General features: G+C 57.8%; 1 protein-coding gene across 1 annotated transcript; it reads right to left on the bottom strand.

The window, feature by feature from the left end:
• Window positions 1-14,289: 14,289 nt before the first annotated feature.
• Window positions 14,290-50,023, bottom strand: LOC140399851 (putative transcription factor Ovo-like 1). Its single transcript, XM_072489315.1, has 5 exons — window positions 49,860-50,023; window positions 49,257-49,531; window positions 40,409-40,590; window positions 26,771-26,957; window positions 14,290-15,511 (listed from the first exon to the last, which is right to left on the bottom strand). Exons 2-5 carry the CDS (start codon window positions 49,354-49,356, stop codon window positions 15,219-15,221), a joined length of 762 nt encoding a protein of 253 aa, XP_072345416.1. The 5' UTR covers window positions 49,357-49,531; window positions 49,860-50,023; the 3' UTR covers window positions 14,290-15,218.
• Between the last annotated feature and the right edge of the window lie 2,960 nt (window positions 50,024-52,983).

Genomic DNA, 52,983 nt, shown 5'->3' with positions numbered 1-52,983 from the left:
TACCCCTCATTATAAACCCCCCCCCAGTCAATACCCACATTATAAACTCCCCCAGTCAATACCCCTCATTATAACCCCCCCCCCAGTCAATACCCCTCATTATAAACCCCCCCAGTCAATATCCCCATTATAAACCCCCTGTCAATACCCACATTATAAACCCCCCCAGTCAATACCCCTCATTATAACCCCCCCCCAGTCAATACCCCTCATTATAACCCCCCCAGTCAATACCCCCATTATAAACTCCCCCAGTCAATACTTCTCATTATAAACCTCCCCCCAGTCAATGCCCCTCATTATAAACCCCCCAGTCAATACCCACATTATAAACCCCCCCCCAATCAATATCTCCCATTATGACCCCCCCCCCCAGTCAATATCCCCATTATAACCCCCCCAGTCAATACCCACATTATAAACCCCCCCAGTCAATATCCCCATTATAAACCCCCCCAGTCAATATCCCCATTATAAACCCCCCCAGTCAATACCCACATTATAAACCCCCCCAGTCAATATCCCCATTATAAACCCCCCCAGTCAATATCCCCATTATAAACCCCCCCCAGTCAATGCCCCCTCATTATAAACCCCCCCAGTCAATACCCACATTATAAACCCCCCCAGTCAATATCCCATTATAAACCCCCCCCCAATCAATATCTCCATTATAACCCCCCCCAGTCAATATCCCCATTATAAACCCCCCAGTCAATACCCCCATTATAAACCCCCCCCAATCAATATGCCCATTATAACCCCCCAGTCAATATCCCCATTATAAACCCCCCCAGTCAATACCCCCATTATAAACTCCCCCAGTCACTACCCCCATTCTAACCCCCCCCCAGTCAATATCCCCATTGTAAACCCACCCCAGTCCATACCCTAAAACCCAGGCCATTAATCCATAGCACTGGTTGAGGTGTGCCGCACTGTCAGAGGGTCAGTACTGAGGGAGTGCCGCACTGTCAGAGGGTCAGTACTGAGGGAGTACCGCACTGTGAGAAGGTCAGTACTGAGGGAGCGCCGCACTGTCAGAGGGTCAGTACTGAGGGAGTGCCGCACTGTCAGAGGGTCAGTACTGAGGGAGTGCCGCACTGTCAGAGGGTCAGTACTGAGGGAGTGGCGCACTGTCAGAGGGTCAGTACTGAGGGAGTGCCGCACTGTCAGAGGGTCAGTACTGAGGGAGTGCTGCACTGTCAGAGGGTCAGTACTGAGGGAGCGCCGCACTGTCAGAGGGTCAGTACTGAGGGAAGTGGCGCACTGTCAGAGGGTCAGTACTGAGGGAGTGCTGCACTGTCAGAGTGTCAGTACTGAGGGAGTGCCGCACTGTCAGAGGGTCAGTACTGAGGGAGTGGCGCACTGTCAGAGGGTCAGTACTGAGGGAGTGCCGCACTGTCAGAGGGTCAGTACTGAGGGAGTGGCGCACTGTCAGAGGGTCAGTACTGAGGGAGTGCTGCACTGTCAGAGGGTCAGTACTGAGGGGAGTGCCGCACTGTCAGAGGGTCAGTACTGAGGGAATGCCGCACTGTCAGAGGGTCAGTACTGAGGGAGTGCTGCACTGTCAGAGGGTCAGTACTGAGGGAGTGCCGCACTGTCAGAGGGTCAGTACTGAGGGAGTGCTGCACTGTCAGAGTGTCAGTACTGAGGGAGTGCCGCACTGTCAGAGGGTCAGTACTGAGGGAGTGGCGCACTGTCAGAGGGTCAGTACTGAGGGAGTGCCGCACTGTCAGAGGGTCAGTACTGAGGGAGTGGCGCACTGTCAGAGGGTCAGTACTGAGGGAGTGCCGCACTGTCAGAGGGTCAGTACTGAGGGAGTGCCGCACTGTCAGAGGGTCAGTACTGAGGGAGTGGCGCACTGTCAGAGGGTCAGTACTGAGGGAGAGCCGCACTGTCAGAGGGTCAGTACTGAGGGAGTGCCGCACTGTCAGAGGGTCAGTACTGAGGGAGTGCTGCAACTGTCAGAGGGTCAGTACTGAGGGAGGCGCTGCACTGTCAGAGGGTCAGTACTGAGGGAGTGGCGCACTGTCAGAGGGTCAGTACTGAGGGAGTGGCGCACTGTCAGAGGGTCAGTACTGAGGGAGTGCCGCACTGTCAGAGGGTCAGTACTGAGGGAGTGCCGCACTGTCAGAGGGTGTCAGTACTGAGGGAGTGGCGCACTGTCAGAGGGTCAGTACTGAGGGAGAGCCGCACTGTCAGAGGGTCAGTACTGAGGGAGTTCTGCACTGTCAGAGGGTCAGTACTGAGGGAGTGCCGCACTGTCAGAGGGGTCAGTACTGAGGGAGTGCCGCATTGTCAGAGGGTCAGTACTGAGGGAGCGCCGCACTGTCAGAGGGTCAGTACTGAGGGGAGTGCCGCATTGTCAGAGGGTCAGTACTGAGGGAGCGCCGCACTGTCAGAGGGTCAGTTACTGAGGGGAGTGCCGCACTGTCAGAGGGTCAGTACTGAGGGAGTGCCGCACTGTCAGAGGGTCAGTACTGAGGAGTGCCGCACTGTCAGAGGTCAGTACTGAGGGAGTGCCGCACTGTCAGAGGTGCCCTCTCGGGTGGGTGTTAAAGATATCATAGCCACTATTGGAAGAAGAGCGCCGGGGCGGGGAAGGTTCTCCTCGATGTCCGGGGGCCAATATTTATCCCTCAACCAACATCACTAAAAACCAATGGTGTGGGTCATTATCACATTGCTGTGTGTGGGATCTTGCTGGGTGTAAGCTAGCTATACAGCAGTGACCTCATTGGCTGTGAACTGCTTTTGGGGGGTACGCAGCGGCGCTATACGAATGTAGGTCTTTTCTTAGCCGCAGTACTGAGCGGGAGCCACAAGATGTCCTCTGCGAGCGGTCTGAGTGATCAGGCAGCAGTCAAAGCTGATGGTTCTGCTATTCACCCCACTGCTGCCACCTTGTGTGTGACATTACCATCTCCTTTTCCCCTTGCACCATCGTTCCTGTTGACGTTTGATCGCTCCTGGCCGCCCTGCCTGTCAGGGACATTGTCCTGCCTCCTTCCTCAACTCGTTTCAAACCCTTGGGAGAATTTCCCAAATGCCGTAGTAAGGTCCTAGATTCCAAACATTAAACCGTCGGCTTATCGAATGTCCTAACAGCGGACGAGAGGGTCGCGCCCCCAAGCCCTCCACCCACCAACGACCCCCCAATCATGAATGATCGAGCAGACCAGGACTCTGCGTTCCTTGGCATTCCACATTCTCCCCCACTCCCCGTGGGAGTGAGACCCACATTCTCCCCCACTCCCCGAGGGAGCGAGTCCCACATTCTCCCCACTCCCCGTGGAGCGAGTCCCACATTCTCCCCACTCCCCGTGGGAGCGAGTCCCAAATTCTCCCCACTCCCCGTGGGAGCGAGTCCCACATTCTCCCCACTCCCCGTGGGAGCGAGTCCCACATTCTCCCCACTCCCCGTGGGAGCGAGTCCCACATTCTCCCCCACTCCCTGCGGGAGCAAGTCCCACATTCTCCCCACTCCCCCAGGGAGCGAGTCCCACATTCTCCCCCACCCCCCCGTGGGAGCGAGTCCCACATTCTCCCCACTCCCCGTTGGAGCGAGTCCCACATTCTCCCCATTCCCCGTGGGAGCGAGTCCTACATTCTCCCCACTCCCACTGAGAGCGAGTCCCACATTCTCCCCACTCCCCCAGGGAGCGAGTCCCACATCTCCCCGCTCCCCGAGGGAGCGAGTCCCACATTCTCCCCTCTCCCCGTGGGAGCGAGTCCCACATTCTCCCCCACTCCCCGTGGGAGCGAGGTCCCACATTCTCCCCACTCCCCGTGGGAGCGAGTCCCACATTCTCCCCACTCCCCGTGGGAGCGAGTCCTACATTCCTCCCCACTCCCACTGGGAGCGAGTCCCACATTCTCCCCACTCCCCCCAGGGAGCGAGTCCCACATTCTCCCCGCTCCCCGTGGGAGCGAGTCCCCCATTGTCCCCACTCCCCGTGGGAGCGAGTCCCCACATTCTCCCCACTCCCCTTGAGATCAAGTCCCACATTCTCCCCACTCCCCGTGGGAGCGAGTCCCACATTCTCCCCACTCCCCGTGGGAGCGAGACCCACATTCTCCCCCACTCCCCGTGGGAGCGAGTCCCACATTCTCCCCACTCCCCCGTGGGAGCGAGTCCCCACATTCTCCCCACTCCCCGTGGGAGCGAGACCCACATTCTCCCCCACTCCCCGCTGGGAGCGAGTCCCACATTCTCCCCACTCCCCGCGGGAGCAAGTCCCACATTCTCCCCACTCCCCGTGGGAGCGAGTCCCACATTCTCCCCACTCCCCGTGGGAGCGAGCCCCACATTCTCCCCACTCCCCGTGGGAGCGAGTCCCACATTCTCCCCACTCCCCGTGGGAGCGAGACCCACATTCTCCCCCACTCCCCGTGGGAGCGAGTCCACATTCTCCCCACTCCTCGTGGGAGCGAGTCCCACATTCTCCCCACTCCCCGTGGGAGCGAGACCCACATTCTCCCCCACTCCCCGCGGGAGCGAGACCCACATTCTCCCCACTCCCCGCGGGAGCAAGTCCCACATTCTCCCCACTCCCCGTGGGAGCGAGTCCCACATTCTCCCCACTCCCCGTGGGAGCGAGCCCCACATTCTCCCCACTCCCCGTGGGAGCGAGTCCCACATTCTCCCCACTCCCCGTGGGAGCGAGTCCCACATTCTCCCCACTCCCCGTGGGAGCGAGTGCCACATTCTCCCCCACTCCCCGTGGGAGCGAGTCCCACATTCTCCCCCACTCCCCGTGGGAGCGAGTCCCACATTCTCCCCACTCCCTGCGGGAGCGAGTCCCACATTCTCCCCACTCCCCGTGGGAGCGAGTCCCACATTCTCCCCTCTCCCCGTGGGAGCGAGTCCCACACTCTCCCCCACTCCCCGTGGGAGCGAGTCCCACATTCTCCCCACTCCCCGTTGGAGCGAGTCCCACATTCTCCCCACTCCCTGTGGGAGCGAGTCCCACATTCTCCCCACTCCCCGTGGGAGTGAGTCCCACATTCTCCCCACTCCCCGTGGGAACGAGTCCCACATTCTCCCCACTCCCTGTGGGAACGGGTCCCACATTCTCCCCCACTCCCTGTGGGGAACGGGTCCCACATTCTCCCCACTCCCCGTGGGAACGAGTCCCACATTCTCCCCACTCCCCGTGGGAGCGAGTCCCACATTCTCCCCACTCCCTGTGGGGAACGGGTCCCACATTCTCCCCACTCCCCGTGGGAGCGAGTCCCACATTCTCCCCACTCCCCGTGGGAACGAGTCCCACATTCTCCCCACTCCCCGTGGGAGCGAGTCCCACATTCTCCCCACTCCCTGTGGGGAGCGAGTCCCACATTCACCCCTCTCCCCGTGGGAGCGAGTCCCACATTCTCCCCACTCCCCGTGGGAGCAAGTCCCACATTCTCCCCACTCCCCGTGGGAGCGAGTCCCACATTCTCCCCACTCCCCGTGGGGAGCGAGTCCCACATTCTCCCCACTCCCTGTGGGGAACGGGTCCCACATTCTCCCCACTCCCCGGTGGGAGCGAGTCCCACATTCTCCCACTCCCCGTGGGAACGAGTCCCACATTCTCCCCACTCCCTGTGGGGAGCGAGTCCCACATTCTCCCCACTCCCTGTGGGGAGCGAGTCCCACATTCTCCCCACTCCCCGTGGGAGCGAGTCCCACATTCTCCCCACTCCCCGTGGGAGCGAGTCCCACATTCTCCCCACTCCCCGTGGGAGCGAGTCCCACATTCTCCCCACTCCCCCGTGGGAGCGAGTCCCACATTCTCCCCACTGGATAAAGAAGTCTCTCCTGAGTTCCCCAGTGGGTTTATTAGTCACTGTCTTGCATTGATGCCCCGAGTTCTGGCGGGGGGTCGGGAGAATTGCCGGGGGTTGGCGTGAATCCCTCCCCCGCCGTTTGCCGAATTCTCGGGCACCGGAGATTTTGCGGGGACGGGAATCGCGTCGCGCCGGTTGGCGGCCCCCCCCCCCCCCCGGCGATTCTCCGGCCCGCGATGGGCCGAAGTCCCGCTGCTGGAATGCCTGTCCCGCCGGCGTGGATTAAACCACCTCTCTTACCGGCGGGACAATGCGGCCCGGGCGGGCTCCGGGGTCCTGGGGGGTGCGCCGGGCGATCTGGCCCCGGGGGGTGCCCCCACGGTGGCCTGGCCCGCGATCGGGGGCCCACCGATCGCGGGCGGGCCTGTGCCGGGGGGGCACTCTTTTCCTTCCGCCTTCGCCACGGTCTCCACTCTGGCGGAGGCGGGAAGAGACCCCCTCCACTGCGCATGCGCGGGAATGCCGTGAGCGGCCGCTAACGCTCCCGCGCATGCGCCGCCCGGAGATGTCATTTCCGCGCCAGCTGGCGGGGCGGAAATCAGTCCGGCGCGGGCCTAGCCCCTCAACGTTAAGGCTCGGCCCCCCAAGATGCGGAGGGTTCCGGGGGCGGCGCGATGCTCGACTGATTTGCGCCGTTTTTGGCGCCGGTCGGCGGACATCGCGCCGATAACGGAGAATTTCGCCCCTGGTGTCTCCAGCGACCTCCGCCTCCTTTCGAAGGAAAATGGGCCCACAGCCCGTTCAATCATTCCCGAAAGGTTAGAAGCGGTCAGCTCTGAGACGATCCTTGTCGATTTGATTTGGAATCAGTGGGAGGTGGACCTGCAGTGTTTGACAGTGGGAGTGTACACCCCGCCCCACCTTGCACCCACAGCCTGACTCGAGTAGCAGAGCTGAGATATGATTCTGTGCCCGATAACCACCCCACCAAGCCCTGCGCCAGCTTGCTTTTTAAATTTGACGGGCCCGAAATCTGCTGCTTCCGCGACGGAGAAGTTTCTGTCGCGACGGCACCGGGTCCAGAGCACGTCCGGCAGGCCATTCGGCCCATTGTCTCCCTGCTGGGGCTGGGGGCTCCGCTCTGTACGAGTCCTCGCAGCAGGGGCAGGACCAGTCTGGTTACACCAGAACCTTAAAATCAGGGCCAGGCCATTCGGGGGTGGGGGGGGGGGGGGGGGGCGGTCAGCAAGCTCCCACACACACAGGGGAGTGGGAATCTGGAATTCCCTCCCCCCCCCCCAAAAAAAAAACAGAGCTGTCGAGGCTGCGGGGGGTGGGGGGTCAGTTGGGAATGTCCGGGCCGACACTGAGAGGTTTTTGTTGGGGAAGGAGGTGAAGGGTGAGGGAACCGAGGTGGGGAGATGGAGTTACGATTCAGATCAGCGGAGATCTCATTGAATGGGCCTCCTCCTGTTCCTGTGTAACAGGTTCGAGGGGCTGAATGGGCCTCCTCCTGTTCCTGTGTAACAGGTTCGAGGGGCTGAATGGGCCCTCCTCCTGTTCCTGTGTAACAGGTTCGAGGGGCTGAATGGGCCTCCTCCTGTTCCTGTGTAACAGGCTCGAGGGGCTGAATGGGCCTCCTCCTGTTCCTGTGTAACAGGCTCGAGGGGCTGAATGGGCCTCCTCCTGTTCCTCTGTAACAGGCTCGAGGAGGGGGCTGAATGGGCCTCCTCCTGTTCCTGTGTAACAGGCTCGAGGAGGGGGCTGAATGGGGCCTCCTCCTGTTCCTGTGTAACAGGCTCGAGGAGGGGGCTGAATGGGCCTCCTCCTGTTCCTGTGTAACAAGCTCGATGAGGGGGCTGAATGGGCCTCCTCCTGTTCCTGTGTAACAGACTTGAGGGGCTGAATGGGCCTCCTCTGTTCCTGTGTAACAGGCTCGAGGAGCGGGCTGAATGGGCCTCCTCCTGTTCCTGTGTAACAGGCTCGAGGGGCTGAATGGGCCTCCTCCTGTTCCTGTGTAACAGGCTCGAGGAGGGGCTGAATGGGCCTCCTCCTGTTCCTGTGTAACAGGCTCGAAGAGGGGGCTGAATGGGCCTCCTCCTGTTCCTGTGTAACAGGCTCGAGGAGGGGGCTGAATGGGCCTCCTCCTGTTCCTGTGTAACAGGCTCGAGGAGGGGGCTGAATGGGCCTCCTGTTCCTGTGTAACAGGCTCGAGGGGCTGAATGGCCCTCCTCCTGTTCCTGTGTAACAGGCTCGAGGGGCTGAATGGGCCTCCTCCTGTTCCTGTGTAACAGGCTAGAGGAGGGGGGCTGAATGGGCCTCCTCCTGTTCCTGTGTAACAGGCTCGAGGGGCTGAATGGGCCTCCTCCTGTTTCCTGTGTAACAGGCTAGAGGAGGGGGCTGAATGGGCCTCCTCCTGTTCCTGTGTAACAGACACGAGGAGGAGGGGGCTGAATTGGCCTCCTCCTGTTCCTATGTAACAGGCTCGAGGAGGGGGCTGAATGGGCTTCCTCCTGTTCCTGTGTAACAGGCTCGAGGAGGGGGCTGAATGGGCTTCCTCCTGTTCCTGTGTAACAGGCTCGAGGATGGGGCTGAAGGGGCTTCCTCCTGTTCCTGTGTAACAGGCTCGAGGAGGGGGCTGAATGGGCCTCCTCCTGTTCCTGTGTAACAGGGAGGGGGCTGAATGGACCTCCTCCTGTTCTTTTGGAACAGGCTCGAGGAGGGGGCTGATGGGCCTCCTCCTGTTCCTGTGTAACAGGCTCGAGGAGGGGGACTGAATGGGCCTCCTCCTGTTCCTGTGTAACAGGCTCGAGGAGGGGGCTGAATGGGCCTCCTCCTGTTCCTGTGTAACAGGCTCGAGGAGGGGGCTTAATGGGCCTCTTCCTTTTCCTGTAATGGAATGAGGGTTGTAGGGAGTGGAGGAGGTTACAGAGCTAGGGAGGGGTGTAGAGACTGGAGGAGGTTACAGAGATAGGGAAGGTTGTAGGGGCTGGAGGAGGTTACAGAGATAGGGAGGGTTGTAGGGGCTGGAGGAGGTTACAGAGATAGGGAGGGTTGTAGGGGCTGAGGGAGGTTACAGAGATAGGGAGGGTTGTAGGGGCTGGAGGAGGTTACAGAGATAGGGAGGGTTTGTAGGGGGTGGAGGAGGTTACAGAGATAGGGAGGGGGTGTAGGGGCTGGAGGAGGTTACAGAGATAGGGAGAGTTGTAGGGGCTGGAGGGGGTTACAGAGATAGGGAGGGGTGTAGGGGCTGGAGGAGGCTACAGAGATAGGAAGGGTTGTAGGGACTGGAGGAGGTTACAGAGATAGGGAGGGTTGTAGGAACTGGAGGAGGTTACAGAGATAGGGAGGGTTGTAGGGACTGGAGGAGGTTACAGAGATAGGGAGGGTTGTAGGGATTGGAGGAGGTTAGAGAGATAGGGAGGGTTGTAGGGGTTGGAGGAGGTTACAGAGATAGGGAGGGTTGTAGGGGCTGGGGGAGGTTACAGAGATAGGGAGGGGTGTAGGGGTTGGAGGGGGTTACAGAGATAGTGAGGGTTGTAGGGGCTGGAGGGGGTTACAGAGATAGGGAGGGTTGTAGGGGCTGGAGGAGGTTACAGAGATAGGGAGGGTTGTAGGGACTGGAGGAGGTTACAGAGATAGGGAGGGTTGTAGGGGCTGGAGGAGGTTACAGAGATAGGGAGGGTTGTAGGGGCTGGAGGAGGTTACAGAGATAGGGAGGGTTTTAGGGACTGGAGGAGGTTACAGAGATAGGGAGGGGTGTAGGGACTGGAGGAGGTTACAGAGATAGGGAGGGTTGTAGGGGCTGGAGGAGGTTACAGAGATTGGGAGGGTTGTAGGGACTGGAGGAGGTTACAGAGATAGGGAGGGTTGTCGGGGCTGGAGGAGGTTACAGAGATAGGGAGGGTTGTAGGGGCTGGAGGAGGTTACAGAGATAGGGAGGGTAGTAGGGGCTGGAGGAGGTTACAGAGATAGGGAGGGTTGTAGGGGCTCGAGGAGGTTACAGAGATAGGGAGGGGTGTAGGGGCTGGAGGAGGTTACAGAGATAGGGAGGGGTGTTGAGGCTGGAGGGGGTTACAGAGATAGGGAGGGGGTGTTGAGGCTGGAGGAGGTTACAGAGATAGGGAGGGGGTGTTGAGGCTGGAGGGGGTTACAGAGATAGGGAGGGTTGTAGGGGCTGGAGGGGGTTACAGAGATAGGGAGGGGTGTAGGGGCTGGAGGAGGTTACAGAGATAGGGAGGGTTGTAGGGGCTGGAGGAGGTTACAGAGATAGGGAGGGTTGTAGGAACTGGAGGAGGTTACAGAGATAGGGAGGGTTGTAGGGGCTGGAGGAGGTTACAGAGATAGGGAGGGGGTGTTGAGGCTGGAGGAGGTTACAGAGATAGAGAGGGTTGCCGGCGCTGGAGGAGGTTACAGAGATAGGGAGGGGTGTAGGGACTGGAGGGAGTTACAGAGATAGGGAGGGTTGTAGGGGCTGGAGGAGGTTACAGAGATAGGGAGGGTTGTGGGGGCTGGAGGAGGTTACAGAGATAGGGAGGGGTGTAGGGGCTGGAGGAGGTTACAGAGATAGGGAGGGTTGTCGGGGCTGGAGAAGGTTACAGAGATAGGGAGGGTTGTAGGGGCTGGAGGAGGTTACAGAGATAGGGAGGGTTGTGGGGGCTGGGTGCGGACTCAATCCGTGGCCACCACAATCGTGCGAGGGGGGGGGGGGGGGGCCGATTGGAGGGCCGGGGAGGCTTCATTCGGGACTGGGGGCTCTGTGTGCGGCCGCTCGGGCGAGCACTATTTTGCCGCTCCAGGTCCGCGGGCTGAGTCCGCCATGGGGCACGGCGCGGTCTCTGAGCCGGGCGTGTGGGGGGGGGGGGGCTGTATCGTCAGCTGGAGCCGCGAGCTCTCCTCTGCCTCCCTGCTGACCCCCAGCGAGACGGGCAATCTGTGGCCTTCAGACGCCTGTGTTCCCGGTGTAAAAGACCACGGTTTCCACAACAGCGCGGGGACTTGGTCCCTGAAACGGAGAATCCAGCCCCCGGCCGGTGTCTGACCTCCTGACTCTTGTAAAGAGGGCGTTATTCTGGCTACTTCTGCAGCCGGCGCCGAAGGGCCGGCGTGATCTCGCGCGTCGCCAAAGGGCCGGCGTGATCTCGCGCATGCGCAGACCGGACGGCGCGGAAGGAAGACGTGCCCCAACGGCACAGGCCCGCCCGCAGATCGGTGGGCCCCGATCGCGGGCCAGGCCACCGTGGGGGCCCCCCCCCCCCCCCCCGGGCCGGATGCCCCCCGCGCCCCGCCGCTGAGTACCGCCCCCCGCCGACTTACCTGCCGGGTCCCGCCGTGTGGGACCATGTCGAATCCACTCCGGCGGGACTGGCCAAAAACGGCCCATCGGGGCCCGGAGAATTGGCGGGAGGGCCGCTGCCAACGGCCCTCGACCGGCGTGGCGTGAATCCCGCCCCGCCCGACAAACGGCGCCGGGGCAGGATTCACGCCATCCCCCCCCCCCCCCCCCCCCCAGCGATTCACCGACCCGGTCGGCGAGGGGGGAAGAGAATCCCACCTCAAATCCTCTCAGGACAGACATTTCGTGTGTTCATTAGAAAGGCGGAGGTCGAGGGGTGACCTGATAGAGGTTTGCAAGATTATGAGGGGCGTGGATAGAGTGATGGGCAGGCACTCTTTCCCAGGGTGGACGGGTCAGTCGCCAGGGGGCAGAGGTTTAAGGTCGTGGGGCAAAGTTTCGAGGAGATGTGCGAGGCAGGTTTTTTACGCAGAGGGTGGTGGGTGCCTGGAACGCGTGGCCAGGGGAGGCTGTGGAAGCAGATACATTAACGGCGGTCAGAAGGCATCTCGACAAACACGTGGATAGGACGGGTGTAGAGGGATACGGCACAAGGAAGGGCTGAGGGTTTTGGCCAAGGTTGGTATCGTGACCGGTACAGGCTTGGAGGGCCGAAGGGCCTGTTCCTGTGCTGTATTGTTCTTTGTTCTTTACTCTGTATCTAACCCCGTGCTGTACCTGCCCTGGCAGTGTTTGATGGGGACAGTGTAGAGGGAGCTTTACTCTGTATCTAACCCCGTGCTGTACCTGTCCTGGGAGTGTTTGATGAGGACAGTGCAGAGGGAGCTTTACTCTGTATCTAACCCCGTGCTGTACCTGTCCTGGGGTTGTTTGATGGGGACAGTGTAGAGGGAGCTTTACTCTGTATCTAACCCCGTGCTGTACCTGTCCTGGGAGTGTTTGATGGGGACAGTGGAGAGGGAGCTTTACTCTGTATCGAACCCCGTGCTGTACCTGTCCTGGGAGTGTTTGATGGGGACAGTGTAGAGGGAGCTTTACTCTGTATCGAACCCCGTGCTGTACCTGTCCTGGGAGTGTTTGATGGGGACAGTGTAGAGGGAGCTTTACTCTGTATCTAACCCCGTGCTGTACCTGTCCTGGGAGTGTTTGATGGGGACAGTGTAGAGGGAGCTTTACTCTGTATCTCACCCCGTGCTGTACCTGTCCTGGGAGTGTTTGATGGGGACAGTGTAGAGGGAGCTTTACTCTGTATCTAACCCCGTGCTGTACCTGTCCTGGGAGTGTTTGATGGGGACAGTGTAGAGGGAGCTTTACTCTGTATCTAACCCCGTGCTGTACCTGTCCTGGGAGTGTTTGATGGGGACAGTGTAGAGGGAGCTTTACTCTGTATCTAACCCCGTGCTGTACCTGTCCTGGGAGTGTTTGATGGGGACAGTGTAGAGGGAGCTTTACTCTGTATCTAACCCCGTGCTGTACCTGTCCTGGGAGTGTTTGATGGGGACAGTGTAGAGGGAGCTTTACTCTGTATCTAACCCCGTGCTGTACATGTCCTGGGAGTGTTTGATGGGGACAGTGTAGAGGGAGCTTTACTCTGTATCGAACCCCGTGCTGTACCTGTCCTGGGGGTGTTTGATGGGGACAGTGTAGAGAGAGCTTTACTCTGTATCTAACCCCGTGCTGGACCTGTCCTGGGAGTGTTTGATGGGGACAGTGTAGAGGGAGCTTTACTCTGTATCGAACCCCGTGCTGTACCTGTCCTGGGAGTGTTTGATGGGGACAGTGGAGAGGGAGCTTTACTCTGTATCGAACCCCGTGCTGTACCTGTCCTGGGAGTGTTTGATGGGGACAGTGGAGAGGGAGCTTTACTCTGTATCGAACCCCGTGCTGTACCTGTCCTGGGAGTGTTTGATGGGGACAGTGGAGAGGGAGCTTTACTCTGTATCTAACCCCGTGCTGTACCTGTCCTGGGAGTGTTTGATGGGGACAGTGGAGAGGGAGCTTTACTCTGTATCTAACCCCGTGCTGTACCTGTCCTGGGAGTGTTTGATGGGGACAGTGTAGAGGGAGCTTTACTCTGTATCGAACCCCGTGCTGTACCTGTCCTGGGAGTGTTTGATGGGGACAGTGTAGAGGGAGCTTTACTCTGTATCTAACCCCGTGCTGTACCTGTCCTGGGAGTGTTTGATGGGGACAGTGTAGAGGGAGCTTTACTCTGTATCTCACCCCGTGCTGTACCTGTCCTGGGAGTGTTTGATGGGGACAGTGTAGAGGGAGCTTTACTCTGTATCTAACCCCGTGCTGTACCTGTCCTGGGAGTGTTTGATGGGGACAGTGTAGAGGGAGCTTTACTCTGTATCTAACCCCGTGCTGTACCTGTCCTGGGAGTGTTTGATGGGGACAGTGTAGAGGGAGCTTTACTCTGTATCTAACCCCGTGCTGTACCTGTCCTGGGAGTGTTTGATGGGGACAGTGTAGAGGGAGCTTTACTCTGTATCTAACCCCGTGCTGTACCTTTCCTGGGAGTGTTTGATGGGGACAGTGTAGAGGGAGCTTTACTCTGTATCTCACCCCGTGCTGTACCTGTCCTGGGAGTGTTTGATGGGCACAGTGCAGAGCGAGCTTTACTCTGTATCTAACCCCGTGCTGTACCTGTCCTGGGAGTGTTTGATGGGGACAGTGTAGAGGGAGCTTTACTCTGTATCTAACCCCGTGCTGTACCTGTCCTGGGAGTGTTTGATGGGGACAGTGCAGAGCGAGCTTTACTCTGTATCTAACCCCGTGCTGTACCTGTCCTGGGAGTGTTTGATGGGGACAGTGTAGAGGGAGCTTTACTCTGTATATAACCCCGTGCTGTACCTGTCCTGGGAGTGTTTGATGGGGACAGTGCAGAGCGAGCTTTACTCTGTATCTAACCCCGTGCTGTACCTGTCCTGGGTGTGTTTGATGGGGACAGTGTAGAGGGAGCTTTACTCTGTATCTAATCCCGTGCTGTACCTGTCCTGGGAGTGTTTGATGGGGACAGTGTAGTGGGAGCTTTACTCTGTATCTAACCCCGTGCTGTACCTGCCCTGGGGGTGTTTGATGGGGACAGTGCAGAGGGAGCTTTACTCTGTATCTAACCCAGTGCTGTACCTGTCCTGGGAGTGTTTGATGGGGACAGTGTAGTGGGAGCTTTACTCAGTACAAGTATCTCAGTAAAGTACCTGTATCCTATAATATCCAAACCTCCTGTACACAGTTTATTAACAATCCTGTTGCAGGTTATCCCAGCTTTAAATATACAACGGTACACTGAGCATGAAAATCTGATACAAATTGTTCCCAAATTCCAAGAATCATATTACAAGCAATAAGTTGAAAAGTTACACAAACTTCCCCCCAAAATTTTTTTCTTGCACATTTTTCAAACCAGCAAAAAAAGTCGAAGAGGAGATATTATTTTCCACATTTCCCCAGCGAGGGAAAAGTGCACTTTGCAGTGCCTGATGTGACAGGATCCACTCCACCCAGGTCTGCGAAGGGTTAACGCCGATCTCAGTCACGTCTCAGTAGCTCAGCGATGGGTGGGTCAGTCGGCCAGCGACTCTCGCTGCCGGAGGTGGGGGGGCGGGTGGAGGAAGCGGGCGAGGGTTGGATCGCACAGTGATGCCGGTGCAGTCGAATATCCCGCCTGGGCTGGCGCCGGTTTCTGGAGCTCGCTCGCTTTCCTGACTCCGAAGTTTGCGATGGGGGGGGGGGGATAAAGACTTCAAGGTGGATGGTCTCTGGGGTTAAAAAGGTCTCCGACGCGAGGTGGGAGATGGGTGAAACGTCAGCCTCAGTGGTAGGCCAGCAATGGGACAGGTTGGAGGGGCTGAATGGCCTCCCCGCCTTGGTGCAGCCCTCTCACGAGCGAGCGACTGTGGAGCCCCGCGCCCCTGTCGACGTGGCAGCCCGAGGGAGATCGGGCAGAGGTAGATTTTTTTGGGGGGGGGGGAGGGGGGAGTGGGTTGCTGGTGTTGGAGGTGTCCCACTCCGCTACGTTGCCAGCTGATCCCTGCCAGTCAGTGTCCGACACGGTAACAAACACCAGCGGCTCGCAGACCCCCCCGTCTCTCCGCTCCCCTGCAAGCCCCTCCTCAGGGAGGCGAGTGGGAGAGACGAGCGATTACGTGCACTTGCTGTCCTGCAGCGAGCCGAGGGTGCCCTCCATCGCTGCCGCCACCTTCTTCGAGGATTTCCGCGTCAGGGCGCTGTTGGGGTGCATTTCATTGACGTGGATGATGTGACCTTCCTGGCTCTCGGCTGTGAAGCCGCAGTCCTCGCACACGTAGAGCTTGGCGCGTCGCTCCTTGTAGGCGTAAGCCTGCTGCACGCTGTGGATCTTCTTGAGGTGAGACTCCAGTGAGCAGCGCTGCGTGAATGCCTTATCACACAGGTGGCATTTGTACGGACGGATACCTGCTCGGACAAAGCCCGCTGTTACTGACTACACAAAGCACCTTTAACCACATTACAATTCAGATACAATCAAACACAGAGCCGCACTGTCAGAGGGTCAGTACTGAGGGAGGGCTGCACTGTCAGAGGGTCAGTACTGAGGGAGCGCCGCACTGTCAGAGGGTCAGTACTGAGGGAGAGCCGCACTGTCAGACGGTCAGTACTGAGGGAGTGTCGCACTGTCAGAGGGTCAGTACTGAGGGAGCGCCGCACTGTCGGAGGGTCAGTACTGAGGGAGTGCTGCACTGTCAGAGGGTCAGTACTGAGAGAGCGCTGCACTGTCAGAGGGTCAGTACTGAGGGAGCGCAGCACTGTCAGAGGGTCAGTACTGAGGGAGTGTCGCACTGTCAGAGGGCCAGTACTGAGGGAGCGCCGCACTGTCGGAGGGTCAGTACTGAGGGAGTGCTGCACTGTCAGAGGGTCAGTACTGAGGGAGTGCTGCACTGTCAGAGGGTCAATACTGAGGGAGTGCCGCACTGTCAGAGGGTCAGTACTGAGGGAGCGCTGCACTGTCAGAGGGTCAGTACTGAGGGAGTGCCGCACTGTCAGAGGGTCAGTACTGAGGGAGTGTCGCACTGTCAGAGGGTCAGTACTGAGGGAGCGCCGCACTGTCAGAGGGTCAGTACTGAGGGAGTGCCGCACTGTCAGAGGGTCAGTACTGAGGGAGCGCAGCACTGTCAGAGGGTCAGTACTGAGGGAGTGCCGCACTGTCAGAGGGTCAGTACTGAGGGAGCGCAGCACTGTCAGAGGGTCAGTACTGAGGGAGCGTCGCACTGTCAGAGGGTCAGTACTGAGGGAGCGCCGCACTATCAGAGGGTCAGTACTGAGGGAGAGCCGCACTGTCAGAGGGTCAGTACTGAGGGAGCGCCGCACTGTCGGAGGGTCAGTACTGAGGGAGTGCTGCACTGTCAGAGGGTCAGTACTGAGGGAGCGCTGCACTGTCAGAGGGTCAGTACTGAGGGAGCGCAGCACTGTCAGAGGGTCAGTACTGAGGGAGTGTCGCACTGTCAGAGGGTCAGTACTGAGGGAGCGCCGCACTGTCAGAGGGTCAGTACTGAGGGAGAGCCGCACTGTCAGAGGGCCAGTACTGAGGGAGCGCCGCACTGTCGGAGGGTCAGTACTGAGGGAGTGCTGCACTGTCAGAGGGTCAGTACTGAGGGAGTGCTGCACTGTCAGAGGGTCAATACTGAGGGAGTGCCGCACTGTCAGAGGGTCAGTACTGAGGGAGCGCTGCACTGTCAGAGGGTCAGTACTGAGGGAGAGCCGCACTGTCAGAGGGTCAGTACTGAGGGAGCGCCGCACTGTCGGAGGGTCAGTACTGAGGGAGTGCTGCACTGTCAGAGGGTCAGTACTGAGGGAGTGCTGCACTGTCAGAGGGTCAGTACTGAGGGAGTGCTGCACTGTCAGAGGGTCAGTACTGAGGGAGGGCTGCACTGTCAGAGGGTCAGTACTGAGGGAGCGCCGCACTGTCAGAGGGTCAGTACTGAGGGAGAGCCGCACTGTCAGACGGTCAGTACTGAGGGAGTGTCGCACTGTCAGAGGGTCAGTACTGAGGGAGCGCCGCACTGTCGGAGGGTCAGTACTGAGGGAGTGCTGCACTGTCAGAGGGTCAGTACTGAGAGAGCGCTGCACTGTCAGAGGGTCAGTACTGAGGGAGCGCAGCACTGTCAGAGGGTCAGTACTGAGGGAGTGTCGCACTGTCAGAGGGCCAGTACTGAGGGAGCGCCGCACTGTCGGAGGGTCAGTACTGAGGGAGTGCTGCACTGTCAGAGGGTCAGTACTGAGGGAGTGCTGCACTGTCAGAGGGTCAATACTGAGGGAGTGCCGCACTGTCAGAGGGTCAGTACTGAGGGAGCGCTGCACTGTCAGAGGGTCAGTACTGAGGGAGTGCCGCACTGTCAGAGGGTCAGTACTGAGGGAGTGTCGCACTGTCAGAGGGTCAGTACTGAGGGAGCGCCGCACTGTCAGAGGGTCAGTACTGAGGGAGTGCCGCACTGTCAGAGGGTCAGTACTGAGGGAGCGCAGCACTGTCAGAGGGTCAGTACTGAGGGAGTGCCGCACTGTCAGAGGGTCAGTACTGAGGGAGCGCAGCACTGTCAGAGGGTCAGTACTGAGGGAGCGTCGCACTGTCAGAGGGTCAGTACTGAGGGAGCGCCGCACTATCAGAGGGTCAGTACTGAGGGAGAGCCGCACTGTCAGAGGGTCAGTACTGAGGGAGCGCCGCACTGTCGGAGGGTCAGTACTGAGGGAGTGCTGCACTGTCAGAGGGTCAGTACTGAGGGAGCGCTGCACTGTCAGAGGGTCAGTACTGAGGGAGCGCAGCACTGTCAGAGGGTCAGTACTGAGGGAGTGTCGCACTGTCAGAGGGTCAGTACTGAGGGAGCGCCGCACTGTCAGAGGGTCAGTACTGAGGGAGAGCCGCACTGTCAGAGGGCCAGTACTGAGGGAGCGCCGCACTGTCGGAGGGTCAGTACTGAGGGAGTGCTGCACTGTCAGAGGGTCAGTACTGAGGGAGTGCTGCACTGTCAGAGGGTCAATACTGAGGGAGTGCCGCACTGTCAGAGGGTCAGTACTGAGGGAGCGCTGCACTGTCAGAGGGTCAGTACTGAGGGAGAGCCGCACTGTCAGAGGGTCAGTACTGAGGGAGCGCCGCACTGTCGGAGGGTCAGTACTGAGGGAGTGCTGCACTGTCAGAGGGTCAGTACTGAGGGAGTGCTGCACTGTCAGAGGGTCAGTACTGAGGGAGTGCTGCACTGTCAGAGGGTCAGTACTGAGGGAGTGCCGCACTGTCAGAGGGTCAGTACTGAGGGAGTGCCGCACTGTCAGAGGGTCAGTACTGAGGGACTGCCGCACTGTCAGACGGTCAGTACTGAGGGAGGCCTGCACTGTCAGAGGGTCAGTACTGAGGGAGTGCCGCACTGTCAGAGGGTCAGTACTGAGGGAGTGCCGCACTGTCGGAGGGTCAGTACTGAGGGAGTGCTGCACTGTCAGAGGGTCAGTACGGAGGGAGTGCCGCACTGTCAGAGGGTCAGTACTGAGGGAGCGCTGCACTGTCAGAGGGTCAGTACTGAGGGAATGCCGCACTGTCAGAGGGTCAGTACTGAGGGAGCGCCGCACTGTCGGAGGGTCAGTACTGAGGGAGTGCAGCACTGTCAGAGGGTCAGTACTGAGGGAGTGCTGCACTGTCAGAGGGTCAGTACTGAGGGAGTGCCGCACTGTCAGAGGGTCGATACTGAGGGAGCGCTGCACTGTCAGAGGGTCAGTACTGAGGGAGAGCCGCACTGTCAGAGGGTCAGTACTGAGGGAGCGCCGCACTGTTGGAGGGTCAGTACTGAGGGAGTGCTGCACTGTCAGAGGGTCAGTACTGAGGGAGCACTGCACTGTCAGAGGGTCAGTACTGAGGGAGAGCTGCACTGTCAGAGGGTCAGTACTGAGGGAGCGCCGCACTGTCAGAGGGTCAGTACTGAGGGAGTGCGCACTGTCAGAGGGTCAGTTCAGAGGGAGTGCCGCACTGTCAGACGGTCAGTACTGAGGGAGGGCTGCACTGTCAGAGGGTCAGTACTGAGGGAGTGCTGCACTGTCAGAGGGTCAGTCCAGATGGAGGGCTGCACTGTCAGAGGGTCAGTTCAGAGGGAGTGCCGCACTGTCAGAGGGTCAGTACTGAGGGAGTGCTGCACTGTCAGAGGGTCAGTACTGAGGGAGTGCTGCACTGTCAGAGAGTCAGTACTGAGGGAGTGCTGCACTGTCAGAGGGTCAGTACTGAGGGAGTGCTGCACTGTCAGAGGGTCAGTACTGAGGGAGCGAGCACTGTCGGAGGGTCAGTACTGAGGGAGTGCTGCACTGTCAGAGGGTCAGTACTGAGGGAGTGCTGCACTGTCAGAGGGTCAGTACTGAGGGAGCGCCGCACTGTCAGAGGGTCAGTACTGAGGGAGTGCTGCACTGTCAGAGGGTCAGTACTGAGGGAGTGCCGCACTGTCGGAGGGTCAGTACTGAGGGAGCGCCGCACTGTCAGAGGGTCAGTACTGAGGGAGTGCCGCACTGTCGGAGGGTCAGTACTGAGGGAGTGCTGCACTGTCAGAGGGTCAGTACTGAGGGAGTGCTGCACTGTCAGAGGGTCAGTACTGAGGGAGTGCCGCACTGTCGGAGGGTCAGTACTGAGGGAGTGCTGCACTGTCAAAAGGTCAGTCCTGAGGGAGTGCTGCACTGTCAGAGGGTCAGTACTGAGGGAGTGCTGGACTGTCAGAGGGTCAGTACTGAGGGAGTGCCGCACTGTCAGAGGGTCAGTACTGAGGGAGTGCCGCACTGTCAGAGGGTCAGTACTGAGGGAGCGCTGCACTGTCAGAGGGTCAGTACTGAGGGAGAGCCGCACTGTCAGAGGGTCAGTTCAGAGGGAGTGCCGCACTGTCAGAGGGTCAGTACTGAGGGAGTGCCGCACTGTCAGAGGGTCAGTACTGAGGGAGCGCTGCACTGTCAGAGGGTAAGTACTGAGGGAGAGCCGCACTGTCAGAGGGTCAGTACTGAGAGAGCGCCGCACTGTTGGAGGGTCAGTACTGAGGGAGTGCTGCACTGTCAGAGGGTCAGTACTGAGGGAGTGCCGCACTGTCAGAGGGTCAGTACTGAGGGAGTGCTGCACTGTGAGAGGGTCAGTACTGAGGGAGTGCTGCACTGTCAGAGGGTCAGTACTGAGGGAGTGCTGCACTGTCAGAGGGTCAGTACTGAGGGAGTGCTGCACTGTCAGAGGGTCAGTACTGAGGGAGTGCCGCACTGTCAGAGGGTCAGTACTGAGGGAGCGCTGCACTGTCAGAGGGTCAGTACTGAAGGAGTGCCGCACTGTCAGAGGGTCAGTACTGAGGGAGCCCCGCACTGTCAGAGGGTCAGTACTGAGTGAGTGCCGCACTGTCAGAGGGTCAGTACTGAGGGAGCGCCGCACTGTCAGAGGGTCAGTACTGAGGGAGTGCTGCACTGTCAGAGGGTCAGTACTGAGGGAGTGCCGCACTGTCGGAGGGTCAGTACTGAGGGAGCGCCGCACTGTCAGAGGGTCAGTACTGAGGGAGTGCTGCACTGTCAGAGGGTCAGTACTGAGGGAGTGCCGCACTGTCGGAGGGTCAGTACTGAGGGAGTGCTGCACTGTCAGAGGGTCAGTACTGAGGGAGTGCCGCACTGTCAGAGGGTCAGTACTGAGGGAGTGCCGCACTGTCAGAGGGTCAGTACTGAGGGAGCGCTGCACTGTCAGAGGGTCAGTACTGAGGGAGAGCCGCACTGTCAGAGGGTCAGTTCAGAGGGAGTGCCGCACTGTCAGAGGGTCAGTACTGAGGGAGTGCCGCACTGTCAGAGGGTCAGTACTGAGGGAGCGCTGCACTGTCAGAGGGTAAGTACTGAGGGAGAGCCGCACTGTCAGAGGGTCAGTACTGAGAGAGCGCCGCACTGTTGGAGGGTCAGTACTGAGGGAGTGCTGCACTGTCAGAGGGTCAGTACTGAGGGAGTGCCGCACTGTCAGAGGGTCAGTACTGAGGGAGTGCTGCACTGTGAGAGGGTCAGTACTGAGGGAGTGCTGCACTGTCAGAGGGTCAGTACTGAGGGAGTGCTGCACTGTCAGAGGGTCAGTACTGAGGGAGTGCTGCACTGTCAGAGGGTCAGTACTGAGGGAGTGCCGCACTGTCAGAGGGTCAGTACTGAGGGAGCGCTGCACTGTCAGAGGGTCAGTACTGAAGGAGTGCCGCACTGTCAGAGGGTCAGTACTGAGGGAGCCCCGCACTGACAGAGGGTCAGTACTGAGTGAGTGCCGCACTGTCAGAGGGTCAGTACTGAGGGAGCGCCGCACTGTCAGAGGGTCAGTACTGAGGGAGTGCTGCACTGTCAGAGGGTCAGTACTGAGGGAGTGCCGCACTGTCGGAGGGTCAGTACTGAGGGAGCGCCGCACTGTCAGAGGGTCAGTACTGAGGGAGTGCTGCACTGTCAGAGGGTCAGTACTGAGGGAGTGCCGCACTGTCGGAGGGTCAGTACTGAGGGAGTGCTGCACTGTCAGAGGGTCAGTACTGAGGGAGTGCTGCACTGTCAGAGGGTCAGTACTGAGGGAGTGCCGCACTGTCGGAGGGTCAGTACTGAGGGAGTGCTGCACTGTCAAAAGGTCAGTCCTGAGGGAGTGCTGCACTGTCAGAGGGTCAGTACTGAGGGAGTGCTGGACTGTCAGAGGGTCAGTACTGAGGGAGTGCCGCACTGTCAGAGGGTCAGTACTGAGGGAGTGCCGCACTGTCAGAGGGTCAGTACTGAGGGAGCGCTGCACTGTCAGAGGGTCAGTACTGAGGGAGAGCCGCACTGTCAGAGGGTCAGTTCAGAGGGAGTGCCGCACTGTCAGACGGTCAGTACTGAGGGAGGGCTGCACTGTTAGAGGGTCAGTATTGAGGGAGTGCTGCACTGTCAGAGGGTCAGTACTGAGGGAGTGCCGCACTGTCAGAGGGTCAGTACTGAGGGAGCGCCGCACTGTCGGAGGGTCAGTACTGAGGGAGTGCTGCACTGTCAGAGGGTCAGTACTGAGGGAGTGCCGCACTGTCAGAGGGTCAGTACTGAGTGAGCGCTGCACTGTCAGAGGGTAAGTACTGAGGGAGAGCCGCACTGTCAGAGGGTCAGTACTGAGAGAGCGCCGCACTGTTGGAGGGTCAGTACTGAGGGAGTGCTGCACTGTCAGAGGGTCAGTACTGAGGGAGTGCCGCACTGTCAGAGGGTCAGTACTGAGGGAGTGCTGCACTGTGAGAGGGTCAGTACTGAGGGAGTGCTGCACTGTCAGAGGGTCAGTACTGAGGGAGTGCCGCACTGTCAGAGGGTCAGTACTGAGGGAGTGCCGCACTGTCAGAGGGTCAGTACTGAGGGAGAGCTGCACTGTCAGAGGGTCAGTACTGAGGGAGCGCCGCACTGTCAGAGGGTCAGTACTGAGGGAGTGCGCACTGTCGGAGGGTCAGTACTGAGGGTGTGCTGCACTGTCAGAGGGTCAGTACTGAGGGAGTGCGCACTGTCAGAGGGTCAGTTCAGAGGGATTTCCGCACTGTCAGAGGGTCAGTACTGAGGGAGTGCCGCACTGTCAGAGGGTCAGTACTGAGGGAGTGCCGCACTGTCAGAGGGTCAGTACTGAGGGAGTGCCGCACTGTCAGAGGGTCAGTACTGAGGGAGTGCCGCACTGTCAGAGGGTCAGTACTGAGGGAGGGCTGCACTGCCAGAGGGTCAGTACTGACGGAGGGCTGCACTGTCAGAGGGTCAGTACTGAGGGAGGGCTGCACTGCCAGAGGGTCAGTACTGACGGAGGGCTGCACTGTCAGAGGGTCAGTACTGAGGGAGTGCCGCACTGTCAGAGGGTCAGTACTGAGGGAGTGCTGCACTGTCAGAGGGTCAGTACTGAGGGAGCGAGCACTGTCGGAGGGTCAGTACTGAGGGTGTGCTGCACTGTCGGAGGGTCAGTACTGAGGGTGTGCCGCACTGTCAGAGGGTCAGTACTGAGGGAGTACCGCACTGTCAGAGGGTCAGTACTGAGGGAGTGCTGCACTGTCAGAGGGTCAGTACTGAGGGAGCGCCGCACTGTCAGAGGGTCAGTACTGAGGGAGTGCTGCACTGTCAGAGGGTCAGTACTGAGGGAGTGCTGCACTGTCAGAGGGTCAGTTCAGAGGGATTTCCGCACTGTCAGAGGGTCAGTACTGAGGGAGTGCCGCACTGTCAGAGGGTCAGTACTGAGGGAGTGCCGCACTGTCAGAGGGTCAGTACTGAGGGAGGGCTGCACTGCCAGAGGGTCAGTACTGACGGAGTGATGCACTGTCAGAGGGTCAGTACTGAGGGAGTGCCGCACTGTCAGAGGGTCAGTACTGAGGGAGTGCCGCACTGTCAGAGGGTCAGTACTGATGGAGTGCCGCACTGTCAGAGGGTCAGTGCTGAGGGAGGGCTGCACTGTCAGAGGGTCAGTGCTGAGGGAGTGCTGCACTGTCAGAGGGTCAGTACTGAGGGAGTGCCGCACTGTCAGAGGGTCAGTGATGAGGGAATGCCGCACTGTCAGAGGGTCGGTATTGGGGGAGTGCTGCACTGTCAGAGGGTCAGTGCTGAGGGAGTGCTGCACTGTCAGAGAGTCAGTGCTGAGGGAGTGCTGCACTGTCAGAGGGTCAGTACTGAGGGAGCGCCGCACTGTCAGAGGGTCAGTACTGGGGGAGTGCTGCACTGTCAGAGGGTCAGTACTGAGGATGCGTCGCACTGTCAGAGGGTCAGTACTGAGGGTGCGTCGCACTGTCAGAGGGTCAGTACTGAGGGAGTGCTGCGCTGACAGAGGGTCAGTACTGAGGGAGTGCAGCACTGTCAGAGGGTCAGTACTGAGGGAATACTGCACTTTCAGAGGGTCAGTACTGAGGGAGTGCCGCACTGTCAGAGGGTCAGTACTGAGCGAGTGCTGCACTGTCAGAGGATGAGTACTGAGGGAGTGCTGCACTGTCAGAGGGTCAGTGCTGAGGGAGCGCCGCACTGTCAGAGGGTCAGTACTGAGGGAGTGCCGCAATGTCAGAGGATCAGTACTGAGGGAACGCCGCACTGTCAGAGGGTCAGTACTGGGGAGTGCCGCACTGTCAGAGGGTCAGTGCTGAGGGAGCGCCACACTGTCAGAGGGTCAGTACTGAGGGAGTGCTGCACTGTCAGAGGGTCAGTACTGAGGGAGTGCCGCACTGTCAGAGGGTCAGTACTGACGGAGTGCTGCACTGTCAGAGGGTCAGTACTGAGGGAGTGCCGCACTGTCAGAGGGTCAGTACTGAGGGAGTGCCGCACTGTCAGAGGGTCAGTACTGAGGGAGTGCCGCACTGTCAGAGGGTCAGTACTGAGGGAGTGCTGCACTGTCAGAGCGTCAGTACTGAGGGAGTGCCGCACTGTCAGAGGGGCAGTACTGAGGGAGTGCCCCACTGTCAGAGGGTCAGTACTGAGGGAGTGCCGCACTGTCAGAAAGTTAGTATTGAGGGAGTGCTGCACTGTTAGTGAATCAGTTGTTGGGAACACAGGAACAGGAGGCAACCCATTCAGCCCCTCCTCGAGCCTGTTACACAGGAACTGGAGGAGGCCCATTCAGCCCCCTCCTCGAGCCTGTTACACAGGAACTGGAGGAGGCCCATTCCGCCCCTCGAGCCAGTTACACAGGAACAGGGGGAGGCCCATTCAGCCCCCTCCTCGAGCCTGCTACACAGGAACAGGAGGAGGCCCATTCAGCCCCCTCCTCGAGCCTGTTACACAGGAACTGGAGGAGGCCCATTCCGCCCCTCGAGCCAGTTACACAGGAACAGGGGGAGGCCCATTCAGCCCCCTCCTCGAGCCTGTTACACAGGAACAGGAGGAGGCCCATTCAGCCCCCTCCTCGAGCCTGTTACACAGGAACAGGAGGAGGCCCATTCAGCCCCCTCCTCGAGCCTGTTACACAGGAACAGGAGGAGGCCCATTCAGCCCCCTCCTCCTCGAGCCTGTTACACAGGAACAAGAGGAGGCCCATTCAGCCCCCTCCTCGAGCCTGTTACACAGGAACAGGAGGTGGCCCATTCAGCTCCCTCCTCGAGCCTGTTACACAGGAACAGGAGGGGGCCCATTCAGCCCCCTCCTCGAGCCTGTTGCACAGGAACAGGAGGAGGCCCATTCAGCCCCCTCCTCGAGCCTGTTACACAGGAACAGGAGGGGGCCCATTCAGCCCCCTCCTCGATCCTGTTACATAGGAACAGGAGGAGGCCCATTCAGCCCCCTCCTCGATCCTGTTGCACAGGAACAGGAGGAGGCCCATTCCGCCCCCTCCTCGAGCCTGTTACACAGGAACAGGAGGAGGCCCATTCAGCCCCCTCCTCGAGCCTGTTACACAGGAACAGGAGGAATCCCATTCAGCTCCCTCCTCGAGCATGTTACACAGGAACAGGAGGAGGCCCATTCAGTCCCCTCCTCGAGCCTGTTACACAGGAACAGGAGGAGGCCCATTCTACCCCCTCCTCGAGCCTGTTACACAGGAACACGGGGAGGCCCATTCAGCCCCCTCCTCGAGCCAGTTACACAGGAACAGGAGGAGGCCCATTCAGCCCCCTCCTCGAGCCTGTTACACAGGAACAGGGGGAGGCCCATTCAGCCCCCTCCTCGAGCCTGTTACACAGGAACAGGGGGAGGCCCATTCAGCCCCCTCCTCGAGCCTGTTACACAGGAACAGGAGGGGGCCCATTCAGCCCCCTCCTCGAGCCTGTTACACAGGAACAGGAGGAGGCCCATTCAGCTCCCTCCTCGAGCCTGTTGCACAGGAACAGGAGGGGGCCCATTCAGCCCCCTCCTCGAGCCTGTTGCACAGGAACAGGAGGAGGCCCATTCAGCCCCCTCCTCGAGCCTGTTACACAGGAACAGGAGGAGGCCCATTCAGCCCCCTCCTCGAGCCTGTTACACAGGAACAGGAGGCGGCCCATTCAGCCCCCTCCTCGAGCCTGTTACACAGGAACAGGAGGAGGCCTATTCTGCCCCTCGAACCTGTTACACAGGAACAGGAGGCCCATTCAGCCCCCTCCTCGAGCCTGTTACACAGGAACACGGGGAGGCCCATTCAGCCCCCTCCTCGAGCCTGTTACACAGGAACAGGAGGAGGCCCATTCAGCCCCTCGAGTCTGTTACACAGGAACAGGAGGAGGCCCATTCAGCCCCCTGCTCGAGCCTGTTACACAGGAACAGGAGGAGGCCCATTCAGCCCCTCGAGCCTGTTACACAGGAACATGAGGCCCATTCAGCCCCCTCCTCGAGCCTGTTACACAGGAACACGGGGAGGCCCATTCAGTGAGATCTCAGCTGCTCTGAATCTTAACTCCATCTCCCCACCTCGGTTCCCTAACCCTTCACCTCCTTCCCCAACAAATCTTTCAATCTCGGCCCGGACATTCCCAATTTGACGCCCCCCCCCCCCCACCCCACCAGAGGGAATAGTCTCTCGACCCGATCGGATCCTTTCATCAATTTAAACCCCCCTCGATTCGACCACTCTCTCACACTCGAGGGGGAATCTCGAGCCTCGTCCGTGCGACCTGCCCTCGGAACTTAACCCTTTCAGCCCCGCGATCGTTCTGGCGAATGTGCAGCGGCCCCGCCTGCAGGGAGAATACCCCTTTCCCGAGGGGGGTGGGGGGACAGAACTGTGGGTCCTTGCGGTGCGCACCCCGCGGCATCGGACAAGCTGGAAGAGGGTTGCCCCGCTCGTCTTACCCGTGTGCGTCCGAACATGCCGCTTGAGGTCGAAGGTGTCATTGAATCCTTTGCCGCAGAAGCTACACAGGTGCCGTTTCACCTCATTGTGGCATTTGAGGTGCCTGTTGAGCATTCGTTGATACTGGAAGGTCTTCTGGCAGAAAGGGCAGCGGTATCTCGCGTCCGTGCACTCCCCGCTCGTCACCTGAAAAACACCCGTGTGTTCACATCGGTTCCGACGCACGTTTCGATTGTCACCCATCCCCCTCTCAGGCCCACCAAGCCCAGGACCAGCGGCCTCCCATCACGGTGACGGAGTCAGGCAGTCATACATTTCATTGATGTGTTTGACTTTGAAACACCCAATTCCCCTTTTGCCAGTTAAGGGGCAATTTTAGCGCGGCCAATCCACCTGCCCGGCACATCTTTTTGGGTCGTGGGGGCGAGACCCACGCAGACACGGGGGGAGAATGTGCAAACTCCACACGGACAGTGACCCAGAGCTGGGAGCGAACCCGGGTCCTCGGCGCCGTGAGGCAGCAGTGCTAACCACTGCGCCAACTGACCTGCCGGTCATAGGTTTTAATCCCTCTCCAGACACGTGAACTTCATAATCCAGTCAGTGACTCGCACTGACGGCACTGAGAGAGTGCCGCACTGTCAGAGGGTCAGTACTGAGGGAGCGCTGCACTGTCAGAGGGTCAGTACTGAGGGAGTGCCGCACTGTCAGAGGGTCAGTACTGAGGGAGTGCCGCACTGTCGGAGGGTCAGTACTGAGGGAGTGCTGCACTGTCAGAGGGTCAGTACTGAGGGAGTGCCGCACTGTCAGAGGGTCAGTACTGAGGGAGTGCCGCACTGTCAGAGGGTCAGTACTGAGGGAGTGCCGCACTGTCAGAGGGTCAGTACTGAGGGAGCGCCGCACTGTTCGAGGGTCAGTACTGAGGGAGTACCGCACTGTCAGAGGGTCAGTACTGAGGGAGTGTCGCACTGTCAGAGGGTCGGTACTGAGGGAGCACCGCACTGTCAGAGGGTCAGTACTGAGGGAGCACCGCACTGTCAGAGGGTCAGTACTGAGGGAGTGCCGCACTGTCAGAGGGTCAGTACTGAGGGAGCACCGCACTGTCAGAGGGTCAGTACTGAGGGAGTGTCGCACTGTCAGAGGGTCGGTACTGAGGGAGCACCGCACTGTCAGAGGGTCAGTACTGAGGGAGCACCGCACTGTCAGAGGGTCAGTACTGAGGGAGTGCCGCACTGTCAGAGGGTCAGTACTGAGGGAGCACCGCACTGTCAGAGGGTCAGTACTGAGGGAGTGCCGCACTGTCAGAGGGTCAGTACTGAGGGAGTGCTGCACTGTCAGAGGGTCAGTACTGAGGGAGTGCCGCACTGTCAGAGGGTCAGTACTGAGGGAGTGCCGCACTGTCAGAGGGTCAGTACTGAGGGAGTGCCGCACTGTCAGAGGGTCAGTACTGAGGGAGTGCCGCACTGTCTGAGGGTCAGTACTGAGGGAGTGCCACACTGTCGGAGGGTCAGTACTGAGGAAGTGCCGCACTGTTAGAGGGTCAGTACTGAGGGAGTGCCGCACTGTCAGAGGGTCAGTACTGAGGGAGCACCGCACTGTCAGAGGGTCAGTACTGAGGGAGTGCCGCACTGTCAGAGGGTCAGTACTGAGGGAGTGCCGCACTGTCAGAGGGTCAGTACTGAGGGAGTGCCGCACTGTCAGAGGGTCAGTACTGAGGGAGTGCCGCACTGTCAGAGGGTCAGTACTGAGGGAGTGCTGCACTGTCAGAGGGTCAGTACTGAGGGAGTGCCGCACTGTCAGAGGGTCAGTATTGAGGGAGTGCCGCACTGTCAGAGGGTCAGTACTGAGGGAGTGCCGCACTGTCAGAGGGTCAGTACTGAGGGAGCACCGCACTGTCAGAGGGTCAGTACTGAGGGAGTGCTGCACTGTCAGAGGGTCAGTACTGAGGGAGTGCCGCACTGTGAGACGGTCAGTACTGAGGGAGTGCTGCACTGTCAGAGGGTCAGTACTGAGGGAGCACCGCACTGTCAGAGGGTCAGTACTGAGGGAGTGCCGCACTGTCAGAGGGTCAGTACTGAGGGAGTGCCGCACTGTCAGAGAGTCAGTACTGAGGGAGTGCCACACTGCCAGAGGGTCAGTACTGAGGCACTGCCGCACTGTCAGAGGGTCAGTACTGAGGGAGTGCTGCACTGTCAGAGGGTCAGTACTGAGGGAGTGCCGCACTGTCAGAGGGTCAGTACTGAGGGAGTGCCGCACTGTCGGAGGGTCAGTACTGAGGGAGTGCCACACTGTCAGAGGGTCAGTACTGAGGGAGCACTGCACTGTCAGAGGGTCAGTACTGAGGGAGTGCCGCACTGTCAGAGGGTCAGTACTGAGGGAGTGCCGCACTGTCAGAGAGTCAGTACTGAGGGAGTGCCGCACTGCCAGAGGGTCAGCACTGAGGGACTGCCGCACTGTCAGAGGGTCAGTACTGAGGGAGTGCTGCACTGTCAGAGGGTCAGTACTGAGGGAATGCCGCACTGTCAGAGGGTCAGTACTGAGGGAGTGCCGCACTGTCAGAGGGTCAGTACTGAGGGAGCCCCGCACTGTCAGAGGGTCAGTACTGAGGGAGTTCTGCACTGTCAGAGGGTCAGTACTGAGGGAGTGCCGCACTGTCAGAGGGTCAGTACTGAGGGAGTGCCGCACTGTCAGAGGGTCAGTACTGAGGGAGTGTCGCACTGTCAGAGGGTCAGTACTGAGGGAGTGCCGCACTGTCAGAGGGTCAGTACTGAGGGAGTGCCGCACTGTCAGAGGGTCAGTACTGAGGGAGTGCCGCACTGTCAGAGGGTCAGTACTGAGGCAGCGCCGCACTGTCAGAGTGTCAGTACTGAGGGAGTGCCGCACTGTCAGAGGGTCAGTACTGAGGGAGTACCGCACTGTCAGAGGGTCAGTACTGAGGGAGTGCCGCACTGTCAGAGGGTCAGTACTGAGGGAGTGCCGCACTGTCAGAGTGTCAGTACTGAGGGAGTACCGCACTGTCAGAGGGTCAGTACTGAGGGAGTGCCGCACTGTCAGAGTGTCAGTCCTGAGGGAGTACCGCACTGTCAGAGGGTCAGTGCTGAGGGTGTGCCGCACTGTCAGAGGGTCAGTACTGAGGGAGTGCCGCACTGTCAGAGGGTCAGTACTGAGGGAGTGCCGCACTGTCAGAGGGTCAGTACTGAGGGAGTGCCGCACTGTCAGAGGGTCAGTACTGAGGGAGTGCCGCACTGTCAGAGGGTCAGTACTGAGGGAGTGCCGCACTGTCAGAGGGTCAGTACTGAGGGAGTGCCGCACTGTCAGAGGGTCAGTACTGAGGGAGTGCCGCACTGTCAGAGGGTCAGTACTGAGGCAGCGCCGCGCTGTCAGAGTGTCAGTACTGAGGGAGTACCGCACTGTCAGAGGGTCAGTACTGAGGGAGTACCGCACTGTCAGAGGGTCACTACTGAGGGAGTGCTGCACTGTTAGAGGGTCAGTACTGAGGGAGTGCCGCACTGTCAGAGGGTCAGTACTGAGGGAGTGCTGCACTGTCAGAGGGACAGTACTGAGGGAGTGCTGCACTGTCAGTGGGTTAGTACTGAGGGAGTGCCGCACTGTCAGAGGGTCAGTACTGAGGGAGTGCCGCACTGTCAGAGGGTCAGTACTGAGGGAGTGCCGCACTGTCAGAGGGTCAGTACTGAGGGAGTGCCGCACTGTCAGAGGGTCAGTACTGAGGCAGCGCCGCACTGTCAGAGTGTCAGTACTGAGGGAGTACCGCACTGTCAGAGGGTCAGTACTGAGGGAGCACCGCACTGTCAGAGGGTCAGTACTGAGGGAGTGTCGCACTGTCAGAGGGTCGGTACTGAGGGAGCACCGCACTGTCAGAGGGTCAGTACTGAGGGAGCACCGCACTGTCAGAGGGTCAGTACTGAGGGAGTGCCGCACTGTCAGAGGGTCAGTACTGAGGGAGCACCGCACTGTCAGAGGGTCAGTACTGAGGGAGTGCCGCACTGTCAGAGGGTCAGTACTGAGGGAGTGCTGCACTGTCAGAGGGTCAGTACTGAGGGAGTGCCGCACTGTCAGAGGGTCAGTACTGAGGGAGTGCCGCACTGTCAGAGGGTCAGTACTGAGGGAGTGCCGCACTGTCAGAGGGTCAGTACTGAGGGAGTGCCGCACTGTCTGAGGGTCAGTACTGAGGGAGTGCCACACTGTCGGAGGGTCAGTACTGAGGAAGTGCCGCACTGTTAGAGGGTCAGTACTGAGGGAGTGCCGCACTGTCAGAGGGTCAGTACTGAGGGAGTGCTGCACTGTCAGAGGGACAGTACTGAGGGAGTGCTGCACTGTCAGAGGGTCAGTCCTGAGGGAGTGCTGCACTGTCAGAGGGTCAGTACTGAGGGAGTGCTGCACTGTCAGAGGGACAGTACTGAGGGAGTGCTGCACTGTCAGAGGGTCAGTACTGAGGGAGTGCCGCACTGTCAGAGGGTCAGTACTGAGGGAGTGCTGCACTGTCAGAGGGACAGTACTGAGGGAGTGCTGCACTGTCAGAGGGTCAGTCCTGAGGGAGTGCTGCACTGTCAGTGGGTTAGTACTGAGGGAGCGCCGCACTGTCAGAGGGTCAGTACTGAGGGAGTGCCGCACTGTCAGAGGGTCAGTACTGAGGGAGTGCCGCACTGTCAGAGGGTCAGTACTGAGGGAGTGCCGCACTGTCAGAGGGTCAGTACTGAGGGAGTGCCGCACTGTCAGAGGGTCAGTACTGAGGGAGTGCCGCACTGTCAGAGGGTCAGTACTGAGGCAGCGCCGCACTGTCAGAGTGTCAGTACTGAGGGAGTACCGCACTGTCAGAGGGTCAGTACTGAGGGAGTACCGCACTGTCAGAGGGTCAGTACTGAGGGAGTGCTGCACTGTCAGAGGGTCAGTACTGAGGGAGTGCCGCACTGTCAGAGGGTCAGTACTGAGGGAGTGCTGCACTGTCAGAGGGACAGTACTGAGGGAGTGCTGCACTGTCAGTGGGTTAGTACTGAGGGAGTGCCGCACTGTCAGAGGGTCAGTACTGAGGGAGTGCCGCACTGTCAGAGGGTCAGTACTGAGGGAGTGCCGCACTGTCAGAGGGTCAGTACTGAGGGAGTGCCGCACTGTCAGAGGGTCAGTACTGAGGCAGCGCCGCACTGTCAGAGTGTCAGTACTGAGGGAGTACCGCACTGTCAGAGGGTCAGTACTGAGGGAGCACCGCACTGTCAGAGGGTCAGTACTGAGGGAGTGTCGCACTGTCAGAGGGTCGGTACTGAGGGAGCACCGCACTGTCAGAGGGTCAGTACTGAGGGAGCACCGCACTGTCAGAGGGTCAGTACTGAGGGAGTGCCGCACTGTCAGAGGGTCAGTACTGAGGGAGCACCGCACTGTCAGAGGGTCAGTACTGAGGGAGTGCCGCACTGTCAGAGGGTCAGTACTGAGGGAGTGCTGCACTGTCAGAGGGTCAGTACTGAGGGAGTGCCGCACTGTCAGAGGGTCAGTACTGAGGGAGTGCCGCACTGTCAGAGGGTCAGTACTGAGGGAGTGCCGCACTGTCAGAGGGTCAGTACTGAGGGAGTGCCGCACTGTCTGAGGGTCAGTACTGAGGGAGTGCCACACTGTCGGAGGGTCAGTACTGAGGAAGTGCCGCACTGTTAGAGGGTCAGTACTGAGGGAGTGCCGCACTGTCAGAGGGTCAGTACTGAGGGAGCACCGCACTGTCAGAGGGTCAGTACTGAGGGAGTGCCGCACTGTCAGAGGGTCAGTACTGAGGGAGTGCCGCACTGTCAGAGGGTCAGTACTGAGGGAGTGCCGCACTGTCAGAGGGTCAGTACTGAGGGAGTGCCGCACTGTCAGAGGGTCAGTACTGAGGGAGTGCTGCACTGTCAGAGGGTCAGTACTGAGGGAGTGCCGCACTGTCAGAGGGTCAGTATTGAGGGAGTGCCGCACTGTCAGAGGGTCAGTACTGAGGGAGTGCCGCACTGTCAGAGGGTCAGTACTGAGGGAGCACCGCACTGTCAGAGGGTCAGTACTGAGGGAGTGCCGCACTGTCAGAGGGTCAGTACTGAGGGAGTGCCGCACTGTGAGACGGTCAGTACTGAGGGAGTGCTGCACTGTCAGAGGGTCAGTACTGAGGGAGCACCGCACTGTCAGAGGGTCAGTACTGAGGGAGTGCCGCACTGTCAGAGGGTCAGTACTGAGGGAGTGCCGCACTGTCAGAGAGTCAGTACTGAGGGAGTGCCACACTGCCAGAGGGTCAGTACTGAGGCACTGCCGCACTGTCAGAGGGTCAGTACTGAGGGAGTGCTGCACTGTCAGAGGGTCAGTACTGAGGGAGTGCCGCACTGTCAGAGGGTCAGTACTGAGGGAGTGCCGCACTGTCGGAGGGTCAGTACTGAGGGAGTGCCACACTGTCAGAGGGTCAGTACTGAGGGAGCACTGCACTGTCAGAGGGTCAGTACTGAGGGAGTGCCGCACTGTCAGAGGGTCAGTACTGAGGGAGTGCCGCACTGTCAGAGAGTCAGTACTGAGGGAGTGCCGCACTGCCAGAGGGTCAGTACTGAGGGACTGCCGCACTGTCAGAGGGTCAGTACTGAGGGAGTGCTGCACTGTCAGAGGGTCAGTACTGAGGGAATGCCGCACTGTCAGAGGGTCAGTACTGAGGGAGTGCCGCACTGTCAGAGGGTCAGTACTGAGGGAGCCCCGCACTGTCAGAGGGTCAGTACTGAGGGAGTTCTGCACTGTCAGAGGGTCAGTACTGAGGGAGTGCCGCACTGTCAGAGGGTCAGTACTGAGGGAGTGCCGCACTGTCAGAGGGTCAGTACTGAGGGAGTGTCGCACTGTCAGAGGGTCAGTACTGAGGGAGTGCCGCACTGTCAGAGGGTCAGTACTGAGGGAGTGCCGCACTGTCAGAGGGTCAGTACTGAGGGAGTGCCGCACTGTCAGAGGGTCAGTACTGAGGCAGCGCCGCACTGTCAGAGTGTCAGTACTGAGGGAGTGCCGCACTGTCAGAGGGTCAGTACTGAGGGAGTACCGCACTGTCAGAGGGTCAGTACTGAGGGAGTGCCGCACTGTCAGAGGGTCAGTACTGAGGGAGTGCCGCACTGTCAGAGTGTCAGTACTGAGGGAGTACCGCACTGTCAGAGGGTCAGTACTGAGGGAGTGCCGCACTGTCAGAGTGTCAGTCCTGAGGGAGTACCGCACTGTCAGAGGGTCAGTGCTGAGGGTGTGCCGCACTGTCAGAGGGTCAGTACTGAGGGAGTGCCGCACTGTCAGAGGGTCAGTACTGAGGGAGTGCCGCACTGTCAGAGGGTCAGTACTGAGGGAGCGCCGCACTGTCAGAGGGTCAGTAGTGAGGGAGTGCTGCACTGTCAGAGGGTCAGTAGTGAGGGAGTGCCGCACTGTCAGAGGGTCAGTACTGAGGGAGTGCTGCACTGTCAGAGGGACAGTACTGAGGGAGTGCCGCACTGTCAGAGGGTCAGTACTGAGGGAGAGCCGCACTGTCAGAGGGTCAGTACTGAGGGAGTGCCGCACTGTCAGAGGGTCAGTACTGAGGGAGTGCCGCACTGTCTGAGGGTCAGTACTGAGGGAGTGCCGCACTGTCGGAGGGTCAGTACTGAGGAAGTGCCGCACTGTCAGAGGGTCAGTACTGAGCGAGTGCTGCACTGTCAGAGGGTCAGTACTGAGGGAGTGCCGCACTGTCAGAGGGTCAGTACTGAGGGAGTGCCGCACTGTCAGAGGGTCAGTACTGAGGGAGTGCTGCACTGTCAGAGGGTCAGTACTGAGGGAGTGCCGCACTGTCTGAGGGTCAGTACTGAGGGAGTGCCGCACTGTCGGAGGGTCAGTACTGAGGAAGTGCCGCACTGTCAGAGGGTCAGTACTGAGGGAGTGCCGCACTGTCAGAGGGTCAGTACTGAGGGAGCACCGCACTGTCAGAGGGTCAGTACTGAGGGAGTGCCGCACTGTCAGAGGGTCAGTACTGAGGGAGTGCCGCACTGTCAGAGGGTCAGTACTGAGGGAGTGCCGCACTGTCAGAGGGTCAGTACTGAGGGAGTGCCGCACTGTCAGAGGGTCAGTACTGAGGGAGTGCCGCACTGTCTGAGGGTCAGTTCTGAGGGAGTGCCGCACTGTCAGAGGGTCAGTACTGAGGGAGTGCCGCACTGTCAGAGGGTCAGTACTGAGGGAGTGCTGCACTGTCAGAGGGTCAGTACTGAGGGAGTGCCGCACTGTCAGAGGGTCAGTACTGAGGGAGTGCCGCACTGTCAGAGGGTCAGTACTGAGGGAGTGCCACACTGTCAGAGTCAGTACTGAGGGAGTGCCGCACTGTCAGAGGGTCAGTACTGAGGGAATGCCGCACTGTCAGAGGGTCAGTACTGAGGGAGTGCCGCACTGTCAGAGGGTCAGTACTGAGGGAGCCCCGCACTGTCAGAGGGTCAGTACTGAGGGAGTTCTGCACTGTCAGAGGGTCAGTACTGAGGGAGTGCCGCACTGTCAGAGGGTCAGTACTGAGGGAGTGCCGCACTGTCAGAGGGTCAGTACTGAGGGAGCACCGCACTGTCAGAGGGTCAGTACTGAGGGAGTGCCGCACTGTCAGAGGGTCAGTACTGAGGGAGTGCTGCACTGTCAGAGGGTCAGTACTGAGGGAGTGCCGCACTGTCAGAGGGTCAGTACTGAGGGAGTGCCGCACTGTCAGAGGGTCAGTACTGAGGGAGTGCCGCACTGTCAGAGGGTCAGTACTGAGGGAGTGCCGCACTGTCTGAGGGTCAGTACTGAGGGAGTGCCACACTGTCGGAGGGTCAGTACTGAGGAAGTGCCGCACTGTTAGAGGGTCAGTACTGAGGGAGTGCCGCACTGTCAGAGGGTCAGTACTGAGGGAGCACCGCACTGTCAGAGGGTCAGTACTGAGGGAGTGCCGCACTGTCAGAGGGTCAGTACTGAGGGAGTGCCGCACTGTCAGAGGGTCAGTACTGAGGGAGTGCCGCACTGTCAGAGGGTCAGTACTGAGGGAGTGCCGCACTGTCAGAGGGTCAGTACTGAGGGAGTGCTGCACTGTCAGAGGGTCAGTACTGAGGGAGTGCCGCACTGTCAGAGGGTCAGTATTGAGGGAGTGCCGCACTGTCAGAGGGTCAGTACTGAGGGAGTGCCGCACTGTCAGAGGGTCAGTACTGAGGGAGCACCGCACTGTCAGAGGGTCAGTACTGAGGGAGTGCTGCACTGTCAGAGGGTCAGTACTGAGGGAGTGCCGCACTGTGAGACGGTCAGTACTGAGGGAGTGCTGCACTGTCAGAGGGTCAGTACTGAGGGAGCACCGCACTGTCAGAGGGTCAGTACTGAGGGAGTGCCGCACTGTCAGAGGGTCAGTACTGACGGAGTGCCGCACTGTCAGAGAGTCAGTACTGAGGGAGTGCCACACTGCCAGAGGGTCAGTACTGAGGCACTGCCGCACTGTCAGAGGGTCAGTACTGAGGGAGTGCTGCACTGTCAGAGGGTCAGTACTGAGGGAGTGCCGCACTGTCAGAGGGTCAGTACTGAGGGAGTGCCGCACTGTCGGAGGGTCAGTACTGAGGGAGTGCCACACTGTCAGAGGGTCAGTACTGAGGGAGCACTGCACTGTCAGAGGGTCAGTACTGAGGGAGTGCCGCACTGTCAGAGGGTCAGTACTGAGGGAGTGCCGCACTGTCAGAGAGTCAGTACTGAGGGAGTGCCGCACTGCCAGAGGGTCAGTACTGAGGGACTGCCGCACTGTCAGAGGGTCAGTACTGAGGGAGTGCTGCACTGTCAGAGGGTCAGTACTGAGGGAATGCCGCACTGTCAGAGGGTCAGTACTGAGGGAGTGCCGCACTGTCAGAGGGTCAGTACTGAGGGAGCCCCGCACTGTCAGAGGGTCAGTACTGAGGGAGTTCTGCACTGTCAGAGGGTCAGTACTGAGGGAGTGCCGCACTGTCAGAGGGTCAGTACTGAGGGAGTGCCGCACTGTCAGAGGGTCAGTACTGAGGGAGTGTCGCACTGTCAGAGGGTCAGTACTGAGGGAGTGCCGCACTGTCAGAGGGTCAGTACTGAGGGAGTGCCGCACTGTCAGAGGGTCAGTACTGAGGGAGTGCCGCACTGTCAGAGGGTCAGTACTGAGGCAGCGCCGCACTGTCAGAGTGTCAGTACTGAGGGAGTGCCGCACTGTCAGAGGGTCAGTACTGAGGGAGTACCGCACTGTCAGAGGGTCAGTACTGAGGGAGTGCCGCACTGTCAGAGGGTCAGTACTGAGGGAGTGCCGCACTGTCAGAGTGTCAGTACTGAGGGAGTACCGCACTGTCAGAGGGTCAGTACTGAGGGAGTGCCGCACTGTCAGAGTGTCAGTCCTGAGGGAGTACCGCACTGTCAGAGGGTCAGTGCTGAGGGTGTGCCGCACTGTCAGAGGGTCAGTACTGAGGGAGTGCCGCACTGTCAGAGGGTCAGTACTGAGGGAGTGCCGCACTGTCAGAGGGTCAGTACTGAGGGAGCGCCGCACTGTCAGAGGGTCAGTAGTGAGGGAGTGCTGCACTGTCAGAGGGTCAGTAGTGAGGGAGTGCCGCACTGTCAGAGGGTCAGTACTGAGGGAGTGCTGCACTGTCAGAGGGACAGTACTGAGGGAGTGCCGCACTGTCAGAGGGTCAGTACTGAGGGAGAGCCGCACTGTCAGAGGGTCAGTACTGAGGGAGTGCCGCACTGTCAGAGGGTCAGTACTGAGGGAGTGCCGCACTGTCTGAGGGTCAGTACTGAGGGAGTGCCGCACTGTCGGAGGGTCAGTACTGAGGAAGTGCCGCACTGTCAGAGGGTCAGTACTGAGCGAGTGCTGCACTGTCAGAGGGTCAGTACTGAGGGAGTGCCGCACTGTCAGAGGGTCAGTACTGAGGGAGTGCCGCACTGTCAGAGGGTCAGTACTGAGGGAGTGCTGCACTGTCAGAGGGTCAGTACTGAGGGAGTGCCGCACTGTCTGAGGGTCAGTACTGAGGGAGTGCCGCACTGTCGGAGGGTCAGTACTGAGGAAGTGCCGCACTGTCAGAGGGTCAGTACTGAGGGAGTGCCGCACTGTCAGAGGGTCAGTACTGAGGGAGCACCGCACTGTCAGAGGGTCAGTACTGAGGGAGTGCCGCACTGTCAGAGGGTCAGTACTGAGGGAGTGCCGCACTGTCAGAGGGTCAGTACTGAGGGAGTGCCGCACTGTCAGAGGGTCAGTACTGAGGGAGTGCCGCACTGTCAGAGGGTCAGTACTGAGGGAGTGCCGCACTGTCTGAGGGTCAGTTCTGAGGGAGTGCCGCACTGTCAGAGGGTCAGTACTGAGGGAGTGCCGCACTGTCAGAGGGTCAGTACTGAGGGAGTGCTGCACTGTCAGAGGGTCAGTACTGAGGGAGTGCCGCACTGTCAGAGGGTCAGTACTGAGGGAGTGCCGCACTGTCAGAGGGTCAGTACTGAGGGAGTGCCACACTGTCAGAGTCAGTACTGAGGGAGTGCCGCACTGTCAGAGGGTCAGTACTGAGGGAATGCCGCACTGTCAGAGGGTCAGTACTGAGGGAGTGCCGCTCTGTCAGAGGGTCAGTACTGAGGGAGCCCCGCACTGTCAGAGGGTCAGTACTGAGGGAGTTCTGCACTGTCAGAGGGTCAGTACTGAGGGAGTGCCGCACTGTCAGAGGGTCAGTACTGAGGGAGTGCCGCACTGTCAGAGGGTCAGTACTGAGGGAGTGTCGCACTGTCAGACGGTCAGTACTGAGGGAGTGCCGCACTGTCAGAGGGTCAGTACTGAGGGAGTGCCGCACTGTCAGAGGGTCAGTACTGAGGGAGTGCTGCACTGTCAGAGGGTCAGTACTGAGGGAGTGCTGCACTGTCAGAGGGTCAGTACTGAGGGAGAGCCGCACTGTCAGAGGGTCAGTACTGAGGGAGTGCCGCACTATCAGAGGGTCAGTACTGAGGGAGTGCCGCACTGTCAGAGGGTCAGTACTGAGGGAGTGCCGCACTGTCAGAGGGTCAGTACTGAGGGAGTGCTGCACTGTCAGAGGGACAGTGCTGAGGGAGTGCTGCACTGTCAGAGGGTCAGTCCTGAGGGAGTGCTGCACTGTCAGAGGGTCAGTACTGAGGGAGTGCCGCACTGTCAGAGGGTCAGTACTGAGGGAGTGCTGCACTGTCAGAGGGACAGTACTGAGGGAGTGCTGCACTGTCAGAGGGTCAGTCCTGAGGGAGTGCTGCACTGTCAGTGGGTTAGTACTGAGGGAGCGCCGCACTGTCAGAGGGTCAGTACTGAGGGAGTGCCGCACTGTCAGAGGGTCAGTACTGAGGGAGTGCCGCACTGTCAGAGGGTCAGTACTGAGGGAGTGCCGCACTGTCAGAGGGTCAGTACTGAGGGAGTGCCGCACTGTCAGAGGGTCAGTACTGAGGGAGTGCCGCACTGTCAGAGGGTCAGTACTGAGGCAGCGCCGCACTGTCAGAGTGTCAGTACTGAGGGAGTACCGCACTGTCAGAGGGTCAGTACTGAGGGAGTACCGCACTGTCAGAGGGTCAGTACTGAGGGAGTGCCGCACTGTCAGAGGGTCAGTACTGAGGGAGTGCCGCACTGTCAGAGTGTCAGTACTGAGGGAGTACCGCACTGTCAGAGGGTCAGTACTGAGGGAGTGCCGCACTGTCAGAGGGTCAGTACTGAGGGAGTGCTGCACTGTCAGAGGGTCAGTACTGAGGGAGTGCCGCACTGTCAGAGGGTCAGTACTGAGGGAGTGCCGCACTGTCAGAGTGTCAGTACTGAGGGAGTACCGCACTGTCAGAGGGTCAGTGCTGAGGGTGTGCCGCACTGTCAGAGGGTCAGTACTGAGGGAGTGCCGCACTGTCAGAGGGTCAGTACTGAGGGAGTGCCGCACTGTCAGAGGGTCAGTACTGAGGGAGCGCCGCACTGTCAGAGGGTCAGTAGTGAGGGAGTGCTGCACTGTCAGAGGGTCAGTAGTGAGGGAGTGCCGCACTGTCAGAGGGTCAGTACTGAGGGAGTGCTGCACTGTCAGAGGGTCAGTACTGAGGGAGTGCCGCACTGTCAGAGGGTCAGTACTGAGGGAGTGCCGCACTGTCAGAGGGTCAGTACTGAGGGAGTGCCGCACTGTCAGAGTCAGTACTGAGGGAGTGCCGCACTATTAGAGGGTCAGTACTGAGGGAGTGCCGCACTGTCAGAGGGTCAGTGCTGAGGGAGTGCTGCACTGTCAGAGGGTCAGTACTGAGGGAATGCTGCACTGTCAGAGGGTCAGTGCTGAGGGAGTGCCGCACTGTCAGAGGGTCAGTACTGAGGGAGTGCTGCACTGTCAGAGGGTCAGTACTGAGGGAGTGCCGCACTGTCAGAGGGTCAGTACTGAGGGAGTGCCGCACTGTCAGAGGGTCAGTACTGAGCGTGTTCTCCCCGGTGTCCTGGGGCCAATATTTATTCCCCGACCAACATCACTAAACACAGATGATCTGGGTCGGTCTCACATTGCTGTGTGTGGGATCTTGCTGTGCGTAAATTGGCTGCTGCGTTTCCCACATCACAACAGTGACCTCACTTCAAAAAAAAAACCTTCACTGTGAGTGAGGCACTTTGGGGCGTCCCGAGGGGGGGGGTTTACAGGTGTTTACAGTGGAGACGTGGTTTATACCTTCATCTTGGCACGAATGTAACCCTGGTGGACATTGTGGTGGAATCCAGTTTCCGTGTCCTGGACAGACGTACTGGAGTCCGTGTCATCCGCAGATTCCTTCTCGATGTTCTCCTGCACTGACAGGGATAACGGTGCCTCATCGATTTCACACTCTTTGTAATGAAAAATATCCAGGGGATCTAAAGAAAGAATTCTTTGCAAACATCATCGAGGAAAGCCAGCATGTTACAGAGATAGGGAGGGGCTGGAGGGGGTTACAGAGATAGGGAGGGTTGTAGGGGCTGGGAGGAGGTTACAGAGATAGGGAGGGTTGTAGGGGCTGGGAGGAGGTTACAGAGATAGGGAGGGTTGTCGGGGCTGGAGGAGGTTACAGATATAGGGAGGGTTGTAGGGGCTGGGAGGAGGTTACAGAGATAGGGAGGGTTGTAGGGGCTGGAGGAGGTTACAGAGATAGGGAGGGTTGTCGGGGCTGGGAGGAGGTTACAGAGATAGGGAGGGGTGTAGGGGCTGGAGGGGGTTACAGAGATAGGGGGGTTGGAGGGGGTTACAGAGATAGGGAGGGGCTGGAGGAGGTCACAGAGATAGGGAGGGGTGTAGGGGCTTGGAGGAGGTTACAGAGATAGGGGGGGCTGGAGGGGGTTACAGAGATAGGGAGGGGCTGGAGGAGGTCACAGAGATAGGGAGGGGTGTAGGGGCTGGAGGAGGTTACAGAGATAGGGAGGGTTGTCGGGGCTGGAGGAGGTTACAGATATAGGGAGGGTTGTAGGGGCTGGGAGGAGGTTACAGAGATAGGGAGGGTTGTAGGGGCTGGAGGAGGTTACAGAGATAGGGAGGGTTGTCGGGGCTGGGAGGAGGTTACAGAGATAGGGAGGGGTGTAGGGGCTGGAGGGGGTTACAGAGATAGGGGGGTTGGAGGGGGTTACAGAGATAGGGAGGGGCTGGAGGAGGTCACAGAGATAGGGAGGGGTGTAGGGGCTTGGAGGAGGTTACAGAGATAGGGGGGGCTGGAGGGGGTTACAGAGATAGGGAGGGGCTGGAGGAGGTCACAGAGATAGGGAGGGGTGTAGGGGCTTGGAGGAGGTTACAGAGATAGGGAGGGTGTAGGGGCTGGGAGGAGGTTACAGAGATAGGGAGGGGTGTAGGGGCTGGGAGGAGGTTACAGAGATAGGGAGGGTTGTAGGGGCTGGGAGGAGGTTACAGAGATAGGGAGGGTTGTAGGGGCTGGGAGGAGGTTACAGAGATAGGGAGGGTTGTAGGGGCTGGGAGGAGGTTACAGAGATAGGGAGGGTTGTAGGGGCTGGGAGGAGGTTACAGATATAGGGAGGGGTGTCGGGGCTGGAGGAGGTTACAGAGATAGGGAGGGTTGTAGGGGTCGGAGGAGGTTACAGAGATAGGGCGGGTTGTCGGGGCTGGAGGAGGTTACAGAAATAGGGAGGATTGTAGGGGCTGGAGGAGATTACAGAGATAGGGAGGGTTGTAGGGGCTGGAAGAGGTTACAGAGAGTGGGAGGGTTGTAGGGGCTGGAGGAGGTTACAGAAATAGGGAGGATTGTAGGGGCTGGAGGAGGTTACAGAGATAGGGAGGGGTGTAGGGGCTGGAGGAGGTTACAGAGATAGGGAGGGTTCTAGGTCTATTATTTTATTTTTTTAAAATATTTTTTATTAAGGTTTTTTAACAACACAATTTTTCCCCTTACAAACAGTAACCCCCCCCGTAACAAAATAACACAAATTCTCCCTGAGCAAGATATATACAAGGCAAGATGGTATCTTTACATAGCTTTATACACTGGCTCTTGGCCGCACGTACCGTTTCCCCCCACCCTCCATGCTATCTCCCGCTCGTCCATCCCCTCAGACAGTCTCTCATTCCCCCCCCCCCCCCGGGTTGCTGCTGCTGCTGACCGACCTTCTTCTAACGCTCCGCGAGATAGTCTAGGAACGGTTGCCACCGCCTGTAAAACCCCTGCGCAGACCCTCTCAAAGCAAACTTAACTCTCTCCAATTTTCTGAACCCCGCCATGTCGTTAATCCAGGCCTCCAGGCTGGGGGGCTTCGCCTCCTTCCACAATAGCAAGATCCTTCGCCGGGCTACTAGGGACGCAAAGGCCAGAATTCCGGCCTCTTTCGCCTCCTGCACTCCCGGTTTGTCCACTACTCCAAATATTGCTAGCCCCCAGCTTGGCTTGGCCCGGACTTTCACCACCTGAGATATTGCTCCCGCCACTCCTCTCCAGAACCCCTCCAATGCCGGGCATGACCAAAACATATGGACATGGTTCGCCGGGCTCCCTGAGCACCTTCCACATCTGTCCTCCACCCCAAAGAACCTACTCAACCTCGCCCCCGTCAAATGTGCTCTGTGGACCACCTTAAATTGTATCAGACTGAGCCTGGCACACGAGGAGGAGGTATTAACCCTACCCAGGGCGTCGGCCCATAGCCCTTCCTCAATCTCCTCCCCCAGCTCCTCCTCCCATTTACCCTTCAACTCTTCTACCAGCGCTTCCCCCTCTTCTTTCATCTCTTGGTATATTTCCGACACCTTGCCCTCCCCGACCCATACACCCGAGATCACCCTATCTTGAACTTCTTGTGCCGGGAGCAATGGAAATTCCCTCACCTGTCGCCTCACAAAAGCCCTCACCTGCATATATCTAAATGCATTTCCTGGGGGTAACTCAAATTTCTCCTCCAGTGCCCCTAGGCTCGCAAATGTCCCGTCAATGAACAGGTCCCCCATTCTTCTTATCCCCGCCCGATGCCAGCCTTGGAACCCCCCGTCCATGTTCCTCGGGACAAACCGGTGATCTTCCTCGGGACAAACTCCTGATCGGGGACCACACCGATGCTCCCATTGCACCCCGGTGCCGTCTCCACTGGCCCCAGATCCTTAGTGTTGCCGCCACCACCGGGCTTGTGGTGTATTTTGTCGGCGAGAGCGGCAACGATGCCGTTACCAATGCCCCCAGGCTCGTTCCTTTACAGGACGCCATCTCCATCCTCTTCCATGCCGCCCCCTCTCCCTCCATAACCCACTTGCGGATCATCGCCACGTTTGCTGCCCAGTAGTAACTCTCTAGGTTTGGCAAACCTCGGGGTCTTATTTGCCCACACAAACCCCATAATACTCCGACCTACGCTCTTGAAAAAGCCCTTGGTGATCACGATGGGGAGGCACTGAAACACTTGGAAGGACCACCATTTTGACCGACTGCACCCTACCCGCCAGCGAGAGCGGTAACATGTCCCATCTTTTAAAATCCTCCTCCATTTGCTCCACCACCCTCGTCAAATTCAGTTTATGTAGGGCCCCCCAACTTCTGGCTATCTGGATCCCCAGATACCGAAAACTCCTCTCTGCCCTCCTCAGCGGCAGGTCCCCTATCCCTCTTTCTTGGTCCCCCGCCTGTAATACAAAAAGCTCACTCTTCTCTACATTAAGCTTGTAGCCCGAGAACTCTCCAAACTCCTTCAGAGTCTGCATGACCTCCACCATCCCCTCCATTGGGTCCGCCACGTATAGCAGCAGGTCATCCGCATATAGCGATACCCGATGCTCCTCTCCCCCGCGGACTATCCCCCTCCATTTCTGAGACTCCCTAAGTGATATGGCCAAGGGTTCGATCGCCAATGCAAACAACAGGGGGCACCCCTGCCTCGTCCCTCGGTACAGCCGAAAGTACTCTGACCTCCGCCGGTTCGTCACTACGCTCGCCACCGGGGCTCTGTAAAGGAGCTTAACCCATCTAATAAACCCTCCCCCGAACCCAAACCTGCGCAATACCTCCCAGAGGTACTCCCACTCTACTCGGTCAAAGGCTTTTTCCGCGTCCATAGCTGCTACTATCTCCGCCTCTCCCTCCTCCGATGTCATCGTTATCACGTTTAAGAGCCGCCGCACATTGGTATTTAACTGCCTGCCCTTTACGAATCCCGTTTGGTCCTCGGGAATCACCCCCGGGACACAGTCCTCAATCCTAGTGGCCAGTACCTTCGCCAATAGCTTAGCATCCACATTGAGGAGCGAAATCAGCCTGTACGATCCACATTGCAGTGGATCCTTGTCTCGCTTTAGAATCAAGGAGATTGTCGCCTCCGACATTGTCTGGGGCAGGGTTCCCTCCTCTCTTGCCTCGTTGAAGGTCCTCACTAGTAGCGGGGCCAGCAGGTCCACATATTTTCTATAGAATTCCACCGGGAACCCATCCGGCCCCGGGGCCTTCCCCGCCTGCATGCTCCCCAAACCCTTGCTCAGCTCCTCCAACCCAATTGGTGCCCCCAAACCAACCGCCTCCTGCTCCTCCACCCTCGGGAACCCCAGCTGGTCCAGGAATCGCCTCATCCCCCCTTCCCCCCCTGGGGGCTGGGATCTGTACAGCTCTTCATAGAAGGCCTTGAATACCTTAGTTATTTTCGTTGCACTTCGAACCCTTCCATCTTTGATTCCCCCTATTTCCCTCGCTGCCGCCCTCTTACGGAGCTGGTGTGCCAACATTCGACTAGCCTTTTCCCCGTACTCGTAAGTCGCCCCTTGCACCTTCCTCCACTGTGCCTCCGCCTTGCCCGTGGTCAGCAGGTCAAACTCTGTCTGGAGCCGTCGCCTTTCCCCAAGTAATCTTTCCTCTGGGGCCTCTGCGTATCTCCTGTCCACTCGCAAGATCTCCCCCACTAACCTCTCCCTTTCCATTCCCTCTATCTTCTCCCTATGAGCCCTGATGGAGATCAGCTCTCCCCTGATCACCGCCTTCAACGACTCCCATACCACCCCCACCCGCACCTCTCCGTTGTCGTTGGCCTCCAAGTACCTTTCGATACACCCCCTCACCTTCCCACACCACCTCGTCCGCCAGCAGTCCCACATCCAGCCGCCACAGCGGGCGTTGGTCCCTCTCCTCTCCCAGCTCCAGTTCCACCCAGTGCGGGGCATGGTCCGAAACGGCTATGGCCGAATACTCCGTCCCCTCCACCCTCGGGATGAGCGCCCTGCCCAGAACAAAGAAATCTATCCGGGAGTAAGCCTTATGCACGTGGGAGAAAAAAGAAAATTCCCTGGCCTGCGGCCTTGCAAACCGCCATGGGTCCACTCCCCCCATCTGATCCATAAACCCCCTAAGTACCTTGGCCGCCGCCGGCCTCCTTCCCGTCCTTGATCTGGAGCGGTCCAGTGCTGGATCCAAACTGTATTGAACTCCCCTCCCATTATCAGGCCTCCTACCTCCAGGTCCGGAATGCGCCCCAACATGAGCTTCATGAATCCCGCATCATCCCAGTTCGGGGCGTATACGTTTACCAACACCACCCACGTCCCTTGCAACCTACCACTCACCATCACGTATCTCCCTCCATTATCCGCTACGATAGTCTTGGCCTCAAATGACACATGCTTTCCCACCTGAATTGCCACCTCTCTATTTTTTGCATCCAATCCTGAGTGAAATACCTGTCCTACCCATCCCCTTCTTAACCTGACCTGGTACGCCTATAGGTCAATTATTGGACAGCAAATATAGCCGTGATCAGGAAGTGGGTAGTGGAGGAGGGGTCAGTGTGGGAGCGGGTGGAGGCGGCATCATGTAGGGGCATTGGTAACGTCACCTCTGCCGTTCTCGCTGGCCCGGTACTCCACAAGCCCGGAGGTAGTGGCGGCTCTGAGAGTTTGGGGACAGTGGAGGAAGCACATGGGAGTGGAGGGAGCGTCGGTGTGGGCTCCAATTTGTGACAATCACCGGTTTGTCCCGGGGAGGCTGGAAGGGGGGTTTCGGAGGTGGCAGAGAGCAGGGATTGAGAGGCTGGGGGATGTGTTTATTGATGGGAGCGTTCCCTGTTTGGAGGATCTGGAGGAGGAGTTTGAATTGCCGGCTGAGAATGGGTTTCGCTATCTGCAGGTGAGGGACTTTGTGGGAAGGCACCTTTCCACTTCTACCGCCCCAGGGATTACAGGGTAAGGTCGTTTCTGGAACGGGAGTGGGGGAGGAGGGGCTGGAGGAGGTTACAGAGATAGGGAGGGTTGTAGGGGCTGGAGGAGGTGAGAGAGATAGGGAGGGTTGTAGGGGCTGGAGGAGGTTGCAGAGATATGGAGGGTAGTTGGGGCTGGAGGAGGTTACAGAAATAGGGAGGGGGTATAGGGGCTGGAGGAGGTTACAGAGATAGGGAGGGCTGGAGAAGGTTACAGAGATAGGGAGGGCTGTAGGGACTGGAAGAGGTTACAGAGATAGGGATGGTTGTAGTAACTGGAAGAGGTTACAGCGATAGGGAGGGTTGTCGCGACTGGTGGAGGTTACAGAGATAGGGAGGGGTGTAGGGGCTGGAGGAGGTTACAGAGATAGGGATGGTTGTACGGACTGGAGGAGGTTACAGGGATAGGGAGGGTTGTCGGGACTGGAGGAGGTTACAGAGATAGGGAGGGTTGTAGGGGCTGGAGGAGGTCACAGAGATAGGGAGGGTTGTAGGGAGTGGAGGAGGTTACAGAGATAGGGAGGGTTGTAGGGGCTGGAGGAGGTTACAGAGATAGGGTGGGTTGTAGGGACTGGAGGAGGTTACAGAGATAGGGAGGGATGTAGGGACTGGAGGAGGTTACAGAGATAGGGAGGGTTGTAGGGTCTGGAGGAGGTTACAGAGATAGGGAGGGCTGGAGGAGGTTACAGAGATAGGGAGGGTTGTAGGGTCTGGAGGAGGTTACAGAGATAGGGAGGGCTGTAGGGGCTGGAGGAGGTTACAGAGATAGGGAGGACTGGAGGAGGTTACAAAGATAGGGAGGACTGGAGGAGGTTACAGGGATAGGGAGGGCTGGAGGAGGTTACAGGGATAGGGAGGGCTGGAGGCGGTTACAGGGATAGGGAGGACTGGAGGAGGTTACAGGGATAGGGAGGGCTGGAGGAGGTTACAGGGATAGGGAGGGCTGGAGGCGGTTACAGGGATAGGGAGGACTGGAGGAGGTTACAGAGATAGGGAGGGCTGGAGGAGGTTACAGGGATAGGGAGGGCTGGAGGAGGTTACAGGGATAGGGAGGGCTGGAGGCGGTTACAGAGACAGGGAGGTGTGAATCCAGCCCACACTGTGACCAGGAAGGACACTGGTTGAAGTTACATTCACTGGTGAGCGAGGAATTTGCTAACCTGCCTAGCAGAGCCACAGAATGTTGCTGGACCTTTGGGAGCAAGTCTAAACACCTTGAATATTGCAGCAACCCCCCAGAGACACTCTGTCTGACAATCCAGCAATTATATACCAGTGCTTTCCGAGACAGCAGAAGCCAGCTGGAGGGGGAGCAACTTTTTCACAACTTTTTAAAGTTTAAATTAAGAGTAGCCAATTCTTATTTCCAATTAAGGGGCAATTTAGCGCGGCCAATCCACCTACCCTGCACATCTTTGGGCTGTGGGGGCGAAACCCACGCAGACACGGGGAAAATGTGCAAACTCCACACGGACAGTGACCCAGAGCCAGGATCGAACCTGGGACCTCGGCGCCGTGCTAACCACTGCACCAGGATGCTGCCCCCCTTAAATCACAATGATTTTTTAACAGAAAGTAGTTTTGAAATGAAAATCGCTTATTGTCACAAGTAGGCTTCAATGAAGTTACTGTGAAAAGCCCCTAGTCACCACATTCCAACGCCTGTTCGGGGAGGCTGGTACAGGAATTGAACCGTGCTGCTGGCCTGCCTTAGTAGCCAGCGATTTAGCCCAGTGAGCTGAACCAGCCCCTACTTTTCAGGAAGTTTTTACAATGTTACTTTCTGGTCAGAATCAACGCTTCTTAGACCTGGATCAAGGTGCTTGGCACAATTTTTAAAAATGAACATAAAGGCCCATCTAGGAGCTGGATATTATTAAAAAATACAGTCATACCTCTGCCCATTGCTCAACCCAGGGGAGAGAATGAGAACAGGGTGGTGTGTCTCGCGGTGAGGTTTCAGCGACAGCATTTACTCCAAGTTTTAAACTCAAGAAAGTTTTCCAAAACTTTTCTAAGTCTGCAGTTTGTGAACTTGCGCTTTTAAAAATTATATTTTCATATATATTAAACGTGCCCCCGTGTTCATTATTCCCAACATCAATCTCCAACAAACTAAATCCCTTCAAATTTTTATGGAAACTTATTGGTTTTTAAAGGATAAAATAATTTGTTTCAATTAAAAAAATTTGAAAACCAGTACTTTTATCCTTATTTCTGGATGCAGGAACAGTGTCCCAAAACTTTTGGCGCAGTGGATTTCTTCCGGGCACTGTGGATTCTTTCTGGGCACAGCAGATCCCTTTTGGGCATAATGGACCCCTTTCGGGCATAGTGGATCCCTTCTGAACACAGTGGATCCTTTCCATGCTTGGTGGATCCCTTTTAGGTGCAATGGGTTCTTCACAGGCATAGTGGATCCTCCCCAGACACTGGAACCTTCCTAAACACAGTGGATTATTTTGCCTACCAAGTGGATCCCTCCCAGGTACAATCAATCCCTCCCAGGTACAATCGATCCCTCCCAGGTACAATCGATCCCTCCCGGGCACAATAGATCCCTCCCAGGCACAATCGATCACTCCCAGGCACAATAGATCCCTCCCAGGTACAATCAATCCCTCCCAGGCACAATAGATATCTCACAGGCACAATCGATCCCTCTCAGGCACAATCGATCACTCCCAGGCACAGTGGATCATTCTTAACACGGGATCCTTAAACACAAGCGGGTCCTTCCCAAACACAATGGATCATTTTCTGTAAAAAGTTGATTCCTCCCAGGCGCAGTGGATCCCCTCCTGGGCACAGCGGATCCCATTCCATTTTTCCTGCCGTTACCACACTGACGATCTCCCAATGTGCCCCTGGTGTGTCCATGTACTTACGCGGGATATAAATGTCCGCCCTCAACTCGTCAGGAATCTCTCCCCAACTTCGAAGCTTTGAATTCTCACTCCGAGTTTTCACCAGAAACGCCCTCGGCATCTTGTGTCTGAACAGTTGCTTAAAGAAAAATGTACTTGTGGGTCAGTTCCCTTCAACTACAGTCACCGCCGGAGAGAGAGACAGAGACAGCGGTGAGGCGAAAGAACACGACAATCTCTCCCTTGTTGGTCTTTGCACTGTTACTTCTGGAAGCAAAGGAGCGACACCTGTATGACTTAAAAGAGAAACAAGATTTCTATAACCGGCTCTACTGCTTTCTCTCTCTCTCTCTGTTTGCCTGTCCCTCTATCTCTCCGTCTCTCTCTCTGCCTGTCTATCTCTGTACCTGTCTTTCCCTCTGTCTCTCTTTCTCTCCCTCTGTCTTTCTCTCTCTGTCCCCCTCTCTCTGTCCCTCTCTCTCTCTCTCTCTAAGTCCCTCTCTCTTTCTCTCTCTCTGGTCTCTCTCTCTGCCCTCTCTCTCTGTCTGTCCCTCCCTCTCTCTCTGTCTCTCCCACTCTTTCTATCTCTTAACTGTGCCTCTCTGTCTCTCTCACTCTTTCTACCTCTGTCTCTCTCTCTCGCTCTCTCTCTCTCTCGTGGGTGAATTTCTGCAGGAGGTGAGTCTGTCAGCTCCTCTCTCTCCTTCCCTCCCTGACTTGACAAGGAAGAGAGAGACAGATCACTGTTGGTGGGACCCACCTATAACCCAGACAGCACAGAAGTCACAGAGTTGGAAAGCAGGAACCTGGGCATTAACGCATGCGCTGACAGATAACGGTGGAGCTGTGAACACCTGTCTGCTTGCTGCCAACACACATACTGTCTTAAAGCAACCTCTCCCCCCAACACATACCGTCTAACCGCCCTGACTCATTGCATTGCCCAAACAAAACTGCAAAATGACATTCTGTTTTCTTAAATTGCATTCCATCTCCGCAGAATAGTTTCCAAGAAATGCTCAACAAACCAAAAATAAACCTGCCCCTCCACAAACAGACACGTACCTCCTGTTCAACTATCTGTTCACTCAAACATTCCCCCCCTCCCCTCCGTAAGCCAAAAGGAAGAGGACGCTAGGTGCCGCATTTGCTGTCTTTATTCCAGGAACTTTCGTTAATCTAGAGAGGCTGGGATACAGAGAAGAAATGCTGGAGATCTTCACCCACACTGTCAGGGTCTGGAAAGCAGAGTTCATGTTTCGAGTCCAACCTTGGCATTGCTTTAGAATTCTGGAGAAGCTGGGATTCTTCTTAATCATGTTAATAATCTTTATTAGTGCCTCAAGTAGGCTTACATTAACGCTGCAATGAAGTTACTGTGAAAATCCCCTCGTCGCCACATTCCGGCGCCTGTTCGGGTACGCAAAGGGTGAATTCAGAATGTCCAATTCACCCAACAGCACGTCTTTCGGGACTTGTGGGAGGAAACCGGAGCCCCCGGAGGAAACCCACGCAGACACGGGGGAGAACGTGCAGACTCCGCACAGACAGTGACCCAAGCCGGGGATCGAACCCGGGACCCTGGCGCTGTGAAGCAACAGTGCTCACCGCCGTGCTACTGTCACGCAGATTAAGGGGGAGATTGAATCATAGAACATAGAACATAGAACGATACAGCGCAGTACAGGCCCTTCGGCCCACGATGTTGCACCGAAACAAAAGCCATCTAACCTACACTATGCCATTATCATCCATATGTTTATCCAATAAACTTTTAAATGCCCTCAGTGTTGGCGAGTTCACTACTGTTGCAAGTCGGGCATTCCACGGCCTCACTACTCTTTGCGTAAAGAACCTACCTCTGACCTCTGTCCTATATCTATTACCCCTCAGTTTAAGGCTATGTCCCCTCGTGCCAGCCATTTCCATCCGCAGGAGAAGGCTCTCACTGTCCACCCTATCTAACCCCCTGATCATTTTGTATGCCTCTATTAAGTCTCCTCTTATCCTTCTTCTCTCCAACGAAAACAACCTCAAGTCCATCAGCCTTTCCTCATAAGATTTTCCCTCCATACCAGGCAACATCCTGGTAAATCTCCTCTACACCCGCTCCAAAGCCTCCACGTCCTTCCTATAATGCGGTGACCAGAACTGTACGCAATACTTCAAATGCGGCCGTACCAGAGTTCTGTACAGCTGCAACATGACCTCCTGACTCCGGAACTCAATCCCTCTACCAATAAAGGCCAACATTCCATAGGCCTTCTTCACAACCCTATCAACCTGGGTGGCAACTTTCAGGGATCTATGTACATGGACACCTAGATCCCTCTGCTCATCCACACTTCCAAGAGCTTTACCATTAGCCAAATATTCTGCATTCCTGTTATTCCTTCCAAAGTGAATCACCTCACACTTCTCTACATTAAACTCCATTTGCCACCTCTCAGCCCAGCACTGCAGCTTATCTATATCCCTCTGTAACCTGCTACATCCTTCCACACTGTCGACAACACCACCGACTTTAGTGTCGTCTGCAAATTTACTCACCCAGCCTTCTGCGACCTCCTCTAGGTCATTGATAAAAATGACAAACAGCAACGGCCCCAGAACATATCCTTGTGGTACACCACTTGTAACTGAACTCCATTCTGAACATTTCCCATCAACCACCACCCTCTGTCTTCTTTCAGCTAGCCAATTTCTGATCCACATCTCTAAATCACCCTCAATCCCCAGCCTCCGTATTTTCTGCAATAGCCTACCGTGGGGAACCTTATCAAACGCTTTACTGAAATCCATATACACCACATCAACTGCTCTACCCTCGTCTACCTGTTCAGTCACCTTCTCAAAGAACTCGATAAGGTTTGTGAGGCATGACCTACCCTTCACAAAGCCATGCTGACTATCCCTGATCATATTATTCCTATCTAGATGATTATAAATCTTGTCTCTTAAAGTCTCTCCAAGACTTTACCCACTACAGACGTGAGGCTCACCGGTCTATAGTTGCCGGGGTTGTCTCTGCTCCCCTTTTTGAACAAAGGGACCACATTTGCTATCCTCCAGTCCTCTGGCACTATTCCTGTAGCCAATGATGACATAAAAATCAAAGCCAAAGGTCCAGCAATCTCTTCCCTGGCCTCCCAGAGAATCCTAGGATAAATCCCATCAGGCCCAGGGGACTTATCTATTTTCAGCCTGTCCAGAATTGCCAACACCTCTTCCCTATGTACCTCAAAAAATGCCATCTATTCTAATAGCCTGGGTCTCAGCATTCTCCTCCACAACATTATCTTTTTCCTGAATGAATACTGACGAAAAATATTCATTTAGTATCTCGCCTATCTCTTCAGACTCCCCACACAACTTCCCATCCCTGTCCTTGACTGGTCCTACTCTTACCCTAGTCATTCGCTTATTCCTGACATACCTATAGAAAGCTTTTGGGTTTTCCTTGATCCTACCTGCCAAATACTTCTCATGTCCCCTCCTTGCTCGTCTTAGCTCTCTCTTTAGATCCTTCCTCGCTACCTTGTAACCATCCATCGCCCCATTTGAAACTTCGCACCTCATCTTCACATAGGCCTCCTTCTTCCTCTTAACAAGAGATTCCACTTCTTTGGTAAACCACGGTTCCCTCGCTCAACGCCTTCCTCCCTGCCTGATCGGTACGTACTTATCAAGAACATGCAGTAGCTGATCCTTGAACAAGCTCCACTTATCCAGTGTGCCCAACACTTGC

This window comes from Scyliorhinus torazame, chromosome 24 (assembly GCF_047496885.1).
Source record: "Scyliorhinus torazame isolate Kashiwa2021f chromosome 24, sScyTor2.1, whole genome shotgun sequence".
Classification (NCBI taxonomy): Eukaryota; Metazoa; Chordata; class Chondrichthyes; order Carcharhiniformes; family Scyliorhinidae; genus Scyliorhinus; species Scyliorhinus torazame.
This window is presented reverse-complemented; position numbering and strand designations above follow the sequence as displayed.

Bases quoted from the DNA above. Each gene is read 5' to 3' on its own strand.
- LOC140399851 (XM_072489315.1), bottom strand. From the start codon at position 49,356: ATGCCGAGGGCGTTTCTGGTGAAAACTCGGAGTGAGAATTCAAAGCTT. The intron at 26,958-40,408 runs GTATAAACCACG...GGTGTTTTTCAG, and splicing joins ACATTCGTGCCAAGATGAAG to GTGACGAGCGGGGAGTGCAC. The intron at 15,512-26,770 runs GTAAGACGAGCG...TTGTCCGAGCAG, and splicing joins GCATGTTCGGACGCACACGG to GTATCCGTCCGTACAAATGC.